The 72,089-nt window shown below is 36.0% G+C and overlaps 3 protein-coding genes and 1 long non-coding RNA gene across 7 annotated transcripts; 1 reads left to right on the forward strand and 3 right to left on the reverse strand.

The window, feature by feature from the left end:
* Positions 1–9,234: 9,234 nt before the first annotated feature.
* On the reverse strand, positions 9,235–12,115 carry LOC111908855 (uncharacterized). 2 transcript variants are annotated; one of them, XR_008224913.1, is made up of 3 exons: positions 10,691–12,115; positions 9,534–10,583; positions 9,235–9,454 (listed from the first exon to the last, which is right to left on the reverse strand). It is a non-coding gene; the product is annotated as an uncharacterized LOC111908855 (long non-coding RNA). The 2 variants fall into 2 exon arrangements; XR_008224912.1 differs by having other exon boundaries at positions 9,534–9,677; positions 9,766–12,115.
* Positions 12,116–16,564: 4,449 nt separating this feature from the next.
* LOC111908856 (immune-associated nucleotide-binding protein 9) lies at positions 16,565–18,634 on the reverse strand. 2 transcript variants are annotated; one of them, XM_023904654.3, is made up of 6 exons: positions 18,497–18,634; positions 17,917–18,165; positions 17,575–17,849; positions 17,182–17,346; positions 16,971–17,105; positions 16,565–16,895 (listed from the first exon to the last, which is right to left on the reverse strand). In XM_023904654.3, exons 2-6 carry the CDS (start codon positions 18,152–18,154, stop codon positions 16,683–16,685), a joined length of 1,026 nt encoding a protein of 341 aa, XP_023760422.1. In that variant the 5' UTR covers positions 18,155–18,165; positions 18,497–18,634; the 3' UTR covers positions 16,565–16,682. The 2 variants fall into 2 exon arrangements, with proteins under 2 accessions (XP_023760422.1, XP_023760423.1); XM_023904655.3 differs by having other exon boundaries at positions 18,417–18,511.
* A 2,691-nt stretch (positions 18,635–21,325) lies between these two features.
* LOC111908857 (pre-mRNA-processing protein 40A) lies at positions 21,326–27,090 on the forward strand. Of its 2 annotated transcripts, XM_023904656.3 has the most exons (26): positions 21,326–21,589; positions 22,166–22,215; positions 22,338–22,403; positions 22,482–22,673; positions 22,750–22,887; positions 22,964–23,040; positions 23,113–23,182; positions 23,285–23,337; positions 23,434–23,491; positions 23,588–23,923; positions 24,014–24,091; positions 24,182–24,250; positions 24,330–24,407; positions 24,481–24,567; positions 24,652–24,686; positions 24,767–24,872; positions 24,987–25,067; positions 25,144–25,236; positions 25,327–25,380; positions 25,454–25,570; positions 25,640–25,738; positions 25,843–25,986; positions 26,090–26,262; positions 26,345–26,441; positions 26,508–26,813; positions 26,892–27,090. In XM_023904656.3, the coding sequence occupies exons 2-26, from the start codon at positions 22,183–22,185 to the stop codon at positions 26,997–26,999; spliced, it is 2,748 nt and encodes a 915-aa protein (XP_023760424.1). In that variant the 5' UTR covers positions 21,326–21,589; positions 22,166–22,182; the 3' UTR covers positions 27,000–27,090. The 2 variants fall into 2 exon arrangements, with proteins under 2 accessions (XP_023760424.1, XP_023760425.1); XM_023904657.3 differs by lacking the exon at positions 22,166–22,215.
* A 61-nt stretch (positions 27,091–27,151) lies between these two features.
* Positions 27,152–28,316, reverse strand: LOC111908858 (uncharacterized). Its single transcript, XM_023904658.3, has 3 exons — positions 28,106–28,316; positions 27,475–27,591; positions 27,152–27,344 (listed from the first exon to the last, which is right to left on the reverse strand). Exons 1-2 carry the CDS (start codon positions 28,233–28,235, stop codon positions 27,476–27,478), a joined length of 246 nt encoding a protein of 81 aa, XP_023760426.1. The 5' UTR covers positions 28,236–28,316; the 3' UTR covers positions 27,152–27,344; position 27,475.
* Positions 28,317–72,089: the final 43,773 nt, after the last annotated feature.

Below are 72,089 nucleotides of genomic sequence, written 5' to 3' on the forward strand. Positions count from 1 at the left end.
ACTGGTGAGAAGGTCTCATCATAGTCAACTCTGGGAGTTTGAGTAAAGCCCTTCGCAACCAATCGCGCTTTATATGTGTGCACGTTTCCATCCATGTCGGTCTTCTTCTTGAAGATCCATTTGCACCCAACGGTCTTACGTCCGGGTACATAATCAACCAAATTCCAAACTTGGTTATCATACATGGATTGGATCTCGCTATCCATTGCCTCTTTCCATTTCGCAGACTCCGGGCCTGCCATGGCTTCCTTATAGCTATTAGGTTCATCAAGATTTACTAGTGTACCATCACTAATATACGTGTCCCTTCGGTAGTAATATGAAAACCATAAAACTGGGGATGAACTCTAACTCTATCGGAACGTCTAAGAGGTAAGGACTCGTCAATTGGTTCAACCGGAGTTTCCTCCTCGGGTTGAGTGCCAGCGGTAGAGGTTCCTTCATCTATCGACTCTTGAATCTCTTCAAGTTCGATTTGCCTCCCACTGTCTCCTTGGCTTATGAGTTCTCGCTCTCGGAAAACTCCTCTCCTCGCAACGAAGACAACATTGTTCTTCGGTCTATAGAAGAGATATCCAAAGGATGTCTGCGGGTAGCCGATGAAAATACATCGCTCACTTCGAGGTTCGAGCTTGTCGTGAGTATCTCGTCTTACGAAAGCCTCGCAACCCCAAACCTTGATATGTGCCAACGAGGGAGCTTTCCCTGTCCACATCTCGTGAGGTGTTTTGGCAACCTTCTTAGTAGGGACTCAGTTAAGGATATGGGCGGCAGTCTCTAAGGCATACCCCCAAAAAAAGATAGGTAGTGAAGCATGACTCATCATAGAGTGAACCATATCCAATAAGGTTCGATTACGCCTTTCTGCCACACCATTCAACTGCGGTGTCCTAGGAGGCGTCAATTGTGAAACTATTCCACACTCCTTGAGATAATCGTGGAATTCAAGACTTAGGTACTCTCCTCCTCGATCGGATCGAAGCATCTTGATTTTCCTGCCCAATTGATTCTCCACTTCATTTTTGAACTCTTTGAACTTTTCAAAGGTGTCTGACTTTTGCTTGATTAAGTAGATATACCCATATCTACTATAGTCATCGGTAAAAGTCACATAGAAGCGGTTCCCATCCTTCGTGGTTGATCTAAACGGTCCACATACATCGGTATGTATTAGGTCCAATAGACCCTCGCCCCTTTCACATGTACTCGTGAAGGGTGACTTAGTCATCTTTCCAAGCAAACAAGACTCGCATGTGTCATCGTCCCTAAGGTCGAATGACTCCAACACTCCATCCTTTTGGAGTTGGGCTATGCGTTTCTTGTTGACATGTCCAAGACGATAATGCCACAAGGATGCTTTATCCATACTAGTGGAAGAATCAATATTTAAAACATCATTTCCTAAGTTATCAACAATCATAACGGTTTCATATATTCCATTACATGGTATAGCTTCAAAGTAAAAGACACCATTTAGATAAGCCAAAATAGAACCATTCTCATTATTAAAAGAAAATCTAAATCCTTGTCTATATAAACCATGAAATGAAATGATGTTTCTAGCCATTTCTGGCGAATAGCAACAATTGTTCAAATCTAAAACCAAACTATTCCTAAGCACTAAAGAATACACTCCAATCTTGGTCATAGGCGACGATCTTCTGTTCCCCATGATTAGATTGATCCTTCCTTGCTCCACATCCCTACTTCTTCTTAGTCCCTGCACATTAGAACAAATGTGATAATCACAACCGGTATCGAGGACCCAAGAAATAGCATGATTAGAATCGTTAGATTTGATTGTGTATATACCTGCGAAAGATGGCTTGATCTTTCCCTCTTTGATTGCTTGCAGGTAATCCGGGCAGCTTCTCTTCCAATGTCCTATCTTGTGGCAGTGGTGGCACTCTGCCTCCTTTGGGTTAGAGCAGGGCTTAGCGGGATCAACTTTGGTCCCACTAGAAGAGGCACCATCTCGGGCTATCACCTTGCGATAGTTCTTCGATGAAGCTTTCCTCTTCTTTCCCTTCCCTTGACCAATGGCCAAGACAGGAGCAGCGGACGGATTGGGAGTAGGTGCAACAGACTTGTCCTTGAAGTTGCTCTCAGCGACCCTCAAGAGACCTTGGAGTTTGCTTAGGGTGACCTCTTCTTTGTTCATGTGGTAGGTCATCCTAAATTGGTTGTACATCGGAGGCAAAGAGTGAAGCACCATGTCGATCGCCAGGTCCTCACCGAAGTCAACATTTAACTTGCGAAGGCGGTCGACATACCTTTGCATCTTTTGCAGGTGCACGGTAAGAGATTCTCCATGACCCATCTTCGCGGAAATCATGTTGGTGAAAATCTCATAACGCTCTTGTCTCGCGTTTTGATGGTATCTCTCCAATAAGTCTTGGTGCATCTCGTACGGGTACATGTCCTCGTAGGACTTTTGGAATTCGGAGTTCATGGTGGCGATCATGATGCAATGTACCTTCGTTGCATCTCGCTCATGAGTTTCAAAGGCGGTGATTTCGGCGGGAGTAGCAACTTCGGGGTTGATTTTCTCGAGCTTCTCATCGAGGACATACTCCTTATCCTCATAGCGAGCAATGGTGCGAATGTATCTTATCCATTCGCTAAAGTTCGTTCCATCGAAGGTGACCTTTTGGCAAAGGCTCATCAACGTGAAAGAACTAGCAGCAGCGTTGTTTGCGTTCCACATCTACAATTAGAAAAGGAAAAAGATAGATTAGAATAAGAATCCCTAATTATCACCCAATAAGAAAATTAGGGCTAGGATCCAACAATAACATTCACATACTAGAAAAGGGATGCCGTAATCTAACATGCAAATAAATTGAAGGTAAGTGAATGACGATTCACTAATTCTCCATCACAAAACATAAACTATTAGTCCTAAGTGTTTTTGAGAATTCCTAGGTTCGGATGAGATTCATTGAAACTATTCAATGACATGTTTAAATCTCGATATGCCCCTCTCTTTTGTGACTTAGTTGCCGAGGATCACAAAGCGGGTGTGAATTACCATGCAAATTCACATGGTGCCTTCATTGTAACAATCACCTATTCGATGTGCCGGTAAACCACACACGCTCCATCGAACTATGATAAACAATGAATCACCCTTTGCCACCTTCGCTTAGAACCAATTAGTGTGCCGGTAAACCACACACGCTCCACTAACATCTTAGCAAGGTGCAAAGTGTAATTTCATGGGATTGCATCAATTCACTTTTTCCTAAAGTAACTAGGATTGGGAAATTTTAAAAAAAATGTGTAGTTACTTTATATTTCTTATTATACTTTTAATGAGAGGATGAGGTTGCCCTATCCTACCCGTTCGGCTAACGACCCTCCACCAATCAAGCAAGCGGTGGGTGTGAGTGTACACCCATTAAGCGCCATTTTATAGGCCGCAACCTTATACCCACCTTATAGATCGGCTTCGTGAATGAGGCCTACTAACGGTAAGACTAGCATTTAGTTATACATATATATATTATTCTAGTAATATCATATTAGTATAGGGTTGTATTTTAAAACTTTTAAAATCTAGGGTTTGAAATTTAAGTTGTCTAAATTAAAACTTTTAATCACAAACATAAATTTCAAAACTTGAGGGTAGGTTTTAAACATTTAAAACATGGAGGATCAAATAACAAATAATTCCAATTAACAATTAATATCCAAATTATCTATATTTGATTTTATTCAAGATAATTACCAAAATAATTAAAATAATTAATTAATTATCATATAAGGAAATTAAATATTTTATTAGTTGATAAATACCTTTAACTAGATCAAGTTAATAGTCATATATATCAAAAAATCGGATTTAGATTGATCTATTATGATTAAGGTAAGTTTCCATAAGATAATTATGAAAAAAATCCCGAATCTGGCCATTCCTGACGCCTGGACTCGCCGAGTGCACAAGGGGACTCGCCGAGTCAGGCCTACTCGCTGAGTCCACCTTGGGACTCGCCGAGTCAGTGACTCAGAAACCTAAAAATCGAATTTTGCAGGTTTGTTTCAGTTAATCAAGCAACAATTTAAAGAAAACCAAGCTAGGCTCTGATACCACTGATGGGTTTTAGCCATAAGAACTTTCCTATGTGCGCATGCAAAACCCTAATGCTTGGATCTAGGCTTTCTAATAAACATGCTTTGAATCCAAGTCTTCTAATGACTAATTAGGTTAAATAACAACATTGAAACAGATCTAGAATCATACCTTTGAGTTCCTTGTTGATCTTGAGGTCTTGGAGCTTCTAGAGTCACAAATTTCACTCCTCTAATGGCTTACAAACACCAATAGCAAGAAGAATGATTTAGGAGAGAGGAGAGGGGAGGAATTCGGCCAGGGTTCTCTTACTTTAGGAGTTGTGTCGAATTCCCTATGCCATGGGGTCTATTTATACTTGTAGACTCCTTAAGGGTTACAACCTAAACCCTAATTGGATAATCTTCTCTTAAGGCTATCCAAATCCATTCCTTAGATATCTATATGGACGATTTTAGCTATCCTAAAACCCTTAGAATTCGTCCAAAGCATATCCCAATGGATTTACAGTCTAAAGCTTAACTATCAAACAATTGACAGTTTATACCCCTTTATTTAATTAATCTCTTTAAGTCACCAAATTAATTCTATGACTTATATTAATCAAATAAAAAATATATTATTCATTATATTATTCTCATAATATATTAATAATATTTACTCTCTCTTAATAAATCATCCTATCAAGTTGCTATGATGAAGGCAACCCAAAAGGACCATGAACAACCGGGTCAAACACTTGTCTAATATAGTTGCAGCCTTAGACACTATTCCAACAGAGGCACCATCTCGGGCTTTGACCTTGCGATAGTTCTTCGATGAAGCCTTCCTCTTCTTTCCCTTTCCTTGACCAATAGCCAAGACAGGAGCAGCAGGCGGATTGGGAGTTGGTGCAACAAACTTGTCTTTGAAGTTGCTCTCAGCGACCCTCAAAAGACCTTGGAGTTTGCTTAGGGTGACCTCTTCTTTGTTCATGTGGTAGGTCATCCTAAATTGGTTGTACATCGGAGGCAAAGAGCGAAGCACCATGTCGATCGCCAAGTCTTCCCCAAAGTCAACATTTAACTTGCGAAGGCGGTCGACATACCTTTGCATCTTTTGCAGGTGCACGGTAAGAGATTCTCCATGACCCATCTTAGCGGAAATCATGTTAGTGAAAATCTCATAACGCTCTTGTCTCGCGTTCTGGTGGTATCTCTCCAATAGTCTTGGTGCATCTCGTACGGGTACATGTCCTCGTAGGACTTTTGGAATTCGGAGTTCATGGTGGCAATCATGATGCAATGTACCTTCGTTGCATCTCGCTCATGAGTCTCAAAAGCGGTGATTTCGGCCGGAGTAGCGATTTCAGGGTTGATTTTCTCGAGCTTCTCATCGAGGACATACTCCTTATCCTCATAGCGAGCAATGGTGCGAATATATCTTATCCATTCGCTAAAGTTCGTTCCATCGAAGGTGACCTTTTGGCAAAGGCTCATCAACGTGAAAGAACTAGCAGCAGCGTTGTTTGCGTTCGACATCTACAAAAGAAAAAGGACAAAGATAGATTAGAATAAGAATCCCTAATTATCACCCAATAAGAAAAATTAGGGCTAGGATCCAACAATAACATTTACATACTAGAAAAGGGATGTCGTAATCTAACATGCAAATAAATTGAAGGTAAGTGAATGACGATTCATTAATTCTCCATCACAAAGCTTAACTATTAGTCCTAAGTGTATTGAGAATTCCTAGGTTCGGATGAGATTCATTGAAACTATTCAATGACATGTTTAAATCTCGATATGCCCCTCTTGTTTGTGACTGGGATACCGAGGATCACAAAGCGGGTGTAAATTACCATGCAAATTCACATGGTGCCTTCATTGTAACGATCACCTATTCGATGTGCCGGTAAACCACACACGCTCCATCGAACTATGATAAACAATGAATCACCCTTTGCCACCTTTGCTTAGAACCAATTAGTGTGCCGGTAAACCACACACGCTCCACTAACTTCTTAGCAAGGGTGCAAAGTGTAATTTCATGGGATTGCATCAATACACTTTTCCTAAAGTAACTAAGATTGGGAAATTTTTAAAATGTGTAGTTACTTTGTATTACTTATTATACTTTTAATGAGAGGATGAGGTTGCCCTATCCTACCCGTTCGGCTAACGACCCTCCACCAATCAAGCAAGCGGTGGGTGTGAGTGTACACCCATTAAGCGCCATTTTATAGGCCGCAACCTTATACCCACCTTATAGATCGGCTTTGTGAATGAGGCCTACTAACAGTAAGACTAGCATTTAGTTATACATATATATATATATATATATATATATATATATATATATATATTATTCTAGTAATATCATATTAGTATAGGGTTGTATTTTAAACCTTTTAAAATCTAGGGTTTGAAATTTAAGTTGTCTAAATTAAATCTTTTAATCACAAATATAAATTTCAAAACTTGAGGGCAAGTTTTAAACATTTAAAACATGGAGCATCAAAATAACAAATAATTCTAATTAACAATTAATATCCTAATTATCTATATTTGATTTTATTCAAGATTTCTTTGAAAGATAATTACCAAAATAATTAATTAATTATCATATAAGGAAATTAAATATTTTATTAGTTGATAAATACCTTTAACTAGATCAAGATAATAGTCATATATATCAAAAAATCGGATTTAGGTTGATCTATTATGATTAAGGTAAGTTTCCATAAGATAATTATGAAAAAATCCCGAATCTGGCCATTCCTGACGCTTGGACTCGCCGAGTGCACAAAGGGACTCGCCGAGTCAGGCCAGCTCGTCGAGTCCACTTTGGAACTCGCCGAGTCCATGACTCAGAAACACAAAAATCGAATTTTGCAGTTTAGTTTCAGTTAATCAAGCAATAATTTAATTAAAACCAAGCTAGGCTCTGATACCACTGATAGGTTTTAGCCATAAGAACTTTCCTATGTGCGCATGCAAAACCCTAATGCTTGGATCTAGGCTTTCTAATTAAACATGCTTTGAATCCAAGACTTCTAATGACTAATTAGGTTAAATAACAACATTGAAACAGATCTAGAACCATACCTTTGAATTCCTTGTTGATCTTGTTGTCTTGGAGCTTCTAGAGTCACAATTGTCACTCCTTTAATGACTTACAAACACCAATAGCAAGGAAGATGATTTAGGAGAGAGGAGAGGGGAGGAAATCGGCCAGGGTTCTCTTACTTTTGATGAGATGCCGATTTGCCTTGGCTATGGGGTCTATTTATACTTGTAGACTCCTTAAGGGTTACAACCTAAAACCTAATTGAATAATCTTCTCTTAAGGCTATCCAAATCCTTTCCATAGATAATCCCTTGGACGATTTTGAAGCTATCCTAGCTTCTAGAATCCGTCCGCTATATATCTATAAGGATTTATAGTCTAAAGCTTAACTATAAAAAAATTGACAGTTTATACCCTCTTTATTTAATTAATCTCTTTAAGTCACCAAATTAATTCCAATTAATTTTATGACTTATATTAATCAAATAACAATATATTATTCTTTATATTATTTTCATAATATATTAATAATATTTACTCTCTCTTAATAAATCATCCTATCAAGTTGCTATGGTGAAGGCAACCCAAAAGGACCATGCACAACCGGGTCAAATACTTGCCTAATATAGTTGCAGCCTTAGACACTATTCCAACATTTTGGCCATAAGAACATCCTATGTGCTCATGCAAACCCTAAAGCTTGGATCTAGGTTTCTCTATTGTACATGCATTCATCCAAGAATTTAAACCCTAGATCTAGCATGTAATAATCAATATTAACATAAGAATAGGGTTTAGATCTTACATTTGATTGTTATGTAGCAATAACAATCTCAAATCCTCCTTGTAATGGCTTCAAAAAGCTTAGAGTCACAAGTGTCACTCCTCTAATGGCTCACAAACACCAAGAGCAAGAGGATGAAGAAGGAGAAGAGATGAGACACCCAAAAACGGTTGGAAACCCTAATTAATTAGTTCACCACGTTTTTGGGTCTCAAGGGTTCTTTAAATAGGTAGGCAATTAGGGTTATCTAACAAGGAAACCCTAATTTGACTGCTTAAGCCCTAAGTATCCCATGGACCCCTTCTGAACATGCCTTGGATGAAAATCATATGGGCTTCCAGTAGATTTCGTCCTACCTGTAATCCAAGGTGATCCATAGCCCAATTGCAATTATCTTATAATTACAATTCCAGTCCCCTAAGTTTAATTAATCTCTTTTAGCCACAAAATTAATTCTTAATTAGTTCTTGACTAATATTAATTAAACAATATGATTTCTCCTTTACTATATTATTCTCATAATATATTAATAAATCATAATTAATCATCTCTCTCCGTAATTCATCATATCAAGTTGCTTTGGTGAAGGCAACCCAAAAGGACCATGCACCATCGGGTCAAGTACATACCAAAATAGTTATGGACTTAGACACTAATCCAACATGTACTTGATTTGATTATGAGCATGATCCTTTTGGGTTGCCTTCACTCATGCAACTTGATCGGATGACAATAAGAGAGGGAGAGAGAGTAAAACTTATTATATGAATAATAAATTCATCCTCAAAATGGTTTTATTAATATATTACAATATTAATATAATATTTGGAAATCATATTATTCAATTGGTATTGATCAGAAACTAATTTAGAATTAATTTAATGATTAAAAGAGACTGGTTAAATTATTGAGGGACTGTTATGAAAATCATTGATAGTTGCATAAATGGGTTGATGGACTCCATAGAGTGGAGTGGACGAATTTCTATAAGGGAGCCTTATAGAATTCTTCTATGGGCTCTGAGGAAAGGAGTTCATGGGATGCTTGTTGCCTAAGTCAGGTATTAGGACTTCCACCTGAAAACCCTAGCAGCCACAGCTATATCAGGAACCCTCTACTAAGGATTTTCGGCCCCTAAGCCTTCTAAGAGAGCCCTAGCCGATTTCCTCCCACTCCTAAGTCATCTTGTTGAAAGAGTGTTTGTGACTCCATTAGAGGTGCAACACTTGGGGCTCTAAGCTTTCAAAGGTCAAGGAATTCTTGTTATTACTACATAACAAGTTGAGGTAATCATTCTAACTTGTTTATTATGTCAATTTCGAAATAAGCATGCTAAATTAGGGTTTGTTGCTTTGGTATTCATAGTTATATGTTCAATTTAGAAAAACCTAGATCAAAGCAATTAGGGTTGCATGTACACCATAGGAATGATGTTATTCTCATAACCCATTAGGTTCACCATACACATACTTTTGACATGACATATAATAAGAAGATCTTCTCTCATCATCGTTCAGTGTCATGTTATGTCTTGGTGTTCGTCCCTCCTAAAACAAATTAACATATGTATAATGTTAGTAAAAGTTCAAACATAATATTTAAATAAATAAAATAAAATATACAAACCTTTGTCGCATCAAAAATTATGTTCACATCAACCCATTTCAACTTTTTGGTTGCACTCCAATGCTTCATCTAAGGTGTATCTTTGTTTTTACGTAACGCATAACCACAACCTCGAACAAATGGAAGCATCTCATAAATCCATATCTATAATTCTAGCAAATATATTAATATCAATTATAACAACTAATATACTTGTTAGAATTTATAAATATATAATTCTATATATGTATACCCTGAATGGCGCCGTAAATCCTAACAACGAGTATTTAAATGATTGACGAGGCTCAGGTAGTGATAAATATTTATTTATTTTGTTCCATGTATCCTTGAGATCATCGTAGGTGAACTCCTACAAATAACTACCCCAAGCAAAACTATAATATATAACTTTTAATTAGAACTAGTGAAGGATCCCCGGTTTGCGGGGATCGGATATGTATTCGGTACAACTAAACCCAAAGAACTAAGTGGAAATCAATCTGATAGAAGGAATAGGAAAATTTTGAAATCCCACAAGGGTACATTGAGTCAATTTGTCACTCTGTAATAAATACCAAACTACTTTTATTTATTTGTGTATTATAAATAGCAATTTACTTTTTTTTTGTACATATAATCAATGTTACCAATGTTATCCAAAAGACTGTCCTTTAACAAATTGTAGTGTCATTACTCTTCTTACATACCAAACAACTATTGTAAATATACTTCATGTTCTGAACCCTGCAGAAGTCGGAGAAAAAAATCAATAAAGGGTAATTTAACCATCTAACATAATTAGTGATCCAATTCCTACGATCGGTTTCGAAAGGAAAAACAAAATATGAACGGGATGGAATTAAATTCCATTCCATTCCATTTCTTGTCAAGGAAAACCATGGCATATTTACCTATTTAGATTTATAATTTGATTTACTACAAAATGGAAAGAAATAGTTGGAAACCTACTCACAAAAACAACCAAATATAATTGTATTGAATTCAAGCAACTGCAACTTGTGCAACACATAGGTAAATTTCTGCTATCCACTCGGTAACAGGATGGTCAACCTAAAAAAATGTAGAAATTCTCCAAAAGGGTATATGCATTTCATTAAATCTTTGATAACTCTTGGATGTAAACATTTATTCACTGTTTAAGAATTAAAAAATTTCACCTGTAAACGTGGATTGAGCTCCAAAAAGTAATAATTCCCAGTTTCCATAATATACAAATACTCTACAGTTGCAGCTCCAACATAATTCATTGGTTTAGCTAATCTTCTTGCACCTTGCTCCAACTTCTTTATTCTGTCATTTGGAGCTACAGTTATGAGTTTCTAGGGAAACTGGACTTTTTACTAATTTTGATTTTTCTAAATGGAAGAATCAGCAAGTAGAAGTAATAAGGATATTAAATGATGTAATTTTGTTTTAGTGCTAATGCTTCATCTGGGTCAGACTACATGTCTCTATCCATTAAACTGAAAAATAACCTATAACCAAAGTGAAGTTCAATTAAGAATGTTAATTTGGGTAACTATTGCTTTAACTATGGACCACTTTACCTTGCTATAATTTAGCCTCATCAAAAGGAAGAGTACATGCACCTTGTAATTTGGGATTGTGAAGCCGTAATTAAGATTCAATATTATAAAGGAAAAATGATAGATGGTAATAAGGGAATTCGCTAATGTCAGAAAGCTACCATCTCAGACATGACCATGAACAGATTGAATACATGTTACTATTTCCCCTTCTTTTGATTAAGTGCTATATCTAGGAACATAAAAGAAGAAAATCATGATTTTTAGAAGTAAAATCAGACATAAAAGCAACTCAATATGCGTACTTGTAAACTTACACACTGCAAGTGTTGTTGGTAAACTACTACAAAGTCCCGTCAACTATCGAAGAGAGGGAAACCTTTGTGACTTTTCCATATTGGCCAAAATAATCCGTGAAACAAACAAATGTCAAATTAAAAATAGAAACAACAAATTAAGTTAAAAACTTTCAATCTAAATCCAAATACTACCGAAACTCTTGAAATTGAGAATTGAAAAAAACCAAAACCAAAACATGATGCAGTGAGGTTGGTGTGATTTACCGGTTGATCCCTCGTGAATTTCGACATATCTGTACAGCAAGAGGGCAACCAAATACTTCGAGGGTTTCCAAAGAGCTTTCCCAGGTCTGCAAATTTGTACAATATCGGAACCTGGTGGCAAGCTAGGCAAACGAAGATTCTCTTCTAGGGTTTAAAAAAAGGCTTATACACATCAACGAATTTCTAGCTGAAATGATTTTCCAGATCTTCATCGTCTTATCCTAAAGAGCTGAAACAACTGTTAATGTCCTAGGGCAAGGGAAAAATCGAAATTAGACTGAAAAATGGAACATCGGTCCCTTTTATTCACCGAAGAGAAACTGTAAAGGGTGACGGATTGCATAAATCACCATCGATTTCTTCTCTGATTATTACTAGATGTTGATGCATGGTGTCAACCCTAACGCGGCGTTCCCGAGTTTAACAAAAGAAAAGAAGAGAAAAGAAACCTTGTTCCCGAGTTTAACAAAAGAAAAGAAGAGAAAAGAAAAGAAAGTCAAGAAAGAAAAGAAGAGAAAGGAAAGGAAAACAAAATTTGCTTTTGTGTTCCCGAGTTGGAGAGAAGTGGAAGGAAAATGAATCATTTTGTTCTTTCTTTCCAAATCCTCCCAAATCGGAAGGAAAGTTAGGAGGGAAAGTGATCCTCTCATTTCCCTCCACTTCCCTCCTTTAATGAAACTCGGGAACACCAATCTCTTTTATTTTCTTCTCATTTCCACCCATTTCCTTTCCTTTCTCTCGTTAAATTGAACTCGAGAACGGGGTGTAAAAGTACAATCTACCAGCGACCGAAGCGAAGTTTGACAGAATGTGGAGACATCCGTAACTGGGAAGTAAGCGGTGGAGGGAAACGGAGAAGGTGAGCAGTGGGGAAGGCGGTAGAGCTAAAGGGAAACGGAAGAAGGGAGAGGCGGTGGAAGTGAACGATTAAAAATAATGGAGAAGTATCAGAGGCGGTGGAGGATTAACTAAGGTGGAGTTAAATAACCCTATGGAACAGTACCCTGGTTAGGTACTGTTCCTAAGGAAATCTTTATTAATATGTATATAAATATAAATAAATATTACCATATAAAATATAAAACTTTCAAATTCGACAAATAATACATGTTCCACCCATCTAAGTTCTCAACTAAAAAAAAGTCTTGTGGCACATGATCATTTGTTTCTTTCCCCAAAATCCCTTCTCACAAAATGTATATGACACATGCTCTAACTGCATCATCATCAGTAGCTATTAAGAATGGTTGATTTAAAATGAAACTTTTAAAATCATATATTTTCACCGAACTATTTGTGTGATTCGGAAAAAGACGTTTCAGCAATAAACATCTTTTTTTACTACTAATTTTTTTTCTGACACTTTTTTCTTATCATTTTTGGATAAACTCCAAAATTTAATCTGGTTATCAAACAAAACTTTTCGGGGCCAAAAATCATTTTAGTATCTCTCACTTTAAAATACAACCGATTTATACCATCTGGAGATACTATAACTGATGAAGAAATATTTTATGAAATAGCAACCCGTCCTCTTGTAATTGAGGGACGTTCAACAAATAACCAAACACGGTGCTTCTATAAATTTCTCGTCGGACACCATGCAATACTTCAACTATTTGTCATATGTTACATCTCGATTATTTTAGATTTATAATAGCTTTAACATTTAAATTTCTAGAATCACGCTGAAAAACATGTAAGAAGGTTAAAAAAAACTTTAAAGGATAAAGACTGTCAAAATAACTGTACAAAATAATAATAAAAAATTGTCAAAAAAACTATACTAAATAATAAATAAAACTATCAAAAAAAACATATTATTATAACGACATCGGCAATTACAATCACAAAATAAATCAAATGTTTATTTATAACAACATCCAAATTGCAACATATAATAATCTATTTTTTGAGAAATAAACCGAATATATATATATATATATATATATATATATATATATATATATATATATATATATATATATATATATATATATATAAACCATGACAAGTAAACTGATTAAATATAAACGATATTTCTATATATAAGCATATTTATAACATCAACAATTAAATTAATATTTTTTGATAAAATATATGTACAACCTCAAAATGCAAAGTTACAACATCCTGAAGCAGCAACAATCATTTTTATATCAAAAAATCACATTATTACAACATAGTAACACATTTATATAAATTAACACAAAAGTATCAAATGTACGACCTCACAATGCACGATTTATGTATTATGTACTTGTACAATCATAGATCTAATTATTAAATGTTATCAAAACCTCAATGCTACTTTTAAAATTTAGTAAATATCAAATATAAAACATAGATCTAAAAAAATTAGATGAGAAACACCTGAAATCTAGTAATATTTTCGTTTTTTTTTTTAACTTTTTCTCAATAAATCATAAATAAACAAAGCCTAAAATTGATAAATGGTGATTAAAACACAAAATGAGTAAAGATTTTACCATATTGTCAGGATTTTTCACGAAATCATCCATTGCTTCCAGAGAGAGACAATTCTTCAAAGAAAAAGTGTGAAAAATAAAGCAAAAAAATAACGTTTTTATACCGGGAAAAAGTTAAATCGCAGATGCCATAGGTAAACCGCAGATGAATTGGTCCATTTGCGAACGTACAAGTCGCTAAAGCACGGTTGTATTTTGGCGACTTGTAAGTTTGCAAATGGATTGTTAAAATCGCAAATGGGCTTAATCCATTTGCGATTTTCGTAGCTAAAATTGTAATTTGGGGTTGTTTTGACTATTTTCCACAAAATAATTAATGGTTTAGGCTATATTTATAATTTTATCGATTAAATCTTCCTATTCTAATAAAAGAATAATTTTAATCTCCTTTTGACATGTGTCATCCTATTAGGCCTCATAATTAATATATATTTTATTATTATTTTGTCATGTGTCATCCTATTAGGTCTCCTAATTAATGCATGTCACTTGTCAACCTATTCATTTTTATTTCAAAATTCAAAATTCAAATTTTAAAATTTCCACTCTAATTACATTAAATTTATAACATTATAATAAAATTAATACAAATTATAGTGTGATATGATTTCACGTATTTATTTAAATTAACGATTATAATTTTATATAACTAAAAAAATATCTCTTAATTAATAATTTATTTAAAATAATTGATTAATAATTTTAAGTTCCTATTATGAAAGTTTAATAATTTTATAACCGTGGTTCCCACGGGTTATAATCTAGTAACATTAATATAATCAACATAATTCTAAGTCGCCATATGAACAAAGTAAAATACTTGAGTACTACGATTGAAAGAAAATGTAGATCACTATATTAAAAATAAATCCAAACATAAATCCATTGAAATCAATGGCACATAAACAAACGTCTAACTAGAAACCGGTAAGTAGGCTTCTTGGTTGTTCATGGCTAAAAACATATAATCAAAATTATAATTTAATTGTTGTAATGCGTAATTAAATTGATAAAATACCAAAAAGTTGTTCCCAAGTGAGATCTTCAAAGTTTTTTTGCTTCAAAATCGTCTTGCTTGCGTCTAAAGTCGAGAGTTCTTCTTCCAGATCTAACGAAATGGTGTATTTAAAGACCCAAAAAGTGTGTCAACTCAAAGGCAAAAAGTGATTCAACCGAGTCGAATAGTTTCTTGATTTTACTTCACGACTCGACTGAGTCAGCCCATCGAGGAAGGATGACTCGGCCGAGTAGTTCTATGGAATGACTCAATCTTCAAAATTTCCAACTCTCCCGTTCTTGCTCTAATCTTCCTGAATTTTGAACAACATCATTCAAAGCATAGTCCAGCCATCAAATTAACATCTTGAAAATCATCCAAAATTATGCAAAAAAAAAAAAAAAAAAGATTCGACTAATCCATCAAAATAAAATCTCGAAAATATGAACATTCATGAATTATAACACTTAAGTGCAATGCAAATGCATGAAATAAAGCATAGAAAGCATCTAATACATCGCAATTTCAAATCCAACTTTCAAAATGCTTTTAGAGCGTGAAGCTCGTCTTAAAGCTCATCAATTACTATGGTTTGATTTTCAAGATATTTCATAACAACTAATCAAAATATCATGGTATCTTTTCTCATAGTTCTAATATAGCCTTAAGGCTTAAGACATTTAGGGGTTTTTAAACTCAAAAACATATCATAAATAAACCGTCCAAGTGACTAATTCAGTCTTTCAATCCAACAAACACTTCTCATAATATTTATCAATTTTAATAATATTCATAAATTTTAATGTGATGGGAATCGAAGAAAGAACTAATAGGTAAATAATTGGTGTCGTAATATATTATGCCAAGTTTTTTGTCTTGACTCATTAAGTCACTTTCCATATTAAGGTTGTGTTTAGCACGCAATAGTTAACTGAAAAACTGACTTATTTTTTGAGCTTTTTTAAGTTGTTATATCTGGCCAACTAAAAAATAGCTTATAAGCTAGCTTTATAAAAAACTACGTAGACCAGCTTTTTAGGAGGTGTTTTTTTTTTTTTTATAATTTTCCAAATATACCATTTAATTAATTATAAAAACACATTCTTTTAAATGTCCTTTTATGTCATTTCATATTTTTCAACTAGCTATTCAGCTAGTTTTACCAAACGTTATTTTTTATCGGTTAGTTTTTCAACTATCAACTAGTTTTTTATTTAACAGCTAGCTTTTCAGCTAGTACGCCAAACATAGCCCAAGTCAAAAACAGTCACCTATAATTGTCTACACTAAGAGCTTAATCCATTAAGCTCATCAAGTCCAAGGCGGTCTCTTAGCAAAAACAAACAGCAGTTTGAGTCTCAACGGTTGCAACCCGTAATTTAGATCTCACCGATGGCCATTATGGACCAACTCAATGGTGGTGGCGAGAAGAATAACCTTTTTGCAAAAACAAATATTACCTTAAACATATACACAAATATAGCTTAATACCAAATCCAAGTGCTTTGAAACAAACCATTAAAATACCGTTCTATTTTTTCTTTTTTAAATTAAAATATAAACATTTTCCAGAATCACAAAATAGCACATTTGCCACTTTCAGCCCTCTTCCGAAGCTCCTCTGTCTCCTTTTGAGCTCTTTCTAGATTCTCTCTAAGCTTTCGGATCTCATCATTTGATTTCATTTGAGCAGCAGAAGCCAACTCTTCAGCCTTCAACCTTGCAACCTGTTCTTCTGCCAATTGTTGTTCAAGTCTGGAAGTTGTTTCCTTCAGCCTCGACTCAACCTTTAAAGCAATTAAAAAAAAAACCATTTACAATTTCAAATTAATATAAAAAATCAATAAGCATTAAGAATATACCATTTCAGTGATTCGCTTAAGCTGCTCTTCATATGATTTATGCATCTGGTCTGTGAGCTCAGATATTTCCTGTTTGCTATACCCTTGCAAAGATTGAACTTCTTCTGTTTGTTCATGAAGCTTCCTAGTACCTCTCTGTTAAGTACAAATATATATAGTTAACAATTGGAGTTGGAATTGTTGTAGTGTAAAAAAGAATAATGAGTTTCACCTTCAGTTCATTGAAAATCTCATCTGTATATGGCTTTCCATTGTTCTTGGTCAACACCATGTTGACTAGAGAGAGAAGTTTGTTTACTTGATCTGCTTTCTTCTTTTGATCTTTTGTCCTGTTATCGAAAAGAACACATTTGTCGCCACATAGGCTAAGGGTTTCCTGAACAAAATAATCGAATAATAATTAGCTAATCGTTTTCAATTAGAAAGGTTTAGAAAGTAAAATAAAAGGATACAACAACTACTACTTTTTGCTTTAGAAAGGAAAACATGTGAAAAATACCATCTTTCATTTTCAAATAAAACACAAAAAGGTTACACATAAGAAAGATTTGTCAGATAAGCCAAAACCAAATATGAAAAATGAAAATAGCATGTGATTAATCACCTTTAAAGGTAGAGGACAGTCTTGTAAGAAATCTTCCAAAGTCTGTTCGTTTTCTTCAAGTTCATCACCACCAGTAAAAACCACTATCATATAATCATTGATTTTGTTACCAAACAAAATCCTCAAGCTATTAATTGCAGCTTCTTCTTCTTTTGAAAAACGATTCCTAACTGAGAGGACAACAAGAACAGCATGTATACCCTCCCTAGCCATATTGATACATTTAACAATCTCCATCCCAATAAATTCAGTATCAACAGAAGAATCAAAGAGTCCTGTAATGGAGATAGGGATTAGGTTGTATCAAGATAAAAACCAGCATAAGATTTTATCAATAAATACCAGGAGTATCGATGACATTAAGCATCTGGCCATCTTTGAGAACAGTAGTCCTGAGCTCAGAAGTACTGGTTACACCAGCTGAGCTTGCCCTTGATAGGAACTCCTTCTTCCCAAGGATGCTATTCCCAGTTGCGCTTTTTCCATTCCCTGTCCTTCCAACCAAAACCAGAGTTCGAAGCCCATTCAAAGGAGCAGCGAATTCCCAATCGTCATCGATTGAAATTGAACTTCCCCCCATCGTATAAAAAGCTATATATTTAGAATTTCAAACTCAGTTAGAAAAGACTTGATAAATATGTTGTTGTAATAAACAGATGCAAATAAAATCAAAGATCTGATGCTAAATAAATGCTGACAAACGCGATTCACAAAATTGATCTACAGATTATTATTTTTTGCTCTGTTTTATCGTTTATACCAAAACCCATGGTAAAGCAATTCTAGATCCCTAGCTTGAAGATCATAAAATCAAAACCCATCTAGATCATTGTAAACCCTACCTGGAAGATCAATTATACTATGATCTTGATTAAGCAACGAACATTAAAGTATAAAAATTCTAGATTAGAAAAGAAAGTACCTGATAATAGGTATATCTAGGGTTTTAAGTTATCACAGAAGATGATGAAATTATTGTCCAAGTCCACGTTTGGTGCTATTTATATGTACTCGGATAAGACGTCAAGAATCGCGCGTCAAGTACGAACTTATCTGTTATCTCGTTCATATATCTCCTAACGACACACATAAAAACTATTTATTAAGATAAATATTATCCCTAAAGTTTAGTCATACATAAAAATTACTAATTTACGATGAATATTACCATAATTAAATATAAAATTTATTGCTTATAGAAAAATCATAATCAATTAATGATTCTTATTTGTGTCCGGACACATGTTAGAAAATCCTTTCTAATAACGTCCAGGGATCACTTCTTCTAATAATAATAATAATAAATAAATAGATAGAGGTAGGAATTAATAGACATATGTTAAAAAAAAAAGTTTGGGATTTTTAATGGGATTTGAACAAATTTTTTTGATTGTACTTTTTGCTTTTTATTTTTATTTTTGAAAATGATTTATGAGCTAAGAATAAACCAATCAAAATATATAATATGTTTTTAAAATATGTATATAGTACAATCAAATAAAAAATAAAAAATTAGAAATGGGAACTAACAGGTGTGTGTTTAAAGGTTAATTATTAAATAAATAAATAAAAACTCAATTTTGGACTTGAAAAAATGGGATTTGAACAAAAAATTTGTTTACACTTTTTACTTTTACTTTTTTTTTTCAACTGATGTATAAGCTAAGAATAAACGAATTAAAATATATAATATGTTTTTTTTATATATGTATAGAGTACTTTTAAAAAAAATTTCCTTATGTTCCCGATGATATTTCAAAATATATTTAACATTGGCTTTTCAATTAAATGTAAGCATTTATATTGTATATACTTTTATTTGCTTTTTCTTTTTTTTTTTTTGTTGTAATTTTGTTTTGGTAAAGATTTTATTAAAAAAAACAAAGTATTTTGTAAATTTTTTAGTTGAATTTTTTTTCTTGAAGTTCAAGAATAGTGTGTGTTTGTATAAATTTTTTATAATAACGGATTTTTATATATTTATATACTTAATAAATACCTATTTTTATAAATAAATATTTAGTATAGAAAAAAGTTTTTATATAGAAAATATAAGATTGTTTTATGTGAAAATATGTTTTTTTAATATGATTTTATAAAGAAAAAACATATTCGAAACAAAAATTTGAGAAAAAAAAAAGTTATAAAAAAAAACTAAAGTTAAGGTGAATTCATAACAAAATTCTAAAATTTAAGTCAAAATGCTAAATTTTGGACCAAATTTATAATAAAATTTAAAATCTAGACCAAAAGTGTAAATTTTGGGCCCAATTTATAATAAATTTTGAAAGTTGGATGACCTTTTGACAGGGTAAAAGAGTTAAATTGAATACCATTACCGGTTTTTTGAACTTAATTAAATAAAAAAAATATATAAAAACTGAATCGATTATGAGACTAATATGTAAGGACTTTATTGTAATTTTGTTTTGTTTATATAAATAATTAAACTCAAACCAACAAATTAGTTAGGCCCCGGAGGGTGTGTACAGAAAGTTTCCCTCTCTTTTTGTTTGTCACGTCATCCTTTATCTCATTTTTTTTTCTTCACCAAACGTCAGGGTGTGTGCGGGAAGCTTCATTCATTTTATTTTTAAATAAAAATAATTGATTTTGATGTGATATATATATATATATATATATATATATATATATATATATATATATTAAAAGGAGTAATAAACATAAAAATTACTTAAAAATAAAAACCACTTCATTACTTAAAAATTACATTAAAACAAACAAGATTTAAAAAAAAAAAAAACAAAACACAAACTAGAAAACAAAAAATATTAAAAAAAAAAAGAAAAAAACACAATTTAAAAAACAAAATTAATATTCAATTTTAAAAAACCAAAATACGTCACTACATCATCACCATTTTCGTCAACGTCATTCTCGTCATTGGAAACATCGCTCTCGATGACCATATCTGAATCCTTATCTGATTCATCAAACAAATCATTGTGTCAATACTCTGTCGGCGGTTGAATGTGAGCCTTATAAGCGTGCTCCACCAAATCACATGAAGGACGTGATGAATGTCATGATTGTAAACTTCTTTTCTATTTGCTTTATACTCTTGCGTACCAACGACTACTCCTTCGACATTTGGCAAAAAAAATTATTTTCGTTGTATCAACATATCGATCATCATTCGTCTTCAAAAATCATATTATAACTGTATGTCGACTGCTAGTACAACTTGCCAACGCCTCTTGAATACACCAAATGTCCGCTTCACTTCCTTCCTAGCCGACTATTGTGCCTCTTTAACCTTTTTTTTTTCTTTTGTTCGTCGTTCAGACATATAAACGATTTCACAAAAACAGATAATGGAGGATATAAAAATAAATAAATTATATACACACACTTCCAATTACATTACCATTTAAAAAAAACGGCCAATAGGAATCGAAGAGTGCGGCAACCGGCTACCTCATCTCTTTCATGCACCATCGTTCTTGCAGTCATGGCATGGTGTTCCGATGTGTGGGAACGGCTCCTGCATCCCATTCATGCTGCACACTGGTAAGTCTTATATATGTTTGACATTGGTAAAAAGAAATTATTGATATTCGAATTTAAAATTATAAGAAAAAGTTTCTTAGTGAGATCATATTTGTCAAAAGCTCAAAATTAAAAAAAAATTAAAAAAAATCACAAAAAATAAAATTAAATTTAAATTTAATTAAATTAAAATACATATTATGGTTTTAATATTGCTGTGAAAAATGGGATGATGGTCCTTGAAAAAAAAAATAGGGCAAAACGGAGACCGGACCACCCTTTACCTTTTTCTTCCCTTCTACCTTCGTTAACAAAACCTTTCTTGCCATTCGGTTTCTTCCCTTGGAGCCATTGGAGCGTGCTCCACACTTCCAGTTAGCTCTCTCGCAGCCAATTTCTCTCTAAAACGCAAGTAGATTCGTTGAATCCTACATTAATTGATCAAAGTTCTCATATATCTTCTTGAAATTTAAAATTATCGGAACTGCTCCTTGATATCGTCCAGGTATTGATCAATGTTGTTTGCTACTGATACCCGAACTCTATTCCGCCCTGTTCAATCAAGGGTTTTGCTTGAAATTAGTTTAATTTGTTTAAAATTGTTGAGAATCGCTAGACCGGCTTTGGGTTTCTGTTGATCAGGAGCTATTTGACAAAAAAAAAAAAATCTTCGTAGAATGTTGTCGACTACGATTGGTTTCCAAAGCTGATTTTTTTGATCTTAGCACAATGTTTATGCTGAACAGAATTTCTATTTCCAAATCCTTCACATATGCTTACTCCGTTATTTAGTTCCCAGTTTCCATACTTAGGTTGCCCAAATCTCTTTAAACTCCAGCACTATTCCTATTCTTGAAATTAACGTTTTTTGTATCTTGAAATCGATCAATGCTGCGTAATATAACTAAAACCATCGGATCATGTATCAGAAAAAGGGCTTAGTTCATATACTTTTGTTTCAAATTTCCTAATTCACAGCTTCCAAAATCTTCTAGGAAATGTCAAAGATACAAACTTTATCAAATTGTTAATATTTTGTTCCAAACCAATAATGACATGATGCTACCATATGACATTTCAGAAACTCTATTTGCTCAGATGGCCAATAATTCTCAATATCCTGGCATACAGGTAGTAGTTTATAAAGTTATAAAAATAAAAAATAAAAAAAATCTTATAAATTAAACAAGTATTCTATTCCCTCAATGATCTTATTCTTCCACTTCCATTATGATTTTATGATACAACAACAGCCTCCTCGACCTACTGTTGCTCCAATGGGCCCACCTCAAAACTCATATCCATCAGTCCCAATGCAAGTAAGTCTTCATGTTCAGAATTCAGATATTCTTTGTGTAAATTCTCCATTTTTTTTAATATTTTATTATTTTATGTAGTTTCGGCCAACAGGTCCACCACGGGCCCCACCCCAATACATGCCATTGGTGTCCCAACAGTTTCTTCCTGTAGGGAGGCCAATGCAACATCTACCGCCACATGGCATGGTGCCACCTCCCCCACCACCACCTGCCGCCCAAGCTTTTTCAGTCCCTGATGGCTCAAGGGTTGCCTTTTCTATAACATACAATGTAAGATTCAACCAAACATCATTGAAATTGTAAGTAATATGTTGTTGAAATAATTGAATTTATTTGTTTACAACAGACATCAGCAACTTCACAAGTGCATATAAGTGCAGAAACAACTAGCCAATATCAGCCAACATCATCCTTAAACAACATTCTACCTAGTTTTCCTCTGTTGCAGCCTGTTGAAAAAACACCAGATGCACCTTCTGTTCCTGTAAGGATCAAATTAAGGATTCTTTTTGGTTTTAATGTTTTTGGATGTGACATTTTTATAAAAATTAAAATGTTAGGTAACAAGTGATCTACTGAAACCTGTTGAAAAGGCTCCATCAGATTGGATTGAACATACTTCTCGCAATGGAAAAAGGTATGATTTTGATACTTTATTAAAAAAAATATATATTTTTTTCTAAAGTATCAATAACTGTTTCTGTTTCAGATATTATCACAATAAAAAGACAAAGATGTCTAGCTGGGAGAAGCCTCTTGATTTAATGAGCCCAATTGAGGTGTGTAAAATGTAAATAAATGATTGAGTTATTGCTTCCTCTTTATAATTTATATGTGCTACATTATATGTTAAACTTTTATATAATCTCAATTATGAACAGAGGGCTGATGCATCTACAGATTGGAAGGAATGCATTGCTCCTGATGGAAGAAAGTAAATATAATCCACAACCCTCTTTTCCATTTTTTTTATATTTATCTTTTATCTACGAGTTATCAAGTTCTATTTTTTTTTTTTAAATCTTGATAGATATTACTACAACAAGGTTACAAAACAATCAAAGTGGAAAATACCAGATGAACTCAAGGTCTTTTCTCTTTTTCAAATTTCAACAATCCATGGTCCTTTATACACTTTTTTTTTTTTTTTTACTGATTTGAAAAATTGAGTTATGAATATGCAGTTAGCTCGTGAACAAGTGAAAACTGAAAGTAAAACCAATGAACATGAGTTAACAAAAACAAAAGATGTTGATAAAGAACATGAAATTGAACCCTTGGTTCCTAGTGTAAAAAATAGCCCATCTTCTCATCCTCATGAACCAGTGTCAAGCCCAGTTGTAGTCCAATCAGGAACTTTGCTGACTGCTGAGCTGGCAACGGGACCCACAGAGTCTTCTAAAGAAGTGAAGGCTTCTGAAGAAACATTTCCCAATCATGTTGCCACATCTTTGTATAATAACACTGAGGATGTTTCAGTGAAAGATGCTGAAAATGGAACTCCTATTGGTAACTTAGAGGTAATTTTTTTTTTTTTTTTTTTTTTTTTACAGTTGATGTTAGTTATGAGTATTTTGTTTGATATAGTTTTTTTTTTAATTGATTTACAGGAACCTGAAAAGAGCAGTGTAACTAACTTAGAAGAAAAAACAGTTGATCAGGAAACTCATGTTTATGAAACCAAACAGGTATTTAATTAATTATTCATTTGTCTACTTTTACTCGAAAATATTAGTCCTATGTTTATTTGTTATATATGTCTTACATTTTTGTTTCAGGAAGGAAAGAATGCATTCAAGGCTCTTTTGGAAAATGCAAATGTAGCTTCTGATTGGACATGGGATCAGGTACTTGTTGACTGTTTGTTAAAAATTAGATTTTGTGTTTCAGATGTTTTTTTTAAAAGATTTTTATTTGTTGTAATAGGCAATGAGAGTGATTATAAATGACAGAAGATATAGTGCTCTTAGATCACTTTCAGAACGAAAGCAGGCTTTCAATGAGGTGATTTTAATTTTTAATTGGTAAAGTAAAAATTAAAACTTGTTTAATATATATTTTTGATTTAATGTTTCAGTTTATCGGACAAAAGAAAAAACATGAAGCAGAAGAGAGGAGGAATAAACAGAAAAAGGCACGTGAGGAGTTTAAAAAAATGTTAGATGTAAGTCACCTATATCTTTATCTGTCTTGTTTTGTTTCTATCTATGAAATTATTTTATTCTTGTTCTTATGAAATTATTCACAGGAATCTAAAGAGATTACTTATACCACTAAATGGAGGTAAATGTTAAATGATATATTATTCATTATAAAACAATTATTATTATTGTTATTGACTTTTGATTGAAACTTTGATGTAGCAAAGCAATTGCAATCTTTGAGGATGATGATCGTTTCAAAGCTGTTGAAAGATTTAAAGAGCGTGAGGAGTTATTTGAGGATCATATAATGGAACTTGAGAAAAAGGTCAATTGGTCAAAGATTTTTTTTGATTCTTTGTTATTTATTTATATTATATAATTGTATATATATGTATGTTAAATATGCATATGACAATGACAAATTAAAATTTATTCTCAGGAAAAGTCTAAGGCTTTAGAGGAGCACAAGAAAAACAAAAAGGAATACATTGAATTTCTGAAATCTTGCGACTTTCTCACAGTATTTTCTCTAACTTATTTGAAAAATAGATTTTCTTTATTCCTTTTTTATTTAAAATTTACATTTATATATTTAGGCAAGTAGTCAATGGAGAAAAGTGCAAGATCGTTTAGAAGCTGATGAAAGTTGTTTGCGCCTTGAAAAAGTCGATCGCCTAGAAATTTTTCAAGTATTTCTTTTTAACTTTTTTTTTTTAAAATATATAAAAAAAAAAAAAAAAGAATCATTTCATTTTATTAAATTATTCGTTATGTCTCAGGAATATATACATGATCTAGAGAAGGATGAGGAAGAGCAAAGGAAACTACGAGTGGTATAAATTAAATTCACTAATGAATAATAATCCTTAATTTTTTTTTTTTGTGATTTTTTTTATATATATACAGGAAGAAATAAGAAAAACAGAGCGAAAAAATCGTGATGAATTTCGCAAGTTGATGGAAGGGCATATTGCTTCTGGAATGCTGACTTCAAAATCTCATTGGCGTGAATATTGCAATAAAGTAAGTCAATAAAGTTTTTATCTTTTTTTTTTAATAAAAAAAGACATTAAGATTAATGTTGTGTTATAGGTAAAAGAATTACCTGCGTATTTAGCAGTGTCATCAAACAGTTCAGGTGCCACCCCAAAAGATCTTTTTGAAGATGTATTAGAGGAGCTAGAGAAACAGGTGATTTTTCTTTTTTAAAAACCCTATTGAATTAATTGTGTACATATATATATATATATTTTATATTTTTGAATTGTTTGCTGATATTTGTTAATATAAAATAGTACATTGAGGATAGGGATCGAATAAAAGAAGCAGTGAAAATGAGAAAGGTGTCCATGTCCTCTTCATGGACTCTTGAAGAATTCAAGAATGCAATTGCTGAAGACATTACTTCTTCACCTCTAGTTTCAGCTGTTAATTTAAAGGTGTGTGTGTGTGTGTGTGTTTTTTTTCACCATAAACTAATTTTGATGGTTGTGGATAATAATTAAAAAAGTTTTACTTTTTTTTTTTTTAAAAAAAAAAAAGATTGTATTTGATGAGTTGCAAGAGAGAGTTCGTGAGAGGGAAGAGAAAGAAGCAAAAAGGCGTAAACGTCTTGGAGATGACTTTTATTTATCTTTGAATAATTCCAAGGAAATTACTTCATCTTCAAGATGGGATGATTTTAAGCCACACTTTGAAGCCAGACAAGAAAACTGGTATTTTTCTTACATTTATAAAACTGGGTTCTAAAAGAAATAAATATGATATATTTTTTGATGTAATTTTTTTGTTATACAGGTTTACAGTGGAAGAAAGTTTTTTTAAGGAGATATTTGACAAACACGTAACAGAATTAAAGAAAGCAAGAGACGAGAGGAAGCACAGGGAGGATAAGGTAATGTCTGAATAAACAAAAAGTTTATTTAAAAAAAAAAACGTCTTAATCGATTAATGTAATCAGGCGAAAAAGAGTCTGGATAGGAGAATGGAGAAATCAAGAAGGGAGAAAGATAGAAGTAGTAAGAAAGATAAACGTAGAAAAGATGATTCAGACACTGATAATGGGGAAAGACCTGGAGACTCATTCAGTCATGATGATAATAATAATAATAATAATAATAGTAATAATAGAAGGTCTGTAAGAGAAAATAATAATAATAAAGAAAAGAAGCATAGAAAACGCGACAGGAGTTTGGATCATGAGGATGATAAAGATCGCTCTAGGGATTCTTACAGACATAGTCTTGAACGCAAAAGGGTAAAACAGGTAATTTCTTCTCTTTTTTTTATTGAAGAAGGATTATGTTATATGAATGAATGAAAGTATTTTTCCTATTTTGTGTAGTTGGAGCAACAATCATCAGTGGAGTATGAGAGCAGACATAAGAGATACAAGAGAGATCACAATAGACGTGATGATCAAAAAGAAGCTGAAGATGGTGAAGTTTGGTAGTTAGTTAGTTACTTATTTAACTGATTTTTCTTTTGTAGATATGATTTTAGTTTCAATATTGTTATAATCATATTTATTCTCTTTTTGAGTCTCTTAATGATAAAACAAAAAAACACCATAATCACCATCAACATAACTACCTACACAAAACATATCAAATACTCCCCCTTTTTTTTTTTTATATAACAATCTTGTAACTCATGCAACAAACATACACCAGTTGCATTTCACAATGATTAAGATAAGAAATTACAAGATCTCAACAGAGTTTACTAAATAAATTCTTGAGGCATTGAACACAAGCTAATTACCATAATATCCCTGACAAGTTCATGGTCATCAATCCTGGCAAAAAATATAACTTTAGTACACCTGTGTTCATAAGTACTAAAGCTTTTGGTGTAAATAATGAAACTAGTTAAAAATTATATTTAGTTTCTTTACAACTGAATCATAAAATTACTAAAAAACCAACCTTAGATACGAGGTTGTTGTTGGCCTTCATCAAACTTGTGAGAGCACTCTGAGTATGCAGATCCGATACCCACTCCTGCACCAAAAGCAACAGATGCCCAACGTGTAGCAGGAGAACCTGATAACAAAATAATCATTTATAATGATATGAAAATACAAAGGAATTCAACTCTTTACCTCAAGACTTGATGGGATTTGGATACAATTATACATATACAGATATACTAGAGTAGGATCATAGCAAAAAAAAAAAAAAAAAAAAAAAAAAAAAAAAATCACACATTTTCTACAAATACGAATTTGTTACTCATTGATTCGATTTGAGCATCCATCAACTTCTGAGGTCAATTTTGCTAATTTAGTTTCTCTTATTCATGTAAGATATATGTGGAATTCAAAATTGTCTCTCCAGAAAGCCATTATTGACGCTTATAGAACACACTAACAATTCAATTAGCAAACAAAATGTAGTCGATATGCATCTATTACTAGTGAGTGGATTTTGGTTCCAACAATTATACGGTGTAAAGTGAAAGTGAATACAGGGAAAACATCAGAAAATATAGAGTGAAATCACAAAAGGGGGAAATGGGTTTGAAGGAATTGAGAATTGAGATTGGTGGAGAACTTACGGAAGAGGAGTAGGGCAGCAAGAGCGCCGGTGGCAGAGGAGTATACGAATCGACGAACACCCAAATCAAGATACGCATCCCACTTTGCATTAAGATCGTACGCAGATGATATCTCTTTGCTTTCGGCCATTCTTTCTTGAATTTCAGATTTGAAAACCAGACTGAAATTATTTTTCCCCTTTGTTAACAAGACTTGTTTCCTCCTAATTTCAAAGGTTAGAAATACTTTCCTGGACCATCTTCAAAAAGCTTGAACACAATTGCGCGAGGCCTAGTGGATTGGTCCAATGATTGGGTATTGGGCCAGTTCTGAAAAGGATTTGGATTTTGACTTTTCTAAAATAAATGCTATCAGGATTGTATCAAGTGATGTCTTCAACGAAAGATTAAGGCATTTAAGTCTAAAAATGTTAGTAGCTTATAAGTACTGTAAAGGGTGAATGTTTGTCGTTTTAAAAAAAAAATAAAAAAAATACTACAACATGTAAATTCCTCCAAGTTCGATCTCAGTTAAACAAATATATATATATATATATATATATATATATATATATATATATATATATATATATATATATATATATATATATATATATATATATATATATATATATATATATATATATATATATATATATATATATATATATCATGCACAACTTCAAGAATGTAACCTTTTGGCCAAAGATAGATTATGTATATTTATTGTTCCTTGTGTGTTCGTTAACTATTTGGACTGTTGTTCGATCATAAAAGATATTAAATCCTAGCCTTTCTAAATACCGATGGTTAATCATTCTTTTTTTTTTCAGTGCAGTTTATGTTGATGATTTTAATGTTACCAATATATTTTATTGTAGTTATTATTACTATCGAGACATGATGAGTTTACTAGCCTCACCGAGACTGAACATGTGGGGTGGACACTCAGAGTGATAAAATTTGGAATCAAGAATACGGGGGTCTAGGGCAACGCCTTGGATACATGGTTCCAAGGGGCAGAGCCCATGGCGGTGTCAAGGACTCAAGGGTAAAACCAAATATTTTTGGCAAATATGAGGGTTTTTTTTTTTTTTTTTGCGAATTTAATATCATAATAACTTGAAAAACATGTAAAAAAGTAAAAACCGAAGATACTCAAAAACCTTAATAACCTTAGTGTTACATTAAGTATTTTAGCAACTTATTGACACACTAAAGCACCCCCACATTAATTTGGAGAAATATCAAACATATCATTAAATATGTTAGTTTTTAACACAAAACATAGTGAACATTTTAATCTATTTTTAACCACTTTAAAATTAATATCTAATCTCGTGCTTGGCATGGGCTTGTAATTAAATTCATCTGGTTTAAACATATTTAGTCATGAAATTTACACTCACTAATTTCAAATAATAACAATAATAAACCGCACATATTCTCAATATAATATTTTTTTTTCTAAGATAATTAAACAAATAACAAAACAAATATAGTATCTTAAACCGTAGAATGATTGTCATTACAATTACAATTTACAAGGATATGTAATATACCAATATACTTTGATCAACCTTGCTCTAATCGTGGATTTGCCATCTCATAATATTGTTTTTGTAAAGAGGGTAAACGCCATTTTAGGCGGCCTTGCTGTCGTTGTATGGTTGCATGTCACAAGAAATCCTTTTATTCTTATTTCTAATGTAAACAGTATCCGAGTATTACATGTATGGTATTTCTTTTTATATTGAACTAGTATTTTGCCTACCGCATGTTGTGGTGACGCTAATACGTTTTGTAAATTGAATTATGACAATTATATTGATAAAAGTTAGATAAAGTTGCATTTGTTTCTGAATAAATATAGAAGGTCGGTACCACTGACAAAACTGTCGGTTGATGGGGTAAACACGAAAGTTTAGAAAGTCAATAGGTCAAAGTAACATTTTACAAAGTTCAGAGGCGAAAATGGGTTAAAGTGACATTTGACAGCGTTGAGGGGTGTTAAATGTAGGAAAATCATATTATATATACTATGCGGGTTAAACACGAAGCTTTAGAAAATGGATGGGTAAAAGTGACATTTTAGAAAGTTGTAAGTTGAGGGGACTAAAAATGACATTGTACAAAGTAGAAGGTTGAAAAGTGTCATTTCACAAAGTCGAAGGGTGACAAATGTCGGTGAAAACATCCACCCAACTTTATACCGCCGAATGAAAACATATTATATGTGACTAAACTTATACGTAGGAAACTTACATAAAATTAAGCACAAAAAACATACACAAAATTGACGTTGAAACGTAAAGAAACTCGAATTTGTACCAACATTTACATAAAAATAAATAAATAAATAAGATTTTTTTTAAGTTAACGAATAGAATTTCAAATAATAAAAAACATATTATACGTGACACAACTCATACGTAGGAAGCGACAAAAAGTAAACAAAAATAAGCACTGATACGTAAAAAAATTACGTCGAAACTCGAATTTATACCAACATGTATATAAAAAAACAAGTTAGTTTTTTAAATAACAAACGAAAGTCTAAATTTACATCTAAATGTTGACTGCCTTGAATTTATACCGATACATATATAAAAATATGCACGTAAAAGATTAGTTTTTTTTAATTAACAATCAAAAGTTACTAAGAAAAATCATATTATGTATATGATACGGGGAATAAAAATGAAAGTTTAGAAATAAGAGGGCGTGGAATTGATATTTTACAAAATTAAAAATGGAAATGTCAATTGACATTTTAAAAAGTATATGGATGGAAAATATCATTTTACAATATATTTTTAAAAAATAGAGGGTAGATCGTGGGTGTTTGGGATAGATTTTCAAAATATTTTATTAACTTATTAGTTTTTAAAAAATCTAATAAGCTAAAAATGTGTTTGGGTCTTAAAAAATAGTTTTTGAAATAGTTTTTTGGAGCTTTTTGAATAGGCAAAATGGAAAGGTTTCTAAAAGCTAAAGAATTAGAGCTTTATAGCTTTTTAACCACAAAATTACAAATATACCCTCATCCATCGCATTCAATTTTACAGGTCAAAACACTCATATTAAGATTCTTTCATCTCATCTCTCCTATGTGTCTCTCGTTCTTTACCAGGAAAGCACCCAATTTCTGCTCTGATTTCTGCTCCAGTTCAGCGACGATCTTCCTCCGATTTCTGCTCTAGTTCAACGTTGCCGACTTCGGATTCAACCTCCACTTCCGATTTGGTAACATCTGCGATTTTTTCTTGTTTACATTGCATCTCATATTTGATTCATTTGGACATTGCATCTCCGATTTTTTTTCCTGTTCATCAACTCCATCTTGGATTTGTATGGTTTTTCACCATTTGATATGTAGTGGGTTGTGGGCATGGTGAAGAAACAGCTTCATTGTTGTTTTTTTCTTGGTTTGGTGCCCATAGTGGGTATTGTATCCCCCATTTTTTTGGAATAAGTTAAACTGAGAAATTTGAGAAATTGATGAAATTGGAGAGGGATTATTAATGTTAACTGTGAAATTGATGAACCTATTAGTTGTGTTAACTGTGAAACTGTGAAATTGGTTATATGTGTGTGAAATTCCTTGGTTTGATGTTAATTGTTAGTTTGTTACCTACTAGTTGTGTTAGCTATGAAATTGGTTATATGTGTGTGAATTACATTGGTTTGTTAATTGTTAGTTGTATTAACTGTTAGTTTGTTTACATCTTCTTATTATGTAGTTCTCAGATAATGGACGAAAACTACACTAATGTTGTTGATTGTGAACCATCTAAAGAAAAGAATAGAACAAAATGTGTATGACATAGTCAAACCTTCAAGGAGTTTGTTGATGCGTGTGTGATTGAATTTAATAAAGGGCATAGAATCGATGGTCACTTCAATAAGATTGGGTTATTTTTTGTGTTTATGTTCTCCTTTATGTGTTATCCTTAATTTAATAAAGGGAATAGAACCGGTGGTCATGACTGATGAAGCGAAGATGGAGTTCCTTAAGTTAATAATAAAATAATGACTTGTGTTATCCTTTGACATCATGTGTTTTGACTTTATGTGTTATGACTTTATGTGTTATCCTTTGACATTATGTGTTCTCAGTCATCCTTTAACGTAATGTAATCGACATTTTATTTTATAGGTTATTTTGTTTCCATAATGTAATCGACATTTCTTTTGACTAATGTAAGATGGATAGTGATGAATCTAATCCATCTGATGATAATGAAGTGTAGGTGGAAGAGGATATAGAATTCAAAATGTTATGTGGATTAGCTCTAAAAGGGATATTACTATTTCGTAGGCATGTTTTTAGACAGTTATGCACACATCTTGTTACAAATTACGGATTAGAACAAACACGAAATATGTCTATTGAGGAATCAGTAGGCATGTTCTTGATGACTTTGGCTAATGGATGTAGCAATAGATTTGTTCAAGAATTTTTAAATCATTCTGGAGAAATGATTCATAGGCATTTCGATTTAGTTTTGGCATCCATGCTTAAGGTGAGTGGCGACATCATCAATCTAGCCGAAAATTATAATGATGATGTTCCCAAATATATATTAAACAATTCTCGATATCATCCGTTCAATGATTTCAGTGGTGCTATAGATGGGACACATATAAAGGCATCAGTTCCAAAAAATGAGGAAGCAAAGTACATTGGTCGAAAGGGATATGCTACATAAAATGTAATGGTTGTCTGTGATTTTAACATGTATGTAACACCTTGTTTCGGGTTGTTTCTAATTCGGGATTGTGGGCTGGAATTCGATCATGTAAAGGCTTTGGGCTTTGAGAAAGTAAAGTTGGGGCTTATTAAAGGTTGATAATATCGGTTGTAAGGTCTAAGCCCTTGATTTGTATGTTGGATCCGAAAGGGAAGAAATGGGAAAAGTTATAGATTGTGATTCTTGTGTGTATAAATAATTTTAGTTCAGTATGTTTTAAATTAAAAGTAATGAGATAGGATTGTGGGGCTCTTCAATACCTTTCTGTGGATATAAATAACACCAAAATCGGAGTTGGAACAAAGAATTTATGGTTATTCGAAGTTAAGATGGAAATGAAAGTTGGTAGTACGTCGGACATACATGAGGTGGACGCAGGACATACATCATTAAATGAACGCAAGTTTCATGCAGTACGCAGGGCGTACTCGATCTGACCCAAAACCCTAATTTTTAGGGTTTAGCCACTATTTAAAGGACCTTAAGTTCTTGATACATGCCTTACCTTCAACCTCCACTCCCTCATTCTGTCAACTCGTCACCCTAGCTCTATTTGTGAGAGTTTAAGGCCTTAGTGTGGTTTGTTGTGAAGAAAGAATCCATCAGAGAAGCCTTGGTGAGCTTGAAGCTTGAAAATCCAGAACTTTTATCATCTTTGCAAGCTTCGGGAGGTATAAAGCTTGAACCTTTATGATTCTCTTGCTTAGATCATGGTTAGCTTAGAAAGTCTCATGCTTTTGGTCCCATGGCTTGATTCTTGTGAGTATAAGCTACTCCAGAGCTTAGGTTCAACATTTCTTGATGTTTCTGAGGTTCCTACGGCTTAAAGATCGGATTTTGATGATTACATTTCACCCATGCATGAATTGTTGGTCATTTTGTGAAGTATGAAACTAGGGTTTGGTTTTGGGCTCTCCCTAGTCATGCAAAGTCATAAAGTCAGGAACTTTATGACTTTAGACGTCCCTTAGAGTCAGATATAAGAGTTGGACATGATGTCTTAAGGTAAGAACTTAAAAATTCGATTTTGCATTAGTTGGATTACGCAGGGTGTATCCCAGCCGTATGCATTGTGTAACGGGGTATGCCTGTTTTCTTTTTTGTGGATTCGTGGTTCGCGGGGCATAGTTATGGTGTATACATGGCGTACTCCCAAGATTAGAAATATGTCATTTTGGGCTTTGGGCCAAGTTAGGGAGGGGTAGCCTTGGAAAGGTAAAATGGTCTCTTATCCTTAGTGAAAAAGAATAAGAAATGGACTTTGATGATGGGATATCACCCTAATTATTGATTAGGATTGGTTTTGATGTATTTAGTGTGAGGAGCTTTTGTAGCAAAAACGCGTGTGTGATCAGTTATCTGCATATTGAGGTGAGTCTCATCATTGTATGTTTAGGGTCGAAGACACCAATGTCGACCCACTAGAATGTGTTATGTAGGATGTAAGATGTCTTTGTGACTCATGCACTGATGTGTTGGGTTAAGCTTATTGAAATGCATGTAGGGATATGCCTATTTTCATGATTGGGTTAGGCTCGTTGTATGTTGGGCTAGGCCCATCTGTATGCAGGGTTGGGCCCATTGACTAGGAAGGGCTAGGCCCATTGTATGGGTTGGGCCCAATGTGCGGGCTATGCCTAATTGTATGTATGGTATGTGGTATTTTGGGGAACTCACTAAGCTGTGTGTTTACGGTTTTATGTTTATGTTTTCAGGTAATTCCAGTTCCAAAGGGAAGGGTCCCTGCGTGAGTGCACATCATCTCCACAACGTTTTCCCCATCGACTATTTATGACTTTTACTCTGATGTTTAAATAATATGATCACTTGATTGGTTTTGTAACAATCTTTTGTATTGTTTATGGTTTTAAAAATGAGAATTTTATTATGATTTTTTGGGACGTTAGAAATTGGTATCAGATCCTTAGTTTGAGGGATTTGGGCACACTCTCTGGTGTGTCTAAACTCAAACCAAGGAATTGGTAATATTTTTGAAAGAAAATAAGTTTTATTAAAAGGTGTTTATAATGAAAAGGGGGTATGATGTGTGCAATCAACCGAGCTCAGATAAGTTATTCCCGAAATACCCATACATGTTAATATGTTGTATTATATGGAATGTTTGCATGCTAGGATAAGGTTAAGGATACCTTCAAGAATTGCATAATAGATTGGCCTGATTTGTGATGCCTTGTAGCCAATGAGGAATTGGATTCTATATTAGATTTGGAATCTATGTTGGTGGAAGTAATTGCTAAGTGTATGCTTTAAAAATCGAATACGGTTAGGATTATATATCCCTAGAATGACTGATTTAGCCTTATTTCTTGTTCCTTGTGTAGTTGTGGTCTTAGGGTAGAATCTTTAATTCGACAGTCTATTTGATCCCATGTTGTGTATAATTTGCATGCATAAGGAAATCGACAGTAAGAGAGGTAGTTCCTAGCATGGTAGTAACAAGTGAGTTTGGGATGTCTTTTTGATTGATTTGTGGCTTGGAGTGCTACTGTATGAATGCTGCTTGCTTTGTACTTTATGGGACTCTTGTTGATGCGAGTTAACTATTAAGTGAATATGTTAAATTACATGTTGCAAAGGTTAAATAATCTCAGAGTGATTAATTTGGTCGTATTGCGCAAATCTCGTCCGAGACAAACCGTTGTAGGGTTGAGTCTATTAGTCGAAAGATTATCTAAGCTTTGTTGCATGTAAGTCTATTAATGAAGTAATTAACTGACATAAGTGAGAGTTCTTCAGCAGTTGGTGGCAAGGTGATGTTGGGATCCTAGGAAAGCCTAGGAAGTGTTTTAGTGGGCTTGGATGTGTTGTTTAGCGAGTACTTTGAGTACCTGTTTGAGAAGGTGTCTTAGAGGATCCGAGATAATTATTAAGTAAAGTATGGATAGGTATGAAAGGTAGTATTAGGCCCGTACTACTGAAAGCACATGATCCATACTAAAATCGAGGAAAGTCATGGAGAACCTAGGAAGCCTGTAGGGTGAGGAATTTTGTGGGTTTGTTTTGATTATTGTATGGTTGATTTTCAGAATGGTGATGAGTACTCATAGAGGAGGATCTGGTTCAGGCTCAGGTGCAAGTGTTGAGCCGATTGTAATACCCTATTCCGAAAATGACTGTTTATAGATCTCAAAGGCCAGGCCAGGGGAATTTGGTCTTTTGCGGGTTTTGAGTTTTTATTCGAAAGGTTTTGGGTCGGGGTTTGTAGCTAGAAGCGTAGGGCTTCTCGCCACCTCCTTGTGGATATAAAGTTCGTCGAAAACGGACTTAGAATGAGGGAGTTATAATACTTTGAAGTGATTGACATTAATGGTTCCTTAATGGAAAAGTTGGCAAAGAAGGACCATGCATGCAAGGTGATGAACGCGCGAGTACGCCCAACGTAAGGCTGGGTTACGCCCAACGTATAAAGGCATAAGGTCACGGGTGCTTTTGGCGTACGCCCAACGTACGTCCAGTGTCCAGAAACCCTAATTTAAGGGGGAGCCACTATATAAATAACATAATGGCTCAAACCTAGCCTCTTTATCCGTCCCCCAATCTCAGTGAAACCCTAGAACGCCTCCTCTCTTCATCCTTGGGTGATATTGACTTCAAGAAACTCATTGTGAGGTGGTGTAAGCTTGGAAGAGGCGAAGAAGGAGTTGGAAAGGAAGAACCTAGAAGGTCGGAGCTCGTAGATCTGGAATAGCATCATCATTTGGAACTCTTTAGAGGTATAAAGTTCATAACTTTACTTAAGGGTGCTTAGATCTAGTGCAATGTGGTTTTGGAGTTAGTTTTGGTCCCAATATTGGACCTTTATGATGAAATTTCGTTTATGAGCTTGAGGTTGCCACCCTCAGAGCTAAAAGGGTCCCATAAGCAGTAAAGTCTCCATCTTGAATGACTTAATGGATTCATGCATGAGATCTAGCCCTCTTTGTGGAAGAAGAATATCATTTTGGGAGTTTGGGCTTGTTTGGGCCAAGTTTAGTCACCAAGTCAATGATTTTATGGATTAAGACGTGAAAAAGGACTCGGATCTATGTTTGTAACCTCTAAAGTGGAGTATTAAACTCTTAATGAGAAATGGACTTAGCAGGGGGGATTACGCTGAGTGTACGTGCAGGTACGCCCAGCGTACTCACCACTTACCTAGTACGCTTAGCGTACATGGAGGTACGCCCCGCGTACTCTGTCAGTTTGGGCTTCGTGTTGTTGGGCCTCAGATTGGGCCATGCTTTGGACTTTGCGCCTTAGTGGGACAACATAAGTCAGATGATGTGGGCCAAAAAGATACTTGGGCTTAGGGAAAGGCCTATTAGAGGGATTGGGCCCGATTTAGCAAATTGGGCCATTAGTCTACCACTAGTGGGCTTAGGAAGCTTACCTAGTATTGGGCCTTAGATATGGACCAAGTTGGTCTAGGGGTAGAATGGTCATTTTACCATAAGAAGGATTATTGTATTGGACTAAGTGATGTTTGGTATTGGTAGTTCGGTAAGCCGAAGGGTTAGCAGTTCGGGAATTTCCAGTCAGTAACCGGAGGAGTATCAGCAGGGTTCAGCAGTGCTAGGTGACTCTCCTCACTGTGTGAATGGGTCTAAGGCCACAATGCCGACCCATGTAGTTTATGAGTAGGAAGACCCGGGGGTTAGCCCTAGGCACTATATGTCAGTATGTGATTCCGGATCAAGGTCCGATATCGGGCGGGTGCCTGAGGAATATTTGTATGACATGTTTATACTTGTTGTCTGTGTGATACTCGTATGTGCCTGGTAGGGAGGTGAGGGCGGGCGAGGTCCCATATATCACCACTAGTAGAGTATGGATGGGGTTCCGTATCTCATTAGTAGCGGAGCAGGGGCGAGGCCCGAGATAGGATAAGGGTGAATGTGTGTGTGCATGTGGGGGTGTGGCTCGCTATCAGCAGGAGCGTGGATGGGGTTCCATGACTCGTCAGAAGTAGGACAGGGGCGAGGCCCTAGTTAAGCGTGGCCTTAGATCAGGATTATAGTAGAGTATCTTAGCTACTTGTTATGTGTTATGTTATATATTTGTATGTGTTTGGCGGGCGAGGCCCAGAGACGGGTGGGGCCTAAGAGAAGCAGATATGTATACCGAGCGGGGCTCGATGCTAGGCGGGGCCCGATGCCGGACAAGTCCCGATGCAGCGGGCGGGGACCTAATACGTGGTTATGTATTTGATATGTGGTAGGTTGGGGAACTCACTAAGCTTCATGCTTACGGTTTTCAGTTTTGGTTTCAGGTACTTCCGGTAGCGGAGGGGAGAGCTCGGGGTGATCGCATGGCACACACACCAAAGGAGTTTTAGCTTGGGATGTTTACTCTGATAAAATAAAATAATGTTTTATACATGATACTCTGATGTGATATGTTTTGAATGAATGGTTGGCACTTGTGGTTTTATTATTAAAATTAAAAACAAAATTTTTGGTCATGACATTTTGGTTTGTTACAAGTTGGTATCAGAGCCTTGGTTTGCGGGATTCGGGCACGCTCTCGGGTGTGTCTGAACTCAAACTAAGGACTTAGTATGAAAATTTTCAAATGAAAATCATTTTTATGAAAAGAACTTAAGAAAAATAAAAGAGTTTTGGAAAGAAAAAGAACTTGAAAAGGGAAATGAATTTTGAAAAAGAGAAAAGGGTGTGGTGCATGCAATCAGCCGAGCTTAAGTAAGTACCCCAAAATACCCATACAAGTTTATGTTATGCTTATGAGAATTGCATGCTAGATTAGGACTATGGATCTAGGAAGTTGCCTTATGTGCCTATTTTATGTAAATGATCTCCATGAATTGCATACTAGTACAGTGTCCTGAGTAGAGAATAGAACAGTTTGATTGATGGTTAGCTATCCATTATCCGAATGTTGCTTGCTTTGTGGTTTGTGGTATTCTTAGCAATATGAGCTAACTATTAAGGGAACACACTAAGTCACATGTGGCACATGCTGGATAATCTCAGAGTGCTGGATTTAACACTATTGTGCAACTCTCGTATGAGTCTAACTGTTCTAGGGATAAGTCCTTTAGTCGAAGGATTACCTGATCTCTGTTGCACGTAACTATATTCATGAGGTAGTTAGATGATATTAGTGGGAATTCCTTCAGCATCTGAGGATGGGATGGTTTAGTGGATTCCCTAGGGTAAGCCCAGGATGAGAGTAGTGTTGGGAGCAATAGTAGTAGAGTAAGGGACTTGGTGGAGTCAAAGCAATTCTTGAGGAAAGTACGAATAGATGTGGAAGGTAGTATTGGCCCGTGTGACATCCCCAAAATCACAGCCAGAAAAGACCGGTTTAATGTATGCTTTTAAAATAATTTCAGAGTAATCCTTTGATTAAAACAGTTGCGGAATTTGTTCCCAAAACAAAATATGATAAAATAAGATTTACCAAAGCATTTCTTAAAGAAATGTATTTTTCATTATATTACAATACTTGGGATGTCATGTTCCGATAAACAGACCAAAAGCATAAACATTTCAATACAGACCTTACAACAGTTATATAAAACAATAGGTCTATAATCCAAAAATAACTTGACAAGTCATCCAACTTATGCTCTGGCGCCACTACCTGTAATACAAAGAAACTGAGTGGGTCAGGCTTGGGAGCCTGGTGAGCATATAGGGTTTTCAACCCATAATAAATAATTATATTTAATTCCTCCAACCAACAATAACCTAATTACCCATTCCCGTTATTCTCACTTTACGTCCCTAAGACAACTAACATAAAGGACCTAGTTTAAGAATATTTCATCGGGGCGACAACACATGCTTCGGGGGTTCCTCAGCAATATAAGTCAAATAAGGCAACCATGAGGGGGATGGAGTACAACGAATTAACACCCAAGTTCATTAACACTTACAGGTGGCGAGCCTGCTAGCGTTCCACAAGACGGTCTAGAAAAGTTTGTGGTCGTCATCTAAACTCCGCTAGATGACCAAATCAAAAACATCGAGGCCTCTCATCTTTTTATCACAAGACAACTATCTACCCATGTTCTACCCAACATTTTAGTAGATAAAATATACATTTTTATACATAGTTTAAAACTTGTATAGTATGTTCATTCAAAACACATTCCAGATAAAAGATGAGGCACATAAACATAACACGTATTTCATAGAGAATAAATCATATCTATGAGATTAGAATATAACATAGATACACTCACATAACACATATACTTAGTATGTTAAATCGATACTTGTATAAAATCGTGCATTTGAAAGAGATTATGTACCCCCTTCAAATCAACACCAATATACAAGGGTTAACCTAGACTATTACATCAACGATAATGCCTAGCCTGGAAACGCGGGCGTTACAATTCTCTCCCCCTTAGGATGATTCCATCCCCGGAATCACACATCAACAAACAAATGCAGATAGTGACTCAACATATCACTCTCCGTTTTCCAGGTGAGATTTGGCCCATTCGAATGTTTCCAACGAACAAGAACTAATTGGACCATCTTGCATCGAAGCTTCTTAGTCTTTCGGTCAACAATTGCCTCTGGTTCTTTAATTAACCTCTTGTTTTCATCAATTCTCAATTCAGAAATTGGAATTATGTCAGGAACTTCTCCCGTGAACTTCCTCAAATAACACACATGAAAAGTGTTATGAATTCCATTCAGTTCTTCAGGTAATTCTAGCTTGTAAGCTTGGTTCCCAATTCTCTGAAGAACTTTAAACGGTCCAATAAACCTTGGACTCAAATTTCCCCTTTTACCAAATCTTATAAGTCCCTTCCATGGTGAGACTTTAAGTAAAACCGAATCCCCAACTTCAAAAGTCATCGGTCTTCGCTTCTTGTCAGCATAGCTCTTTTGATGATCTTGAGCAGCTAACATTCTTTCCCTGATCACTTTCAACTTCTCAGTAGTCTGATGGACCATCTCGGGTCCCATAAACTGCTTTTCTCTAGCCTCAAGCCAATAAGACGGCGTACGAAACTTCTGTCCGTACAAATCTTGATAAGGTGTCATCTTTATGCTCGGGTGGAAACTATTATTGTAGGAAAATTCTACCAAAGGTAAATGCTCATCCCAATTACCTAGGAATTCTAGGGTACATGCTCTCAGCATATCTTCAAGTTTTTGTATTGTTCTTTCACTCTGACCATCAGTCTGTGTATGGTAAGTTGTACTTAAACACAACTTGGTACCCATTTCCTCTTGTAGACTTTTCCAAAACCTTGAGGTGAAACGGCTATCACGATCCGATACAATCGTTAACGGAACACCATGAAACCTCACAATTTCCTTCACATAAGAATTCGCGAGCTTATCCATAGACCATTTCTCAATGGCTGCTATGAAATGCGCACTCTTAATGAAGCGATCAACGACCACCCAAATCATGCCGTGACCATTCTTTGTTCTGGGCAGTTTAGTGACAAAATCCATAGCAATGTCTTCCCACTTGCCCATAGGCACAGGTAAAGGTTCTAAACTCCCATATGGTTTTTGATGTTGTGTCTTGTCTCTCGCACAAGTCACACACTCGGCCACATACTTTGCAACATCAAGCTTCATCGTTGGCCACCAGTAGTAGGGTTTCAGGTCCCTATACATTTTAGTACTGCCAGGATGAATTGAGTACATTGCTTTGTGAGCTTCTTCCATCGGAAGATCTCTTATTCCTCCTGACTTAGGCACCCAAATTCGATCTTGGAATACCTTTAGTCCATGACCGTTTGTATCAAACACCAACGTTTTGCCCAAACGTTCTCCCTTTCGGTCATTCTTCTCAGAAGCTTCTTGTTGAGCTTTCTTTATACTCTCCACAATTGTCGAGACAACTTCTATTCTCAACGCTCTTGGCCTTTTTTCTCAACATTGACTTTCCGACTTAAATCATCAGCAACAACATTAGCTTTACCGGGGTGGTAAAGTATCTCATAGTCGTAGTCCTTGAGTAACTCTTTCTGATTAAAGAGATATTGGAGACTCTTACGATCAGTGAAAAGTTTGCACTTCGTGCCATAGAGGTAATGCCTCCATATTTTTAGAGCGAAAACTACCGTTGCCAGCTCCAAATCGTGAGTGGGGTAGTTCTTTTCATGCTCCTTCAGTTGTCGAGACACATATGCTATCACCTTTTCTCTTTGGGTCAAAACACAACCCAACCCAACACCAGACGCGTCGCTATAAACAACGAAGTCTTCAACTCCATTGGATAGAGAAAGAATCGGTGCCTCACATAGCTTCTTCTTTAGCTTCTCGGATGCTTTCTTATGCTTCTCGCTCCAAGCATAAGTAGCTCCTTTATGGGTCAAAATTGTTAATGGAGTAGAAATCGAAGAAAAGCCTTGGATAAACCTTCGGTAATATCCGGCTAATCCTAAAAAGCTTTGGATCTCCGTGGGACTTTTCGGTTGTTCCCACTTCATTACAGCTTCAATCTTTGCTGGATCAACCATTATCCCTTCTTGGTTGACCACGTGACCCAAGAATTGGACTTCTCGAATCCAAAAATCACATTTGGAGAACTTAGCATATAGCTTCTCCTTCTTCAAGATTTCTAACACTGCTCGCAAGTGTCTGCCATGCTTCTCTTGACTTTTCGAGTAAATCAGAATGTCATCTATGAACACTATCACGGATTTATCAAGGAATGGATTACAAACCCTGTTCATTAAATCCATGAATGTTGTTGGAGTATTGGTTAGTCCAAACGACATAACCAAGAACTCGTAGTGTCCATATCGCGTTCTGAATGCAGTCTTCTCAATATCCTGCTCTCTCACTTTTAGCTGATGATATCCTGACCTTAGATCGATCTTCGAGAAATAGCTCGAACCTTGAAATTAATCAAACAGGTCATCAATCCTTGGAAACGTGTATCTATTCTTTATCGTTTCTTTATTCAGCTCTCTGTAATCAATGCACATTCTCATGCTCCCATCTTTCTTCTTTACGAATAACACCGGAGCTCCCCAGGGCGATGAACTAGGTCTAATGAAACATTTGTCCAATAACTCTTGAAGTTGCATCATCAGCTCTTTCATCTCCGTCGGTGCTAATCGATACGGTGCTTTTGTTATTGGTGTGGTTCCTGGTAACAAGTCTATTCTGAACTCCAGTTGTCTATCAGGTGGTAATCCAGGAAGATCTTCGGGAAATACTTCCAGATAATCACACATCATTGGAATACTCTGCATCACCTTCTTTTCCTTCTTAGCATCGATCACGAATGCTAAATATGATGTACATCCCTTGGTCAAACACTCTCTAGCTTTCATTAGAGAAATGATTCTAGAATTTACTCTGCGTTTGTCCCCATACACGATAAACGACTCTTTCCCTGGTGGGTTCACTTTCACTATCTTCTTTCTGCACAATATCTCGGCATCATTGGCGCTAAGTCAATCCATTCCCAACACAATGTCGAAACCGTTAAGTTCGATAGACAATAATTCCTCGTGAAACTTATTTCCATTCAGGTTGATTAAGATGTTTTTCATACGATGGCTAACAGGTACAAACTTGCCACTAGCAACTTCGACTAATAAAGCATTATCTAGTCTATCAACAGGCAAAGCTAGTTTTCTACCAAATTCATGCGAAATAAAGAAGTAGTTGGCTCCAGAATCAAACAAAATTTAAGCAGGTAATTCGTTTACGATAAAGGTACCTGAAGCGACATCAACTTCATCCTTCGTAGCCTCAAGTGTCATCTGGAAGGCTCTTGCCTTAGGCTTTGGTGGAATGTTGGGCTTAGCTGCCTCCTTCTTCTTCGGACAGTCTTTCAAAATGTGCCCCTCTTCATTACAACCAAAACACATCCACTTGTTGGACGGACACTCATTGGCAAAATGCCCAATTTTTCCACACTTGTAGCAGGTTACTTCCTTACTACATTTCCCAAAGTGCTTTTTCTTGCACTTCTCGCACCATTTTGCTTCGCCTCCTTTTCCTCCAAACTTCTTCGAAGTAGACTTCGAAAATTTACTTTTCTTACTGGAACTTGAAGTTCCGTCAAACTTTCTCTTTTCACCAACTTCAACCTTGTCGGCGGTTCTTCCCTTGATCATGTTCTCAACAGACTTGGCAGCCCAAATAGCTACCTCCAGAGTAGGTGCCTGACGAACTGGCACCGTGTACTCCTATGGGAGTCCTTTTGCGTATCGGTCAACCTTTGTTATCTCATCTGGAACGATGCGCAAAGAAAACTTCATCTATTCTGTGAAAGCATTTGTGTATTCATCAACTGACATGCTCCCCTTTGTCAATGTTAGAAACTTGTTCTCCAACTCCAACAGATTTTGAGCCGACCAGAACGTGCGCTTGAACTGCGCCAAGAACTCTGCCCATGTCAATTGCAGTGGCTCATTAGGGCTTAGGGTCTTCCCTAAAGTGTTCCAACAGCGAACAGCTCCACCCCTGAACTGGCGTACTGCAAAAGTGGTCTACAACTTGCCTCTGCAGCCACACGTCATGAAGGCTAGCTCCATTTCTGATATCCAATCTATGACTCCGATCGGATCCTCCTTTCCAGTGAAGGTCGATGGTTTGCAAGTCAGAAAGTCCTTGTACTTGCATCCCATTCCATTAATCCTTTTGTCCTGATTGTTTTGCCTAACTATCGGTGGGTTGGCTTGACCAACAGATCCACTGAAGTTTCCACCTTCTGAGTGCCCTTCATTTAATTCGGGCTCTTCCACTTGAATTGACAGTTCTTCACGATTCTGTTGAAACAACCGCCTAGTCTCCTCTATTTGACGATCCAACATTGTTTGAATCATCATTTGTACACCAGCCATGATTATTGGCTCCGGTGCTGCAGCTACAACATGTATTTGCTCAATCACTGGTGGTTGATTCCAGTTTTCATCAGCATTTCCAGCTCCACTCCTCGTTCTCACCATTTTTGATCTATACACCAAATAAGGTGAAATTAGATCCTCATTCACGATAGATATTCAAATAATCCTTATCACTCCGAAACGTTTACATGCTAGTTCTAATATCTTAGACGTACGCTTAGAATCCTACATACATAAGGTTTCCAGATCCGGTCGGCAACAGACCATAAATCCGAACAAATAATATCATATATGGAAAACATATAACATTTAGAACATAAAAGCATTTTAGGCAATTTTCCTAAAATAAACTAGTGCTCGTGTCTAAAATATCACAGACACACATCTCACAAATTCACTTAGAATTCTAAGTTTAAGTCTAGAAATCCTACAAATTCCTAGTTCGCTTAAACTAATGCTCTGATACCAACTGTGACATCCCCAAAATCACGGCCAGAAAAGACCGGTTTAATTTATGCTTTTAAAATAATTTTAGAGTAATCCTTTGATTAAAACAGGTGCGGAATTTGTTCCCAAAACAAAATATGATAAAATAAGATTTACCAAAGCATTTCTTAAAGAAATGTATTTTCCATTGTATTACAATACTCGGGATGTCATGTTCCGATAAACAGACCAAAAGCATAAACATTTCAATACAGACCTTACAACAGTTATATAAAACAATAGGTCTATAATCCAAAAATAACTTGACAAGTCATCCAACTTATGCTTTGGCGCCACTACCTGTAATACAAAGAACTAAGCGGGTCAGGCTTGGGAGCCTGGTGAGCATATAGGGTTTTCAACCCACAATAAATAATTATATTTAATTCCTCCAACCAACAATAACGCAATTACCCATTCCCGTTATTCTCACTTTACGTCCCTAAGACAACTAACATAAAGGACCTAGTCTAAGAATATTTCATCGGGGCGACAACACATGCTTCGGGGGTTCCTCAGCAATATAAGTTAAATAAGGCAACCATGAGGGGGATGGAGTACAACGAATTAACACCCAAGTTCATTAACACCTACAGGTGGCGAGCCTGCTAGCGTTCCACAAGACTGTCTAGAAAAGTTTGTGGTCGTCATCTAAACTCCGCTAGATGACCAAATCAAAAACATCGAGGCCTCTCATCTTTTTATCACAAGACAACTATCTACCCATGTTCTACCCAACATTTTAGTAAATAAAATATACAGTTTTATACATAGTTTAAAACCTGTATAGTATGTTCATTCAAAACACATTCCAGATAAAAGATGAGGCACATAAACATAACACGTATTTCATAGAGAATAAATCATATCTATGAGATTAGAAGATAAGATAGATACACTCACATAACACTTATACTTAGTACGTTAAATCGATACTTGTATAAAATCGTGCATTTGAAAGAGATTATGTACCCCCTTCAAATCAACACCAATATATAAACACATAACACGTATTTCATAGTAAATACTTCGTATTTATGTATTAGGAGAAAGTAACCACACACTCACTTGATCAGAAGATGATCGGACAGCACTACAGCTCGTAGAAGTAGTATTCTTCAGTAGATCTGGAAGATCTTCACAAAAACCGGGCTTCTCGCGGAAAGAGCTTCGGCTCGGGAATCTTCCGTCTCGGGATCTTCGAGCTTCGGGACTTGCTTCGGGTCTCGGGATAAACACCGGGGCTTCGGGGGGGTTAAAATAGGGCTTAGAGAGAGTATCGGGAGTGGGAGAGAAGATATGGAGCAACCAAAATCGGCTGCCCCTTGAATTCTATTTATAGGGCAAAATTTTCAGGCTCACCTCGTGAGTTTTTAATTCTCACCTCGTGAGTTTTTTAATTCTCACCTCATGAGCTCAATATGTCATTGTGTTCGTCATGGCCACTTGCCCTGGAAGACGTCCGTCAACTACTCACCTCGTGAGTTTTGCAATTCTCACCTCGTGAGCTCTGACACCACCTTGGGTTTCGCACCCCGAACTTCATAAATTTATAACTTTCGCATACGAGCTCTGTTTTTGACGTTCTTTATATCCACGCGTAGGTGAGATTATGCTCCACAACTATTGTTTAGACTCCATTGGCTAATTTTGAATTTAATTTTAATATATTATTAATATATTATTTTTAATAGGCCGGGACAGTAAACCTCCGTTAGAAAATCATAACTTCTTCATCCGACGTCCGTTTTCGCCTATCTTTTTATCGTTTCACTACCATCGATGAGATCTTCGATTCTCATTTAGATTGTTTCCGCTTAAAATCACTCGATCTCAAATCGAAGATTTGGGCTGCATACTGCTAAGTCGAAACTTCGGAAAATCATAACTTCCTCATACGAAGTCAGATTTGGGCGTTCTTTTTATGCACGCTCTCGGTTTAACGAACCCTACGACTTTCGTTTAGATCACTAAGGCTAGATATCACTCTATATTAAATTCATATTTTACGTCATTCAGCGTCGTGTTGGTTTTGTCGCGAAACTTCGACAGGTCATAACTTCTTCGTTATAACTCGGATTTCGGCGTTCTTTATATCTCCGGAATCCTTGTTTCAACCACTACAACTTTATGTAAAGATATCGGGCTTATATCACACTTTAATTTTGACGCTTATTTTTTATCCTTTATTAATTATATCTTTATAATTAAGTAATAAGCACACAAATACACATAATTCACAGAATACTAAAATATTTTCAACATTGATACTTCAAAAAGAGTTACAAGGGTTAACCTAGACTATTACATCAACGATAATGCCTAGCCTGGAAACGCGGGCGTTACAGCCCGTACTACTGAAAGTAGAGGATCCATACTCGATTCAAGACGGTCCGAGATGAGACCAGGAAACTTGTAGTGCATATGGGATCCATCGTCAATGAGGAATATTCAGATGGGTGTTATGATATGTTTGCAGCATGGTGACGCTACGAGATAGACCGGTGGGCGGTGTGGGCACTGGTGAGGGATCAGGCTCGGGTTCAGGAGCCAGTAAACTCGAGGAGCAGATGAGATAGTTTTTATCAGCTGAGGTTATGCACGGTATCTTGGACCAGACTCCTTTGATCTTTGGCACGATAAAGGATGAAATTTTGGATCTTTTGGATAGCCGCCTCGAGGCCTTTCGGGTCGAGATCACTACAGGGCAGTTAGGCGCTCCTCAGGGGCAGAATGTTTGTGGATCATTGGGATCCGTCGGTAGGAAGGATTTCGTTATTAGCTTGAGTCATCAGGGGTCAGAGATGGAGTATGCACCTGGTCTTCAGGAGAGTTCACTACACGATTGGATCGTGGTGGAGGTTTCGCGAGTCGTATGAGAGGAGTTACCCGACTTTGTTGAGCGTGTTACAGATAGGGTAACCGCTAGGTTTCAAGATCAGACAGCGACTGCGCAGACGGGTGATGGGATAGTCGGGGTAATTCGGGAGCAAGAGTTTAGTTTGGATGTGCAATTAGGGAAGAGGAAGCGGACTTTTAGTCAGACTCAATGATTTGAGCAGTCGGACGCTGCCAAGGATGATGCAAGAGACCTGGGTGGTCGTGAAGGGTGTGCAAGGGATAAAGGAGCACATGAGGATGTTCGCAGTAGGTCGCAGTGCAATAAGTCCAGATGGAAGGTTCACCTCCGTCGAGAATGCTCATCGAAGGAAGAATTGTGTCTTCATTGCCATCAGCCTGGTCATTTCAGGGCGAATTACCCCCGCAAAGTGGTTAGGGCAGCTCAGGTTTCATCACAGGTACATCGGCAGGGAGAGGGAGTTCGGGCTTTAGTGCCCATGGTCCCGCAGGAAGTTAAGATCGAGCTACAATAGATCGTTGGTATGTATTCCAACTCAGGTTTTGTTTATGATTTTATTGTGATGGTATTGCATCGTCATTGGTACGGTTATTTGATAAATTTTGGCCTACTTGTGATCGAGTCATATGTCATCTGCATACCATGGAAATCTAGAGTGGTGGTTCAGGGAGGTTACCTTTTAGAGCAGGTTCTAGGGATGCGGTTGCTGTAGCAAGGATGATTGGAACTCAGGAAGGGGTCTGTTAATCTTCAAGAGCGAATCGGATTTGGTCTTAGTGAGTCGTGGATCATTAGCAATAGTAAGTGTTGGGTTATCATCAGATTGGTTATTGGATGATAGGAAGGATTGGGAATCCATTTCAAGCAATGAGCTGTAGGGAATTAGCAGTATCAAAGTGGGGGAGAACCCTCCAAGTATTCAGGAGCAGTAACATGCTAAACCTGGAGGAGTTAGTGACCTTCGAGAAGGAAAGGAAAGCAGTCTGAGGGGCTGTGTGGGTAGAGGAGTGCATGAGTTGAGAATTTGGGAAACTTCCCAACGTTGAGTTAGTATATTCATGTTGGTTGATGGATGGTTTGGGAAACCATGTTGGAGGATCGCCAGCAGGACTCAAGTGAGTTAGGATGAAGATTATGTAAACGTCTGGCATGGGATGCTTTCAGATTGTAGTCAGTGGTAGAGACAGCATGGAGAGTGTGGTAAGACTGCGGGACAGCTGCATCATTCGTTAGTAGCCAATTAGAGGAGTGTGGGCGAGGGCTCGTATCTCCTAAGTTAGAGGAGTGTGGGCGAGGGCCCATATCTCCTAGGTAGATGAGTGTGGGCGAGGGCCCGTATCTCCTAGTTAGCATGATAGAAATCAGGAAAGGTTAGTTCATTGAGATTTAGTATGGAGTTGGCCTGCATAGCCCTAGAGAGGTGAGACCTTGGGAGAGGCCGCTCCAAGATGTAGTTGGGTGAGACCCATGGCAAGGCCCGCATGATTGCAGCAGCGCAGGTGGGACCTGGTTGAGACCGTAAGGCCAAGTTAGTGGATCGAGGATCCTAGGGCTTAGGGAGCCAGAGTGGCAAGGTAGATAGAGCAGTCTTAGCTAGCCAAAGTTTCTTCGGAGGTATTTGGGAGCGAATGAGAGTTTGAGCTTGGGTTGCGTTCCATAGATCAGCTGATGAGGATATGGGAGTTAGTAAGGAGAGACTTCGAGGATGAAGTCTAGTTTAAGTGGGGGAGAGTTGTAACACCCTGTTCCGAAAATGACTGTTTATAGATCTCAAAGGCCAGGCCAGGGACATTTGGTCTTTTGCGGGTTTTGATTTTTATTCCAAAGGTTTTGGGACGGGGTGTGTCGCTAGAAGCATAGGGCTTCTCGCCACCTCCTCGTGGATATAAAGTTCGTTGGAAACGGACTTAGAATGAGGGAGTTATAATACTTTGAAGTTATTGACATTAATGGTCCCTTAATGGAAAAGTTGGAAAAGAAGGACCATGCATGCAAAGTGATGAACGCGCGAGTACGCCCAACATAAGGTTGGGTTATGCCCAACGTATAAAGGCATAAGATCGCGGGTGCTTTTGGCGTACGCCCAACGTACGTCTAGTGTCCAGAAACCCTAATTTAAGGGTGAGCCACTATATAAAGAACATGATGGCTCAAACCCTAGCCTCTTTATCCATCCCCCAATCTCAGTGAAACCCTAGAACACCTCATCTCTTCATCCTTGGGTGATTTTGACTTCAAGAAACTCATTATGAGGTGGTGTAAGCTTGGAAGAAGCAAAGAAGGAGTTGGCAAGGAAGAACTTGGAAGGTTAGAGCTCATAGATCTGGAATAGCATCCTCATTTGGAACTCTTTGGAGGTATAATGTTCATAAATTTACTTAAGAGTGCTTAGATCTAGTGTAGTGTGGTTTCGGAGTTAGTTTTGGTCCCAAGATTGGACCTTTATGATGAAATTCCGTTTGTGAGCTTGGGGTTGCCACCCTCAGAGCTAAAAGGATCCCATAGGCAGTAATGTCTCCATCTTGAATGACTTAATGGATTCATGCATGACATCTAATCCTTTTTATGGAAGAAGAATATCATTTTGGGAGTTTGGGCTGCCAAGTTAAGTCTCCAAGTCAGTGACTTTATGGATTAAGACGTGAAAAAGGACTTGGATCTATGTTTGTAACCTCTGAAGTGGAGTATTAAGCTCTTAATGAGAAATGGACTTAGCAGGGGGGATTATGCTGAGCGTACGTGCAGGTACGTCCAGCGTACTCACCACTTACCTAGTATGCTTAGCGTACGTGGAGGTACGCCCCTCGTACTCTGTAAGTTTGGGCTTCGTGTTGTTGGGCCTCAGATTGGGCCATGCTTTGGACTTTGCACCTTAGTGGGCAAACAGAAGCCAGGTGATGTGGGCCAAAAAGATACTTGGGCTTATGGTAAGACCCATTCGAGGGATTGGGCCCGATTTAGCAAATTGGGCCACTAGTGGGCTTGGGAAGCTTACCTAGTATTAGGCCTTAGATATGGACCAAGTTGGTCTAGGGGTAGAATGGATATTTTACCCTAAGAAGGATTATTGTAGTGGACTAAGTGATGTTTGGTATTGGTAATTCGGGAAGCCGAAGGGTCAGCATTTCGGGAATTTCCAGTCAGCAGCCGAAGGAGTATCAGCAGGGTTCAGCAGTGTGAGGTGAGTGTCCTCACTATATGAATGGGTCTAAGGCCACAATGGCGGCCCATGTAGTTTATGAGTAGGAAGACTCGGGGGTTAGCCCTAGGCACTATATGCCAGTATGTGATTCCGGATCAAAGTCCGATGTCGAGTGGGTGCCCGAGGAATATTTGTATGATAAGTTTATACTTGTTGTCCGTGTGATACTTGTATGTGCCTGGTAAGGAGGTGAGGGCGGGCGAGGTCTCGTATCTCACCACTAGTAGAGTATGGACGGGGTTCCGTATCTCATTAGTAGCGGAGCAAGGGCGAGGCCCGAGATAGGAGAGGGGTGAGTGTGGGCGTGGGCCCGTGTCTCACTATCAGCAGGAGTGTGGATGGGGTTCCATGACTCGTCAGAAGCAGGATAGGGGCGAGGCCCTAGTTAGGCGAGGCCTTAGATCAGGAGTATAGTAGAGTATCTTAGCTACTTGTTATGTGTTATGTTATATGTTTGTATGCGTTTAGTGGGCAAGGCACAGCGACATGCGGGGCCTAAGAGAAACAAATCTATATGGCGAGCGGGGCTCGATGCTAGGCGGGGCCTGATGTCGAGCGGGGCCCGATGCCGGACAAGTCCCGATGCAGTGGGCGGGGGCCCAGTATGTGGTTACGTATGTGGTATGTGGTAGGTTGGGGATGTTTTAGCCTGGGATGTTTACTCTGATAAAATAAAATAATGTTTTTGACATGATACTCTGATGTGATATGTTTTGAATGAATGGTTAGCACTTGTGGTTTTATTATTAAAATTAAAAATGAAATTTTTGGTCATGACATTTTGGGTTATTACACCGATGGATGAGCAGATGCGCGAGTTCAACTCATCGGAGATCACCGACGATATTTTGGAGCAGACTCATGTGATCTTCGGTACGGTCAAGGAGGGAATCATGGAGATTATGGACGAGCATTAGGAAACGTTTCACACTAGGTTTATGGATCTTCTAGATGAGCAACTCGGGGTCTTCTCGGCCTAAATCACAACAGGACAGTTCGGAGCACGGAATCCCCCTTTTCGGGAGTTCAAGGCCTACGGAGCTACAAAGTACTTTGGGGATAAGGACCTCATTGCTATCTGCCGATGGATCGCTGATATGGAGAATGATCAATGAACGAGCTTCTTCCCTGAGGGAACGAATGTTGGATTTGCATATTGTCTTTTGAGAGATCAAGCTTGTGATTGGTGGGAGGAGGCCGGTCTTGCATTAGGATATGCGGTTGTGGTGGCCAGACTTAGGATGAGTCTTTTACGAGATTCGAAGAGGATTTTGCACCGGATATTGAGGTGTAACAATTGACAAGGGAGTTTTAGGACCTTCGCCTGACTATTGGGACTGTGCCAGGGATCAGTGTCAAGTTTCGAGAGAGGGCTTTGTTGGCTCTGTAGTATGCTGCAGACGAGGAGATGAAGAAGGTGAGGTATCACGATATGTTGAGGGATGATATCAAAGAGTTTAAGAGCTTTTCAAGTGGACAAAACTGAATGACATGATTGCTAGAGCCCGGGAACGAGAGATTGAGTTGCAGCTTTGATTGAAGCCCGAACCAGAGCAGATTCAGAATGCAGTGGGCCAGGAAAAGAGACCCAAGACTAAGGATTCATAATTGGGTGGCCACCAGGGCCAGGGACATCGTGCCAAGTGTGGGAGGACTCACAAAGAGAGCTGTCATGAGAAAGGGGTTGTTTTAGTTGCGATCAGACTGGTCACTTTATCAAGGATTGTCCTCGAGGCTTGGTTCCAATATGTTTTCACTGCAATCACGTAGGCCACAAGAAGGACGACTGCCTGAGGTTGATGAGTGGAGCAGTGAGAGCGCCTGGTCCAGTTACATTGAGGATCATTGACGACCGTGAGGACAAGGCGGAGGCTCCAACAGTGATGAGACGACCATTGTAGTTGCAGGCATGAGAGACTCGAGTTTCATCAGATGCTATCACGGGTATGTTTCATTTTGTTATCTTCATGCCTTATATATATGATTTTGGATCATTCCCTTGATTGTGTAAGACTTTATGTTCGGTTTAGTTAGTCCCCACCTAAGAATCATAGTTCCGCTTTGATTACCTGGTTGTTATTACCGAGGGCCGCCATATGCCATTTTGCATGTTGATAGTCATGATTAGAGTGTATCTGGATGACTTGGTCTTAGGATGCTAACAACCATTGTTAGTGTGAGCCTTGGGTGGAAGCGAACTGAGTGTTCTGACGGGGGATCAACAGCAGGATTGATGTGTTAGATTCAACACAATGGGTCAGAAGTAGTTACAGTGTAAGTTCATTTGATCATTGGGATTCAAGATGGGTGAGATCTTTCGTGGTTATGAGGTGTAAGGGATTGATCATAATGCGAGATTAGGGTGAGTTTCTGCCAAATTCATATTTTTAGGGAAGTAAGTGTGGTCTTGTATTAGAACATTTAGGAAAAGATATCATGGTAGTTGGTTTTTCCCCTCTGGGATATCGAAGTCAGAGTTCAAAGGTTCTTGTGTCGCTCAGGTTGAGACATGGTTTGGAAGTCCATCGGTCATGAGGTTGATGGAGTACATTTGAAGCCGAGTGGGGAGAACCACTTGGATTGATGGGAACAGTTCCATACGTGAAACAAGGAGAAGTTTCATAACTTAGGGAAGTAGATAGCCAGTTCTAGTTGTGATATGGATTGAGGTTTGCACAAGGAGTAAGGATTCAAGTTATCTGCCTGAATACATGAAGCATCGGTAGCGACATTTTATGGGTATGTGGTTGGGTTCAGGTTGAGGGTTATGTTAGAACCTCTCTGTATGTTCTTGTCTGATGAAGGCTTTGGGGTTCGAAGTATGACCCAAACAATTGATTAGGGTTAGCAGGATGAGGTTTCGACTCATTAATGATTATGGTTTGGTATGGTAGATAGATAGCAAGACCATGGGCTGGGCCCATGGCTATTGTGGAAGTGTTCTAAGTCTATGATGAGAGTCGTAGCATTCTCTAGGATGATTTATACCCTTATAGGAGTGGTTGATGGATTGTAGGAGGATCACGGCGCATGTATGGATCAAGTTATTCCGTTATTGATGGTTGACCACTCCTTGTTGGTAATGAGGATTGTTGGAGATGGGGCGGGGTTTTAGGCATGTGTAGATCTCAGATGGGTGAGACCTGTGGGCGAGGCTATTAGGTTATGTTAGTTTCAATGAGACCTATGGTCGAGGCCCCATTGGTTATGTTAGTTCAGGAGGGTAGGTCTCGATGATGTTTAGCATGGTTGGGGTTTTAGAAAATGTTTGGAGTAGGAGAGTTCAGTGATCAACGGATTGGATCTGTGTGGTAAATAGGTTAGGGTAGCCTTTATCAGTTATACTCTTGGGTGGAGTCTCGTTGCGCGACCAGACATAAGATTGTCAGTCTCGGCGGACGGTTAGGGATTTTGCATCCTAGTTTAGTATAAAGTTAGCATGGAATCAAGAGACCTCAGATAGATCGAATATACGAACCCTTGGTTATCAGAATGTGTGTTATGTATTGATGTGTCACCTGTGGGCGAGACTTTCTTTGTAAGTTACTTTTTCTTCAAATAAAAGGTTTCAACAACAATAAATGTAAGGAATTCTATTTTCTAGTTATCAGGAAGATAATTTAGGGTCGGAAGGGCTTTGTTCGGTCTGGAATATGAATTGGAGTCTTTTATGGATGTAGGATGAGATAATTTGTCTAATGGGAAGTCAGACACTGTTTAGGGTTTTTCAGTTTGGACAAATTAGTTGGATTTTCTTTCGATGGCCGAGGACGGAATGATAAGGTTCATTTCTTCATCATGACGAGTATTTTCTGCTAAGAATGGGCCTTAATAGCAGTATTGGTAGAGGTTCAACCGGTATGGAAGTGGAAGTAGTAAGGAATGATTTCGAGGACAAAATCTAATTTAAGTGGGGAAGAGTTGTAACACCCTGTTTCAAGTTGTTTCTAAATTCGGGATTATGGGATGGAATTTGGTCATGTAAAGGATTTGGGCTTTGAGAAAGTAAAGTTGGGTCTTATTAAAGGTTGATAATATCAGTTGTGAGGTCTAAGCCTTTGATTCGTATGTTGGACCCGAAAGGGAAGAAAGGGGAAAAAGCTATAGATCAGGCTTCTTGCATGTATTAATAATTTTAGATTGGTATGTTTTAAGGTAAAAGTAATGAGATAGTATTGTGGGGCTCTTCAATACCTTTCCGTGCATAGAAAGAACGTCGAAATCGGAGTTGGAATGAAGAAGTTATGGCTATTCGAAGTTAAGATGGAAACGAGATTTGGTAGAACATCGGGCGTACATGAGGTGTACGTTGGGGATTCATCATTAGATAGACATGGGTTTCATGCAGTACACAGGGCGTACTTAGGGAGTACACAGGGCATACTCGAGTTGACCCAAAACCATAATTTTTTGGACCCTATTTAAAGGACCTTAAGTCCTTCAGACATCCCTTACATTCAGCCTCGACTCCCTCATTCTTTCAACTCGAAACCTTAGCCCCATTTGTGAGATTTTAAGGCCTTAGTGTGATTTCTTGTGAAGAAGGAATCCATTGGATAAGCCTTGGTAAGCTTGAAGCTTGAAGATCCAGAGCTTTCACCACCTTTGCAAACTTCAGGAGGTATAAAGCTTGAACCTGTATGATTCTCTTACTTAGATCTTGGTTAACTTAGAAAGTCTCATGTTTTTGGTCCTATGGCTTGGTTCTTGTGAGCAAAAGCTACTCCAGAACTCATGTTTAGCATTTCTTGATGTTTCTGAGGATCCTATGACATAAAGATCGTATTTTGATGGTTACATTTCACCCATGCATGAATTTTTGGTCATTTTGTGAAGTTACGAAACTAGGGTTTGGTTTTGGGTTCTCCCCAATCATGCAAAGTCATAAAGTCAAAAACTTTATGACGTTAGACGTCACTTATAGTCAAATCTGAGAGTTGGAAGTGGGTTCTTAAGGTATTAAGAACTTAACAAGTCAATTTGGCCTCAACTGGATTACACAGGGCGTAACCCAGTCGTACGCGGGGCGTAACTTTCCCACCCCCAAACCGATGAGATGGCAGAAACGTCCGGGGCAGGTGACGTCATGTACAATATCATAAAAATTGAATTAGTAGATATCAAAGCATTACAATCATCATATTGATAATTTAATATTTACATCTAAGTTCGAATCATTGTTTGTTTGACTCCAAAAAACATACGACCAAAATATATGACATGACACTACAATGCTCCATCTTCACAAAACCTGTGTGGGTACATGTCTACTGATTTTATGAGAATACAAGTGGTTTTGAAAAAGTGTCAACAATTAAGTTGGTGAGTTCATAAGCATTTTGTATGATAAAAATCTGTCATTGTTCCTTGAAAATGATTGTGTGTTCTTCCAGAAAATTCTATATTTTCTTTTAAATGTAATGTAGTCTTAAAAACCCTAAGACTGAAAATGTACAAGTGTTTCTGTACTCTAAAAAAGTATAATGTAGTTTGAATCTTTATAAAACCATTTGTTTGCATGTTTTCGGAATGTAAACTGTATTGTACTGGAAAATCGTGCAATGTAGTTTTATTGTTAAATAAAACCAGTTGAAGATATGTATGTATTCATAAACTAAGCTTATTGTTAATACCTAATTGTGAGTTATTATAGCCATGCTAATGACCTAGATGGCCAATATGACGTTCTTCAGGCTACAGAATGGTACGACATTTGTCACCCGTAACCTGCCGGTCCAATTGTAGCTAACAGTCAAGGTGCGTGATTCCCAGTCCCGTATAGATCTATACACAAATATCACGCTTTCTTACGGGATATTCTAGTTATAATACAAGACTTTTGTTGGTACTTAGGTAAGTATTTGAAGATGTGTCTCATAAGTGTTGTATTGACTGTTTACATGTAGTATAATGAAAAACCATTTTGTAATGTGGAAGTATTATCATTCCATAGTAGTCACGTAGTTCAAAATAATTATGCCTTTAAATAATTATTTTTGTATTGTATCCCGAAATGGTAAAATAACATGTATGTCTCATAAACTATACCTATTATAGTTTATAAAAATGTTCCGTTGTACTGGAGAATCATTTGTATGAACATTATCATTTTTACTATGATAATAAAATGAATGAAATAATTACATATGTATTTTTATATAATTATACCATTTTTGCTCAACATGTTACAAAAAGGTTAAAGTTCTTATAAACTACTTTTATATAGTTTATTTATTGAAAATCCATTTGTACCTGCTTCATATATATATATATATATATATATATATATATATATATATATATATATATATATATATATATATATATATATATATATATAAACCATAGTGTATTTGTACGAAAGATTTGTATGTATACGTTCCTGAATTTGATAATAAAGATATTTTGTGTATTTTAGCATTTTCGCATATAATATAAGAAAGCATATATATATATATATATATATATATATATATATATATATATATAATGATTTGTATTTTAACACAAGTTTTTCTTGTGTTTTACTTATATTCACCACCTAAAACATAGAAAAATCATGGAAAATATAGGGGTGTGAACTCACATCGAGTGTGATCTTGGCTGAATAACAAGATAAAAACGATGATCTTCAAGTTATATTACATGAACGTGTTCGTATCCTACGAGTATTAACACACGATATTGTGTGTAAATTAGTTAAATTAATATGTAAAGTGTTACAAAACACTAAATTAAATATGGAATACTTACAATGTTTCTTAAGAATTAAGTTGAAGAGTTTTGCTTCCTGTAGGTGATTTGAAAGTGTTTATGGGCAAAAGTTATGAATACTTTATAATGCTCTTGGGAATATTATGAAGATTTGAAGATATTCGTATGAATTTTGCGAGAAAAGTGGGAAGATTTGAAGATGGAAATGAGAAATGGGAAGGGTTTTTCGGCCTATATAGGGAAGGGTTATTTGGAAAATGAATGATTAGGGCAACACATGGTGAAACCAATGAAAACATGACAACACATCACTTTAAAATAACTATATAAATAACTTCCACAATATATTACTTATGAATAGAGAAATGGACACATGTCACTTGATCATTGGTTCCAACATATGTTGCCCTAGTTATTCATTTTCCATTGAATAAAAGTGATTTGACATTTGCATTGGGATGTGTAATTTATCACATTGGATGAAGTGCCAACGGATAAGGTGGGTGATTTCGGCCTATCCCCACCGAAATCAATGATTTCGGTTCAATCTCCAACCGAAATCAAGGTTTCTGGTCTTGCATGTTCTCGGCCGAGGGTTCTCGGTCCAAGTGATTCTCGGTCTAAAAGTGTTCTCGGTCCAAGTGGTTCTCGGTCAAGGCTATGACTTTGGTCCTAATTGATTTCGGCCGAGAAGTGATTTCAGTCTTAGTGATTTTTGATTCCTAAAACCGAAAACCTTAAAAGCAAAAATGTGAATGTTCATTATTTAAGTTTTTAACTATTTGTCTTTTGTTGGCATAATTGACTTGATTTGACTTTAGTTTGACTTGTTTGACTTTTATTGACCCGAAATAACCGGTTGTTACAGTAACGGGTTATGCACGTTTTCTTTTCTGTGGATTCGTGGTACGCAGGGCATAGTTATGGCGTACGTATGGCGTACTCCCAATATTAGAATATGTCATTTTGGGTTTTGGGCCAAGTTGGGTGGGTTTAGCCTTGGAATGATAAAATGGTCTTTTAGCCTTAGTGAAAGAGAAAAAGAAATGGACTTTGATGATGGGCTATCAGCCTAATTATTTATTAGGAATGGTTTTGATATGTTCAGTGTGAGGAGCCTTTGTAGCAGCAACGCGTGTGTGATCAGTTATTTTGCAGATTAAGGTGAGTCTCCTCATCGTATGTTTGGCATCGGAGGCACCAATACTGGCCCACTAGAATGTGTTATGTAGAATGTTGGCTATCTTTGTCACTCTCGCATTGATGTGTTGGTTAGGCCTATTGGCATGCATGTTGGGTCGGGCCCATTTGCCTGAGTGGGTTGGGCCCTTTGTATGTTGGGTTAGGCCCATTATATGTCGGGTTGGGCCTATCCATATGTGGGGTTGGGCCCATTGACTAGGAAGGGGCTAGGCCTATTGTCATGGGTTGGGCCCAATATGCGGGCTAGGCCTAATTGTATGTATGGTATGTGGTATTTTGGGGAACTCTCTAAGCTTTGTGCTTACAATTTCATGTTTATGTTTTTAGGTACTTCCGGTTCCAAAGAGAAGGGTCCAACGTGACAGCACATCATCCCTCCAACGTTTTCCGCATCGGCTATTTATGACTTTTACTTTGATGTTTAACCGTTATGATCAGTTGATTGGTTTTGGAACAAATCATTTGTATTGTTTATGGTTATAAAATTGAAATTTTTACTATGAATTTTTAGGACGTTACAATGTGTTCTTACATTTGTGTGGGCTGGATGGTAGGGGACTGCCAATGATAGAAGAATATTCAATAAAGCCTTACAAAGATCGGATCTTCATTTTCCACATCCAAGGAATTGTTAGTATAACTTTTTTATACACACAAGTTTTATGCTTTTAAAACTTTTTTGAAACGAATAACAGATATTTGTTTTATTTACAGATAAATATTATGTTGTTGATGCTAGATACCCAAATACTGAAGGGTATCTTGCTCCATGCAAAGGTACTAATATTCGATATCATATACCAGATTTTCCACGTAGACATACTTCTTCTATGCGTGCTCCTTGTGGAGTGCAAGAGAAATTAAACTATCACCACTCATCATTGTGAAATATCATTGAACGGACTTTAAGAGTGTTGAAATCTAGATGAGCGTTATTAAGAGACATGCATGTTAATTACAAGTACAAGAACCAAGTGCGTATTGTGATAACATCGATGACGATCCATAACTATATTAGAAAGGCTTGTAGGTTTGATGAAGCATCTAACAGGGCACAACAAGAATCCTACAATCCCACATGAGGTGACACTAGCAGTGAAGGTTATGAACAAGGTCCAATTACACATCACATAAATAATGTTGATTTGTATATGACAGTGATACGAGATATTATTGTGCAAAATATAATGGAATTGTAGGGATGAATGTAATATTACGTTGCTTATGACATATTTATGAATTATTTACAATCTGTATTCTACTTTTGTATGAACACAATTTTAATATTATCATGGTCTAATAAAAAAATTAATTACTTTGTAAAAGAAATTGACATTATATATTTGTAAAAGAAAAGGTTTAAAAAATTATCAACTTTGTGTAAAAAACCGTTAACTATGAAATATTATATGGTAAATGGTTCTAAATCTGTAACTATGTTCTTTTTGTCATTTTATTTCAAAAAAAACTAAGGTTCTGTTTGATAGTTTTTGTCTAGGAAAACGTTGTCCGGAAAAGTGATGTATGAGAAAGTTTTCTGACTGGGAAATAAACCATGTTGTTTGATTATATATTTGATTAATCGAGTCGAATGGTGAAAAATAACGATATTACCATTGTTGTTCTATATTGCGATGAATGAAGTTGTTGAATAATTATACAAAAATATAAATTGTTATACAAAATCAAAATCACACAATAATCATTTAAAAGTCCAAATAGAACGACGATAAAGTTGTTTTTTGTTTATTTTTTTTTCAATTTGATGTTACGTTGTTATTCTTTCTAACAATTTTAACTTTTTTTATAACTCAACATGTGATTCTTGATTCGGTTTATATCCGATAGTGATGTGATGGATGATTTTTTTTTAAATATATTAGGATGATGGTGGTGTTGTATATAACAATGATTAATCCAATAAAAATGAATTAAAAATAACTAAAAGAAATTAATAATCCAATATAGTAATATTTATTAATATATAAAAATGAATTAAAAATAACTAAAAGAAATTAATAATCCAATATAGTAATATTTATTAATATATAAATATTATATAGTTATAAATAATATTATTAATATATAATAAATAACCCACTAAAAGAACTAATCCATAAAAAGCAAATAGAAAAAAATTTATCTAAAATAAATTAATAATCCAATAAAATAATATTAATTAATACATAAATATTATATATTAAAATTAATATTTATTAATTATATAATAATCCAATAAAAAAATTATTTAAAAGAAATTAATAATTCAAAAAAGAAATAGGTAGAGTTTGGGATACAATTGTCTTTCCAGCCTATTCAGCCAAAAAAACATGGTTTCAGACAGTTCAGGGAAAGATATATCTTACCAGGAAAAACCTATTTTTTTGTGCATATCAAAAAGTCTTTTCGGTTCATTCAGTCAGAAAGATATGTTTAGTACTACAAAAATATATATCAAACGGGCCTAAGTCAAACACTTTTTAAAACCAAATTATTGGCTTTTCATCTTTTCCTACCTAAAAAGCCAATTAAAACACATTTTTAAAAACTCATTTCTAAAAAAACTCTTTTCTCAAAAAGCCATAAGTTAATAAACATTTTTCCTAAATTCATTTTCGTGATAAAAAAAAAAAAAAAAAAAAAAAAAAAAAAAAAAAAACTAATCAAAACACATCTTATACATATATGGTAAGTTTTTTTTAATTACTTAAATGATTTTATTATTGAGCTTTATGCTCTTAGTTTTGCAAATTAGTATAAATTTAAAGTTTTTGGGAACTTACGGATAAAAACGGTTATCTTTACTTTTATTTAACAACTAGATTTTCGTATATGTATGGATATATCGGCTGCTTTTCCAAAGAAAAACTAATTATATACATACTAAATATTGATCAATATTTGAAAAATTAAAAATCGTTTAATCTAGAAAAAGGAATAAAATCTTAAAGTTAAAATACAATGAGGATGTGACAGAGGAATATGCACTCATCATTAATCATAACCTCAAAAGTAAAAGATTCCCCAACTCCCCTTCGCTGGGACAATATTTTGAATAACAATTCAATATATTTTTATATAATATTTATATTTGCTTTTTAATAAAAGAAAATGATGAAAGTTATAAAATAGAAAATTTTTTATATATTTGTATCTTTATCAAACTTGATATCACATGATGAATAGTATTTATATTTATATTTTAGTATCATTTTACTATTTCTTAATTTATATTTATATTTTAGTATCATTTTACTATTTCTTAAAAGGATAATTTTAATTTTTAAGTAACACAACACACAACCTAATAATCTTAGAGTTGGTTTACCCAAAAGGATGCCTACGTTCAAATGTTATTAGGTTGACGTTAGGCTATATGGATGGGTGAGTAAGTCACCTGTGAGATGATGACTTGGCATACTCAGTTACACATGAGATATGGAAACAAACAACACCAATGGAGGAGAGAGAGAGAGAGAGAGAGAGAGAGAGAGAGAGAGAGAGAGAGAGAGAGAGAGAGAGAGAGAGAGAGAGAGAGAGAGAGAGAGAGAGAGAGAGAGAGAGAGAGAGAGAGAGAGAGAGAGAGAGAGAGAGAGAGAGAGAGTTTTCTTCTCTTAGTTTTTATTCTTTCTCTGTCCATCTCACTTCTTATCTACTACCTAAACACCATTTTCTATTAGTTATGATTTGATTTTTCAGGTGTCATGGAGGTGTTGAGTGATGTGGCAAAATTGCATGCGTCTTCTATTCTGTATGGACTTACCATTTCATTTTTTGCCCACTTTTTCATCACTTAAAAAATAAACAAAACTGCAAAATTGATCCTAATGGTTTGCAAAAACTACAGATAGAGTCCAAAAAATTTCAACTTGCATGAAATGTCCACAATCAAGAAATTCTCATGATTTTGATCAAAAAAAAAAACTTAAAAAGACGGTTATTCTCTTTTAATTTATTTGTTACATTTTTTATAATTATTTTAATATTATTTTAATTTAAAGATAAAAAGAAAATAAAAGAATTAGCCACACCCACCATACTCTCTCTCTCTCTTTCTCTCTCTCTCTTATTATTTCAACATTTTCGGAGAGTAATTAAGCAACAATAACCATATCAGAGCTCGCACAAACACTCATTCACCCGTCAATTTACCCCCTTCTATATCCCTCTTTCGTTTTTGTCAGATTGTTCACCAAAACTTATGGAGATTAGTGTCTATATCTATAACAAACCCGATAATATTACTATATATAACAATATCCTTTTAGGTTACACTCAATAACAAAATTAAGCAGAACGGAAAAGGTATTTATATAAGGGACTTGTTTTGTTAATTAGTTAATAGTTGAATTAATTAATTAGAAAATAATGGAATATGTAATATTCTAGAATAATTTGAACTCCATAGATAATTATTATTACATTTGTTAATTATCCTTGAGGTTTCAGATCACCTCCTTGTATAAAGAGGGCTCCAAATCCGGTTTTGACAAGAGAGAAAAATATCTTTAAGTTATCAAAGTTCGAAACCCTCTCAAAACCCTAGAATCGTCGAAGCCTAGTTCCCACGATATGGTCACTAGCTTGCCACGGCGTGGCCAAACACAGATTCGTGTTTTTTGATCCGTTTGTTGTTTGTGTTCGAGTTTTGGTTCAAATCTATTAAAGTTTTGCTTTTTGGGTGTGATTACAGAAGAACTCTCCATTGGGCTCTCTAGTCCAATCAACTGGCTCGTCAAAAGAAGAAACCTACTAAGAAATCAAATGTATGATTCTATTCATTATGTCCTAATGAGTTGCATAGATTGTTGAGTTTGATATGTTGTTTTCGAGTCTATTAGATCAGAATTGTTGTTTCCGTTGCCATGTTCTTGGTCTTGACTAGGCTAGAAACCCATCAAAAACAATGTGAGATATGTTTCCTAAAGCCAAATCCATCATTGATTTGTTTAGGTTCAATCAAATATACAAGTATCTTTACCCTATGTGTGTGCATCGAGTTTGATATCAATGAGGGAAGAAAAGAATAACACATGTTCAACGTCTTTACCATATTCCTCTGTTACTCGTTTATCTTCTTCTATCTTTAGACCCCCTCTCTCTCTCTCTCTCTCTCTCTCTCAGGTTCACAAGACATTGGTGTTGTTTGTTTCCATATCTCATGTGTAACTGAGTATGCCAAGTCATCATCTCACGGGTGACTTACTCACCCATCCGTATAGCCTAACGTCAACCTAATAACATTTGAACGTAGGCATCCTTATGGGTAAACCAAATCTAAGATTATTAGGTTGTGTGTTGTGTTACTTAAAAATTAAAATTATCCCTTTAAGAAATAGTAAAATGATACTAAAATATAAATATAAATTAAGAAATAGTAAAATGATACTAAAATATAAATATAAATACTATTCATCATGTGATATCAAGTTTGATAAAGATACAAATATATAATAAATTTTCTATTTTATAACTTTCATCACAAAGGATGGATTCTCACATGAAGAGTTATAATTTTTAGAAGTTTCAGCGTAACGGTATGCGACATAGAAACTGAAATCAAGATCGATTGATTGTTAGGAAAAACAATCTAAACGAGAGTCGAAGATCTCGTCAATATAAAGACAGTCGAGAACGGAATTCGTGTGGATAAGTTATAATTTTTATACGAACTTTAATAGTCTGAGCCAGTTAAAAATGTAGCTTTAAAAATAAATTGAGAATTAGCTGATAAAGTCTAAGGTAGTGTTTGTTTTTTGTCTGCAGATCTGCGTGACTTCTTCTGTCTGTGCCATGCAGACCACACGCAGACATTAGCCTTCGCAGACTGTTTGTTTTTTTGAAGACTGCAGACCTAAAAACGTATGTGTGCCCTCTTCTTTGCGCATATGTGGACCAGGGTATTCTAACATCTTTAGACGTCTTCTAGCCTAAACACACACACACACACACACACACATATATATATATATATCTTTATTTTTTTAAGTTTTTTTTTTAATTTATATTTTTTCCAACTTTATTAATGATAAACAATTTGAAAAAAAAATTTACAAAACTTAAAAAAAAAACGTTCGACGATACAAACATGATATTTTTGACAAATTTATAAATAAAGATTTATTACAATAATAACCGTTGAAGTTTTTTATATAAATATGAAAAGAAATCATAATATATTCTTATATTTTTTTTTTGCCAAATTTTGTAAAATATTATTTAATACAGTATCGTCAATTTCTCGAGAAAATATTTATGGTACATTTTTAATGGATTTAATTGAAAAAATTGAAGTTTATTTCCATCTATTTATGTATCAAATTCTTTGATCACTAATTATGATGTTTAGTTATAACATTACAACCAAAGTTGGTTTTTATCAAATATATATTAATTCAATACCATTTTTTTTATTTTTTATACAACAATACATAAAATTAATTTAGATTCATTAATTATTTTTAAAAAAGTCATAAAAATATTAAAAAATCACTTTGGAGTTTAAAAAAATCAGTTTATTTAGATTTCAGTTTAATTTAGTAGCCCGCAGATGTTAATAAAACAAACAATCTTCTTTTTTCAGACTGCAGGCGTTTGGTCCACCTCTTCTACTACAGAGGTCTACAAATTGGTCCGCAGACTGCAGACATTTTGCCTCATAAAAAAGAAACAATACCTAAATGAAGGTTATAGATCTCGTCGATAGCTACATGTGGATATAAAGAACGTAAAAAATGGAGCTCGAATGAATAATATATGATTTTTTGGAAAAACTGAAAATATGCTTGCCAGCGGCGCGACGCGCTATGACATTCCACTAGATTTCCACCACGTGTCATACTCTGCATGGAGCCTCGTCACCCACCCGAAAAAGTGCACAACGCGCACAAACAGGGTATGCAGCGTGCTTTTAGATATTTTTGCTATAAATAGAGCTTCAGCCCTCCATTCGATCTCCACACCCTCCCAAACTTCTCTCTCAAGTTTCTCTTAACCTTAGCCCCATTTTACCTTAGTTTTGATTCCCTGGCGAAGCCCTATGAGCTTGACATCTAGTAGCTAGTAGGCCTGAGTTCCGATAATTCTATTTCTGGACTTTTGTCAGGAAAATCTTTGTAAGTTAAGCTACACTTATATCACTTTTAGTGTAACTTATATCTATAGTCATAGTCGTTATTATGAACCTATAAATAAGATATATCAGTAATTCCATATATAATGTTGATTGATCTACTTACAAGAGATGTGTCTAGAATGGTTATGTTGGCTTGGTTGGATTTTAGAAAGGCTATATGCCAAAATGGTCCTATCTCCCAACAGTCCTGGTTGGCTAATCCTTACCTAATAGAACTCTCAGTATTCATTGGGATTAGTGAAGAATCTAGACTATAATTATTATAGTCACTAGGATTGTTAGACTAGACTAAGGTTTAGTACTTTATGCATTTAAGTCTTTTGAAAGTACGAAGAGAAGAGTTGCTGAAATCAGTAGTCGTCCACTTTTATCAAGTGAGTGCATAGTTACTTTCAAACTTACACATAGATATAAGTATCATATATGCTTAAATGATATGTGCATTGTTTATATGTGTTTAAATTGTCTATACAATATGATATGATTATTACTTTATTATATTATGATAAAGTATTAGAATTATCATAAACGATACTGGGTAGTGAAGGACTAGGTGGAATAAAATATAATGAGAGGTCGTAACTAACTTGGTACTACCATACCACTAGGGAATCGTCATCTAGTAGCATATAGGTGTCGACCAGAGACTATTCTAGACAGTCTAGAGAAACACGGGCATACCTGTAACCTGCCGATGTTTATAAGCCATGTACGTGTAGGTAAGTGTTAGTCAATCATACACGGGCATGTTGTAACATTGTGATTTTTCACCAATAATTTTTTTTCAAAACATTTATTTAACAGAATACTTTAGTGGAAGTATTATTTAAAGTTTAAAGGAAACATCACCAATGTTATGTTTATTTTCAAAAAACATCATTTATCAAAAAATAGTTCATAAACCAAATAAAAACAAGTGTTAAGAAAACTCCACAACATGTCCAAACGATATCAATACTAATACATAAACTGGAATGTAACTACCCAAATTCTCCATCTTCACCAAGCCATTAAACCATGCTGCCTGTACCAATGCAAGACAACAACAAGCAAAGGAACAATTGTCAGCAAATGCTAATTGAGTCAACCATAAGTGCAATGTTAGGAAAACACACATAGCATATCATCACATACATCACACACATCATTTACATCACATACATCGCATGTTCTTCACTAGAGTATTATTAGGGTCTACCGTCATTATTTATCTTTTAATATTAGATAATAAATAATTATTCCTAGACCTAGGTCCATCACTAGCCCACAAGGAAGATTCCCCACACATGGGTCCATCACTAACCCATAAGGAAGACTCCCCACACATGGCTCCATCACAAACCCGTTAGGTAGACACCCTACACGTAGGTCCATCACTAAGCTGAACGCAAAACCCATTCACTACTAAGCAACTGACCCAACCCTGCCCTACTGGTCCATCACTAACCCAAGAGGTAAAAACCTCATTCACTACTAACGTGATCGGATCGACCCAATGCACTAAGTGAGGCACAACTCTCACTTGTAACGTTGCTCCTTATTGGTTGCATTCGCTCCGACGTTGCACATACAAGTATGCACGTCGTCGTTCAAGACTGGTACTTGTCATTGTTTCCCATCACTAGAAACTTCCCACCCAAATGTGATATTTGATCCAACGCGGATATCACTCCTGTCCTCGAACCCCTTAGTGTCCATGAACCATGTCCCGAGTGGTGATCTAGAAAAACTACTCGAAGTCTCCATTTAGCTTAAGCTCTTTTCCTCTAGGTATCTTCCAACCTATAAGTCCCTCACAAGTATCTTGATAGGGTACATACTGTAATATCCCCCTTTGGCACGTATCACAATATTGTCCGCTTTGGGCTCCCGAAACGAAAACTTCCTAGGGGGTCACCCATCCCTGGATTGCCTTCGCCCAGGCACGTTAAACTACATAGTTCTTATGGGATCTCCTGCCCTCATGACTTTAAAACATGTTGTAACTAGGAAGGTATCCACACCCCTTATAAGGAATGTTTAGTTCTCCTTCCAATCCGACATGGGATCATGTGCAACCCACCTAAGTGTAACTTAAATTAGCAGTATTCATGAACTAATTATCCTAGCGATTATCTAGGATAGATTCTTCGATATTTTCAGTTAGGATCAGGAAGTGAGAATAACGAGAATGGGTAATTCAGGTTATTTTCTTAATCAAAAATATATAACTTCAATTATATTATTGTGATTTGAAAACCCTATGTACTCACTAGGTTTTCCAACCTGACCCACTAAACTTCTTTGTATCACATGTAGCGGTACGAAGTTATCTGGATAATGATATACGTGTCTGCAGAGAGATTTAAGGAGTTGTAGGCTTCTAGTATAAATACTGTAATACATGTAATACTCTTTTATTCTTATGTTTTTGTATTGACGATGACATCCCGAGTTTTCTAAATAAAACACATTTCTTAGGAAATGCTTTGATAATATTATTATCATGTCTTTGGGACAAATTCCGCATAATTAATCTTTAAAAAGAATAAACTAATTTAATAAGCATAAACAAATCGGTCTTTTCTGACCGTAAAAATGAGGATGTTACACACGTTCTCGTTTTTACGAATACTATGACTTTCATTTAGATTACGAAGGCTAAAAAGCAACCTATTTATATTTCAAATTTTATAAACGACCGGTTTATATTAAATTATACTGTTGAGCGAAAATGAGGCGTTACAGATCCATCTCTTTTTTGACTTGTATGTATGTGTTACAACTTTTTTTATAGAGCTAAAACCAAACCTGATGAATAAGTGATTGATAAACTGGATTCATATTTTTGAAATTGTAACGCCTGATTCCTGGTACACATTTAAATAATAATTCATTCATTTTTATAAAGCAACTCGATGAGTTGGTAGCCTCAAACTCGTCGAGTAGAGTCTAGAAATGGACGCGGGTTTTAAGCAATCTACTCGACGAGTTGAGAACCCTCAACTCGACGAGTAGGGCTTCCAGAATGAAACCCTAATTTCGGGGTTTTGCACCATATTTAAGCATCTTAATCCCCACTTGTTGGCCTCATTTCCAGCCTCCATGTCCCAAACCCTAGATTTAGAAAACCTAATGCAATTGCGAGCTTGTGATCCTTTTGTGAGTGATACTTTGTGTGTTTTGAAGATTGTGAAGGAAGGAGAAGCTAGAGGATTCAAGAAGAAGATAATAGATCCAGAGACTTCATTTCTTCCTCATCAATTTCTGGTAAGCAAGTCTCAAACTTGCCTAGTAGCATCTTAGATCTCTTTATTATCATTTTATGGGGTTTTTGTAACACCGTGAATTTTTCAAGTAAAATTTTCATTTTATGGGTTTTTTGTCACAAAAGCTCCAAAATCTCAATTTATCAAAACACATATCCATAATAACAAAATCCAGGATCCTCCGAAATATACCCAGTCTCGTGTGTACAATCAAGTCAGCGCATTCCCGTGATCCTGAGAAGTACCTGAAACACATATCACATAACACAGTAATCACGAAGCTTAGTGAGTTCCCCAAAATAATAGGTACATCTCAAATATGACCCTCTAGTAAATGTGTCTCAGTGGAGACCCTCCGGTCCCACAACTCGGGTGGACCCTCCGGTCCTAAATCAGCAAAGCATAGCATAATCACAAAGCATATCATAATCACAAGGCATAGCATAATCACAAAGCATAATGCATAATATATCACATAGCTCAACATAAGCACATATAAACAACATATACACTGAATAACTGTAACACCCCGATTCCCAGGTATTGCTTAAATAATAATTATTGGGTTAAGCTCTACTCGACGAGTTGGTTGACCCACTCATCGAGTAGCAGCTGGATGAGATCGCGTTTTAAGTGACCTACTCGACGAGTCAATGTTGGGACTCGGAGAGTAGGAGCTGGCAGTGGAAACCCTAAATCCTGGGGTTTGCACCTCTATTTAAAGGAGCCTTAGCCTCCTTTGGCCTCTTTACAGTCTTTCAGAGCCCCTTAAAACCCTAATTCGTGTGTATGCGCCTTGGTGTGGTGTTTGAAGCTTGGAAAAGAGAATCTTGGAGGAAGACAGCTAAGAGTGCAAAGGAAATTGAAGCAATGAAGGAGTGGGAAGCAGGATTTACCTCATCTAGCATCCTTTGGAGGTATCAAAGTGCCATCCTTACTTCCCTTTTTCCCTTTTGTTGAGTTTCTAGGGCTTTTTATGGATTTTCAAGTTGGTATGATGAGCTATGGGCTAGATCTAAAGTTGTAACTTCAGATCTGGACCCTCATTGGATTCTAGAAGCATAAAGTCACAGTCTTGGTTGTGATTAGGGTCCCTCTTGAGCATGAAGTTCCATTAAGAACTTAAAATAGACATTTAGAGCCTTTATAGCCATGCATGCACGTAAGGTTTGCAACTTTACCTGATAAACATGCCCTAGAAGCTTGGATCTATGAGTTGGAGCCGTTGCATGGCTCAAAATATGTCTGTATGGAAAAAAAGACTGAATGGAATCGGCGAGTCACATGAAGATGGCCGTCAACTCGACGAGTTGGATGAACAACTCGGCGAGTCCGATGAAGATTGCCATAAACTTGATGAGTTGAAGAACAACTCGGTGAGTCAGATGAGTTTTCTCTTGGATATGTATGAGTGTGCATCCGTCGAGTTGCAAGGAGGGAACTCGACGGGTGGCCTTAAAGTTTGATCGAGAATCAAAGGAACTCGACGAGTCACTCCAATGACTCGGCGAGTTGGAATGTACTTCAGGGAACTCGGTGAGTAGCCAAGGGTACTCGACGAGTTAAGGTGTGACATCCCCAAAATCTCGGCCAGAAAAGACCGATTTCATTTATGCTTTTAAAATAATTTCAGAGTAAATCCTTTTGATTTGAAAGAGTTGCGGAATTTGTTCCCAAAAACAAAACATGATAAAACAATGTTTACCAAAGCATTTCATAAAAGAAATGTATTTTTCATTATATAATCAAAACTCAGGGTGTCATGTTCCGATACAGACCAATAAGCATAAACGATAACATTACAAGTCATTCAACAAATATATACATATACAGACTTGTAAACAAAACAAATGATGGTTCATCCATCTCATGCCCTCGCGCCTTGGAGTACGCGGGGTGTACTGCAGTACGCGGCGCGTACTGCTTCCGAAATCGTCATTGCATGCGTCATCCGAGCCACTTGCTGCGAGTGTCGACACCTTCGGAGTATGCGGGGCGTACACGAGTACGCGGGGCGTACCTCAGATCAGACCGGTGACTCCTTCGGATAATGCTTCCGAATTTTCAATTAAATTTAATTACAAAATATTTAATAAACTTCGGAAATTCATATCTTCTTCATACGAACTCCGTTTTCGACGTTCTTTATATCCACGCGAAGGTGAGACTACGCTCTACAACTTTCGTTTAGACTTCGTCGGCTAATTTCGACTTTATTTTTATTATTTATTTTTAATAGGCCGCGGCAGAAAAACTTTGTTATAAATTCATAACTTCTACGTTTGACGTCCGTTCTCGCCTAACTTTTTATCGCTTCGATACCAACAACGAGACCTTCGATCCTCGTTTAGATTGCTTTGGCTAAAAACCGCTCGATCTCAAATCGAGTATTTCGGGCTGCACATCGCTAAGCCGAAACTTCGATAAATCATAATTTCCTCATACGAAGTCAGATTTGGACGTTCTATATATATTCGGAAACCTCGTTTCAACTACTACAACATTATTCAAAGATATTAAGTTTATTTTACACTTAAATTTTGACGCTTATTTTTATTCTTAATTAATCAAACCACATAATTAAGCAATTAAGCACA

The sequence above is a fragment of the Lactuca sativa genome, chromosome 6, assembly GCF_002870075.4.
Source record: "Lactuca sativa cultivar Salinas chromosome 6, Lsat_Salinas_v11, whole genome shotgun sequence".
Lineage (NCBI taxonomy): Eukaryota > Viridiplantae > Streptophyta > Magnoliopsida > Asterales > Asteraceae > Lactuca > Lactuca sativa.

Bases quoted from the DNA above. Each gene is read 5' to 3' on its own strand.
- LOC111908856 (XM_023904654.3), bottom strand. From the start codon at position 18,154: ATGGGGGGAAGTTCAATTTCAATCGATGACGATTGGGAATTCGCTGCT. The intron at 17,347-17,574 runs GTGATTAATCAC...TATTTTGTTCAG, and splicing joins ACTGTCCTCTACCTTTAAAG to GAAACCCTTAGCCTATGTGG. The intron at 16,896-16,970 runs GTATATTCTTAA...ATTGCTTTAAAG, and splicing joins TTAAGCGAATCACTGAAATG to GTTGAGTCGAGGCTGAAGGA.
- LOC111908857 (XM_023904656.3), top strand. From the start codon at position 22,183: ATGGCCAATAATTCTCAATATCCTGGCATACAG. The intron at 22,404-22,481 runs GTAAGTCTTCAT...TATTTTATGTAG, and splicing joins ATCCATCAGTCCCAATGCAA to TTTCGGCCAACAGGTCCACC. The intron at 25,739-25,842 runs GTGATTTTTCTT...AATATAAAATAG, and splicing joins TAGAGGAGCTAGAGAAACAG to TACATTGAGGATAGGGATCG.
- LOC111908858 (XM_023904658.3), bottom strand. From the start codon at position 28,235: ATGGCCGAAAGCAAAGAGATATCATCTGCGTACGATCTTAATGCAAAG. The intron at 27,592-28,105 runs GTAAGTTCTCCA...TTTTGTTATCAG, and splicing joins TGCTGCCCTACTCCTCTTCC to GTTCTCCTGCTACACGTTGG.